Raw genomic sequence first — 72,089 nt, forward strand, 5'->3', positions numbered from 1 at the left:
GCTGAGCAAGCAGACAGGTCAAGAAAATAAAGGTCAGGAAAGATCAGTTTGATCTCATAATATAAGCTACTGTGATAACTGAACATAGAGAAATAACGATGTTTCTGTCAAATGTGGTTTCATGTCAGAGGCCAATGATAGCTAAATCCAGTAATTTTAGTGTTTTATCTTAAATATTCATAATATTTTGTCTTTAGGCATAAAGACCTGTGAGATATCCTTAACTATACCAAAAGCATTTCATATATCAACTCCCAAAGAGCAGACTAGATGGTACAAGCAGAGGAGGATGGTGATTCCAACGTCAGTTGGGCTCCTTATCTCCTTTTCTTTGCAGCTTTATAGAAACAATCCAATACAATACATTTTGGGGATGGCATTCAGCCGCATGGATAGCATCTACAGAACACAAAATAAAATCTTCAATGGAAGAGTGTCACAGGCATAGGAGTCACCAGCCTCACCTGGCTACTAGTATATCACATGAGGCTCTGCCAGGTGCCACCACCTGAATGGGAAAAACCCAAGTCCCTTAGCATCACAGCGGCTCTGCCAGGTGCCACCACCTGAATGGGAAAAACCCAAGTCCCTTAGCATCACAGCGGCTCTGCCAGGTGCCACCACCTGAATGAGAAAAACCCAAGTCCCTTAGCACCACAGCGGCTCTGCCAGGTGCCACCACCTGAATGAGAAAAACCCAAGTCCCTTAGCATCACAGCCAAACTCCCTCAGAACTAAACCAGAGATTACTTGAAATCAAAAGGAAATGGACTTTGAAAGCATTCCCAGGTGAAAATCATGCCCCAAATCAGTATTAATACCTCAAAAATAGGACTTGAACCTTAGGCTTCAGAAGATTCAAAGGCTGAGAGAACATTTTTCCTGGGATTCTGTTAAACAAGTTACTCTCCATGTGAAACCTGAGCTTGCACCACATTGGGAGAAAACTTTACAAATTCAGCAAACCAAAATGTGCACTGGGACAGAATTTGTTCTGTTGACAAAGCAATTCAACAAAGAACGGTTCAAGATGAAGGTCAGAACATGGATCCTAAAGGGTAGTTCTAAAATTAGTTAAGGTTATGGTTCAGTGAGGCTGCCCATAATCCTCCAGACTTGGAACATTATGGGCACACTGTGCATGCAGAAGGAATGTGGAGGCCAAAGTCACCTTCATGCATGTCCCCACTTAGATGGTCTTGAAGTAGGCAGGTAGGTGCTACCTGGATACCTCTGGCATCACCCTCATGAGTTGCCCTTGGAATCACAACTGGTATGGTTCTCCCAGCTGTATGGGCAGAGAGAGGGTATTCCAAGTTTGGAGTCCTAGCACTGACTTCCAAACATTTTCCTAAAAATCCTATACTTGCCTGAACTCTGCCTAGCAGCCATAAGATTGCAATGCCTGTCAGTTCAGATAAACACTCCAAATATGTATGACATCTGTCGAGTTTATTCACATATGAATGGATATGTGCTTAGAATTACTGCACATCCAAGAGAAGCTTAACAGACCTAGGATTGCCCCTCTATGAAGAAGGGTGATAACCTGCAGAATTAAAGCACCAACATACCATCATAAGGCCCCATGACTGTGCTCCTTCCCTACACCAAAGTACCAGGTATTTTCACTCCCACTGGTTTCACGGGGAGGGGGAAAACAAATGACCACTGCCAGGGAAACAAGGAAGTCTACCAGCTCCTCCCTATCTACCCTTGCTGGTGATATGCCACCTCTCCCCTCTTCAAACTGCTTAGTTATTTCATTACAGACATTTCAGGTGGTGCTCACAGAAGTGATCACAAAGATTTTTCAAACAGCAACTGCATTTCAGAAAAAAAATGAAGGCAATTTTATGAATTTAAAATGACAGCAATGGACTGAAATTGCAGCTGTGAACCATAAAAACAATACAGCAGCAGGCTAGAAGCAAATACACAACAGAACAACATAAAAGCAGAGCAAACATCTCAGCCTCACTAGATATCAAGATAAACAAAACAGCTCTTCACTGGCATCTAAAGCTTGACGATGTAGGGGCTGATGTAACGGATGAAGGGAGGGAGTTCCAAGAAAGAGGCAACCCAACTGAGTTGGTAGCAATGACTCGGTAGCCATCTCTACCAAGGCAGAGAAATGCAGAGATGGACTTCTAATGGTCACCTTACTAAACAGGCAGTTTCATAGGGGAGCAAGCACTCTTTCAGATAAGCAGGCTTGCATATCTTATAATGCACACTGAATGCATTATAAATCAGACCCAATGTTCTAAGCCTAAGCCCAAACCTAAACCTAAACCTAAGCCTAAGCCCAGCCAGTGTCGTTCATTGCGTGCTATTAATTTATTATTTATTTTAGTTTTATCTATATTCATCTAACAAATTTATTTGTTAGATATATATAGCACCCAACTGGCAAATACATGGTGGGAGGCTTACAATCACTAAAACGAACAGTAGCTGCTGCTACAATAAATTAGAATTAAGCTATAACAAAAGCACTAGACTAATAAATATTAAAGATGACAACAAATTTAAAACATTGAGAAGCCCCAGTAAAATTAATACAGCAATAGATTAAAGGTTAGAAGCCTGCTTAAAGGGGAAGTCTAAACCTGGCATCCAAATGTAAACAGGGAGATGCCAGGCAAACCTGGGAAAGGTGTTTCAGAGACGGGAGGTGGTGGCACTACTGAGAAGTTTCTTTTCCTGGAAGCTACTCATCATCCCATCACTGGGTTGACACCCAGAGAAGGAACCCCAAAGACAATCTGAGCAAGTGGGCTTGGAAGTACTATGAAAATATGATCTCTAGTACAAGCTCCATAAAGAGCTTAGCTGCCATATTCCAAACCACTTGAAGATTCCGTTTGTCACATGCAGAGAGAGAAAAGGAGAATCAGAATCTGTCCACACCATTCCTCCATTTTGAATTCAAGTGGTACTTATATTTTCACTGCATTAGCTAAATAATCAATCTCACTAGATACTCTGTTTTTTAATATTGTTGTTTTATTTCAAAATTAAATTTCAAATATTAGAAACATAAAGACAGAAAAAAGTGAGTCAGAAGGGGTCTCCCAGGCCATCAAGTCTGACCCCCGGCTCCAGCCGGCTCCACTCATGTAATCCCCAACATGTGGTTGTTCAATATCGTCTAAGGACAACCTAGCTAAAGCAAATGGTAGAGCGATTGCACAGGGGAGTTGGAATCCTTGTGCAATTGTATGCAAATACTGTATCTCTATATGGCTTTAGCCAAGAGAACCTTACAAGATCTCTTCCAACTCTGTCCTGAAACCTCTCTCGAATCAAAAGTGAGGCACAATGGATCTAACAACATGTATGATCACGTTGATTATATGTACTGATAATCCTCATGTGGATCCTTATGTAGGATCCTTATGTAGCCTTATGGAGCCTTATGTAGCTCCTTATGTAGCCAAAGCAGCACCATCCATGCACAAGAGTTCGGAAGACCCAAAACATCCCAGCGACTGCGCCTGTCCTGGGTTATCACGGGATACAAAATGCGTGGGAAAGACAGAAAACTGAGCAAGCACAAATGAAATGGAGCATCCTGAGAAAGGCCTGAGCTAGAACTCTGAAGAGGAATACTTTGCACTGCAACATTTTCCTCCTGGTCCCACTGCTCTATTATTTCCACCTGACATTTTAATTTCATATATAATAACACTGACACAAACCACCGACAATAAAAATTCACATTTGCCTGGCAGGTGGTAGTCTCCACTTTCAAAGTGTTTAGAGTCTGCCTGAAATATAACCGACATGACAGTTCATGTTTTACTTTTAAAAGTTGTTTGCTTTGCAGTAGTACGGCGCCTGGTTTATCCTGTCAAATCCCTTCGCATGACTGTGGGCACGGGGCATGGCCACAAGGAGACGAGCTAGCGTGAACTGCGATGAACCAAAGAATCGGCTCATCAATATTTCAGTAGAAATATAGGGAGCTGTGAGGCACGAAATACCTCTGAGAGCCTCCCACAAACATATGTCTAGCTTAACAAGCCCTCCCACAAACATTTGCTGTGCCTATTTGTGACTATTAAGAGAAAAAAGCAAAGGATCAGAAATTTTCCTGCCTTTCCAGCCCCTTCCACAGGAAGACGGAAAATGTCCCAGCCGTACCTTAGAAATGCGGTGGCACAGAGCAGAGAGCAACTCCCAGGTCTCTAGGCCATTTATGTGATTGCAGCCGAAACTTTTCCAGCAGTCATGATCTCAGGTTGTTGCCAGTTTTCCATATTTACCGCTTAGTTCAGGATCCATTTTTCTCCCCGTAATCCAGATGTGTACAAGCTGTACTACATGGGCTACTTACGGTCCCCCAGTGAGTTTTCTGTAGTCCCTGTGTGACCCTCCATCAAATTTCCTGCTGATTTTGCCACTGCCAAATTCACCACCAATTCTGCCTCCGACAAATTTTACTCTGCAGCTATGCCCTGCTGGTCCAGGTAGCCAAAACAATCCTGGCTAAGGTGCAGGTTTAGTTTCTTCCAGTCTTTCATCAGGCCCTCCAAATATAGCCAGTCAGGCTCATTCCGTTCCCACCACTCTCTATGCACAGTCAAGTTCTGTTTCTGGGATGACACTCTAGGAATCAGTCTCAGAGGGCCTGCATCTAAATGCTGCAGCCCAAGGTATCTTCTAGGCAGCATCCTCTATGACCCTTTGAGAGTCCCATTGGTGGTGCCACTAGCAGGACAGAGACAAGAGGACACTGGTCAAAACATAAGCTGGAAAGCAGATGGTGAAAGTGGAGCAGTGGGTTTGTAAGCATGTGAGAGGAAGCAAGTGTTCAAGGCAGAGAGTGCTTGCTTGTATATGTGCAACCCCAGCCCTGATTTGCACTAACCTCTCGGGGCCAAACATGATAAGCACCATGAAGGCGCACATCCTCATAAAAGCTTGCATCCATGGAGAAATTCGACCATCTGTTAAAAGCTGCCAACTTTTGTGGGGTTTCCTATAGCTGTGCCAGTTATCAGCAGCTGGATCTGCAACATTTCACTGGCATTTGCATTTATTTCCAAACCAGAAACTGGGAAATTCGGCAACCTTAGACCCCAGTCAGAAAACAGTTAATCAGATTCTTTATGACCCAGCTAGCAGTGGACTTCATATCCACAATGGTAGTCCGAGGTTTTACACCAGCTCTTGAGTTGTATTAAAGGAAAATGCCAGAAGGAAACTACCCTGTGACCGCGTAATACAAAGTATACATCCCACAAGCCATCCAATTTTTATGCCTGAAAGCAGCTGTGAATTATTTCTGGCTATCTAATTAAATGTGCACAGGTGGTTCATTCTACAGTGCTAGGAAAAGGCCATTGCTGGTCTTCGCGTGTATACGCACCTTATTCCAAAGAAGGCTCAAACTGTGTGGATGCTTTGCCTGAATGGCTTTAACTTCCATTTGGGGAAAGAAGATGACACGGGGGTGCGGGGGGAGCTTGTGTGTGTAAATGTGTAAATAATAGAGCTGACAGAGCTGTGGTGAAAAGGTAGTCTAATTGAGTCAACAGACTCTTGGTGCAGCAGGATGAATTGCAAATTGCTTCAGCACCACCTGAAATCTTTATACAGAATTATATTCAGGGTGAGTTGAAGCTTAGCTGCCTTGGTGTTATTAATCATGTAGATAGCATGTTCATATGTGAGTGACAACTTTCATCTCATTTCTCCTAACAACAGCCCTAGAAGTGATGTCACCGTTGCTCCTATTTTGTGGATGAGAAACCAAGCCTAAGAGCAAAGCTTTTTGTTCTCAGCACATGCAAGGCTAGTCTGGCATGTAAACTCATATCAGTGGTTCCACACTCTGGCTTCCAGGCCACGGTGGCTGTCAGGCACCAGTCTTGGTTGTAAGTGTGGTGATTTATACATATTCTTGCAGCAGCTGCCATGGTTTTATTGAAAGGACAACATGCCAAAAGAAGAGGCTTTTTCTCTCTGTGGTATATTCCAGGGCAATGCTGCAATTATCGTTTTGGTACAGGGGAGCCACAATGTCCTTCATGTGACTCCTGTCAATTGCGTTTGTGACAAAATGCACTTGGCCCAAATACAAATGACTGCTCTACCTGCTCCTTCACACACACACACACACACACATGCAGCGAAAGTGGCAGAAAATACTGTGGCATCTTAAATACTAACAAATTAGTTGTGGCTTGAACTCTTGCTGATTATTTCTTCGGAGGCAAGGAGTACTATGGTTTGTATGGAGGAGGGGACTGTAACCTGTGTGGTGAGCAGGCAATTAAATGCCACCATGGAAACTTGTTGAAGGGTGGAAAATCAGGCAAATGAGTAAGGCTGCAATCCTATAGTATATGCACTTACCTGGGAGTAAGTGCCATTAAACCCTGTTCAGCTTACTTCTGAATAAACATGCAGACATTTCTCTAAGAGGAATGTGAAAGGAATAGTCCCTCTCAAAATAGGCCTTAGGAAGGAATGAAGTGCTGTGGTACAGCCACAATATGAATACCAAAGAGCCTGGTTTCATTCCCTGCCGTCGCTAGCTAAAAAGAGCAGGTGTTGGGTGCTGGGAAAAAGGAGAGATCTTTATCTGCTTAGGGCCCTACTCCAGTAGGGGTAGATCAGCATCGCCCACCCCGGTGGCCTGCAACCCCCTGCAGGTCCAAAGGCCATCAGTTCTGGGAAGTGTAATCAAGAACTTTCGAAGGAGACCAGTTTGGGGCTGCCTAAAATATACCAAAAAAGAGCATTCCTGCCAAAAATGCCAGTTGCCAGTTTCTGTTGCCAGTCCTAACATGCTTAGGTGATAAATCCATGCCATGACAAAAGCAGTCTGAACACAGATTTGGCTTAATTTTACATCTGCATCAGTACATTTATGCTGTTTTTGGTGGGGTATGGCCTTAGAAAACATTTGGCTTCCTATGTCATACCCATGAAAATTAATGATGTTTGTTGAGCATGGCTGAAGTCAGGTGTGAGAAGCTGACTTAGCCTCATCCATGCTAAAAGCTGCTCCACTCTCGCTCTCCTCACACAAATTCAATTAAGTGGGAGTGAAAATTTAATTACTGCTGTTCACCAATTTTGCATTTGTGATCAAATAAAAGAGCTTTTGTAGGGTTTATACTCTCCTGCTGCATGGGAAAGGGTGATAAGTGTTAGATAAACCAAGCCAGAAATTAGAGTGCAGTTATAATTATTTTTTGTTGTGTCTGATGAAGAGGACTTGTGTGAAGTTTCTTGCTTGCTTTCATACATGGTGGGGAGGGAATATCTGCCAAGTGGTCCAGATGTTCTATGCAGCCTAAATTCACAAGTGAAGAATCCTTAGCAATCTTCCAAAATCCTTCTATCTCTCTCAAAGCAAAGCTTCCAAGGGGCTTTCAAATTTAGCTAGGAAAATAAACAGTGAACAACCAGGCTATAGATTTCTTTCTTTCCTACTTACTTTTTTGAATATTATGAATTGGCATCGTTGCTCCATTAGCAGGCAAGCTACAACCAGTGCTACAGACTCCATAGGTAGAACAGTTGGCAAAGATCTGTTTGATCTAAAAATGTGTGCAAACATCCAAGGAACTTTATGCCTAACCATCTTCTTTCCATCTGTTTCATACCTGAAACCTTCCTTGGTGCAGGGAACAAAATTATTCTGCTTCTTTTGTTATACCATCAGTGAATATTGAAAATTCCCTATAGATAGAAATATGGCCTCTGCCTTCCTGTCATGCTAAACCATATTCTGAGTTACACCGAAATTGCAAAGAGCACAGGAGGTGAAGTTACAACTTCCTATCTGAGATAATTACACAGCAGCTCGGGTTGCCAACCTTTTAATGACAGGACTCATGTGCCTGTAATGACTCTCTGTTGAACCCTTTTTTCCTGGCAGGCAGATAAAGTGATTTGGAAAGTTCCACCTGATGAAATGCTGCCTGTTGTACATCTGTTACAAACACACACAGATCGGGGTGCGTGGAATCAATAAAAGCCTTAGAGAGCAACCAGCTCTGCATAAATGGAATCAATCTTTGACAGGCAATTCAGTCATTAAACACAACCTCTCCCTCCCTCACACACAGACACACACACACACAGAGAGAGAGAGAGAGAGAGAGAGAGAGAGAGAGAGAGAGAGAGAGAGAGGGAGGGAGGGAGGGAGGGAGGGAGGGAGGGAGAGGGAGCAAATTACATTAGTCTGGGTTCATAGTGTCATTGGGACAAGTGACGGGGCAAACATTCATGGCCGTTGGAATGAGCTTGAAGTTCCCCAAATGCATCAGGACTGGCTTACCACCTCAAGAGCCCATGCACTGCCCTGAAACCACTGTCCAGGCAGACATCAACCCCCTTACCCCCACTCCTTAACTCCTTCAACAGGTCTTCTAGTGAACTGTGCACCCAGTGGGGATGTGAAGTGCTAAATTCACACGTGAATTTATACTCTTCCAAGTATAGTTACAAATACACAAGTTCAGAATGACTGTAGGAAAGGGGCATGGCCTTCCTCCCAGGCATAATTCCACTGCCCACACATCAGAGCAGCAGAGGTAGGCACCCCAGATGCTTTCAGCACCAAGGGCAGCTCCCTTTCTTGCTCTGTCTCCAAAATAACATCCTGTAAATAACATGTCTACGAGAGAGAACAAAAGATTATTGGTAAGCAAGGAGGTGTACTACTTATCTATACAAGGAAACTATAGCTATTTCTGGATTGTTGATAAAGCAAAGAATGTGGCCACTGACCTTCCAGGTCTTCCAGCTCCACTCATCTCCTCCTGTCCAACCCTCAGATGCACAATAATATTTAGCATTTCCAGCTCTCACAGTCTGGGCTGAAGAATCAGGGATTTCACATTCTTTCTCAGGAAGAAGAAAATGTCAGGTGGCAGGGACTGAATGAAGTGTTGGGGGGAGGGGAGGGTTTGGTTTTGGCACTTGCTTTGCCAGCCCTTGTGCAGAAGCCAGCATGGCCAGGCTATTCCTGTGACCAGGGATGCTACGATCAAAGACCACGAGGTTCAACACTAGATTGACTAGACTCCAGCTCCTGATCTGCCAGGAACTGCCCCTCCTCCAAACGAGGCTCCACCCACCCCCAGCTCTGAGCCATGATATTTTGCATTTGAAGTCTCCACAGGCCTACTAGGGCATTTCAGCTATGCTGGATGCCAATGCAACTGGACAGAAGCTACACTGTGAACAGACCGCTGGGATGGGTAGAGCAGAGGGCAAATTTCTGGCTGGTTTGGACTTCAACTCCCAGCTTTCCTGGGCTGTCCTGGCAGGGGCTTCTGGGAGCTGGAGGCCCTGCTCCATAGAAGGTTGGCCCCACCCAAGCCTGCTCTGCCTGCTGCCTGCAAAGAACAACAGCAGTGATCTTCCCGGTTCCAGCCATCATTACTCATGACATCAACCATAAAATGTGACTCGTGACTATCTGTCTGCCATCAGACAAGCTGTCTCATGAATGTCTCCCCAGTGAATGCCATTTACAAGCATGTCAGAGAAAATCGACCGGTTATCATTGCCATGGCCTCAGCTTGCTAGCAAGCTCTCTTCTGGGTCATCCTTTGTTGTTGCTGTTTTTAAAGTGTGTGTAAAAATAAGTTATGCTGACTATTAAGACTCCGAAGCCTTGAAAGACAAGTCATCTCACAGGAAAACAGCAAACTGCCCTCCAAGCTCAAATTGAGTAACCCTTCCATCTTCCTTCGCAATCTTCCTGTACACGTTAGCCTTAAAAGAGACATTAGAAGGCTTAATGGAACCCTGGAAGCTCGGCTTCCCCAATGACTTAATGATTTATCTTCCCTGTCCCTACAGCTCCAAAAGATTTTCTTCAGGTGCAAGTGCATTTCTTTTCTTGCCTGCCATGTTGCCAGTGCAGAATGGGCTTGACCCAGGGTTTCTGAGTGGAGCAAGGTGAACAGGCAGCCTTTCTAGATTAACCCTCATCAGATGAGAGGCGGATTCAATATGGCAGCAAGTCGAAAGGATTGTGGGGCACAATGGTGGAGGTGCCTGGGGTGAATGAAGCCTTCAGGCTATTTTCAGGCTGTGTCATTTTTACATAGAGTCACTTGTAACTCTGTTCCATCAGATCAATTCTTGTCCTAAGTCCAGGAACTGTATTATTTAGCTGCACCCATTATAAATGTTATCAAATTATTCTAATTTTTATTTTGATGACACAAGATGGAAGAGCCTCTTAAAAGTGGGGGAACATTCAGGTTAGGGGATTTGTGTGCAGTTCTCCACACAGCAATGCTTTGTGCCCAAAACTAAAAAAAAAAAAACCCTTCCATGTTTACTTTTTATGATTTGCATACCTGCTTTAACAACACATGTCCGTGTCAAATATGCCAATTCAGACATAATTTGAAAGATACAAAAGTTTAGATGAGCTTCAAATAAGAATCCTATGTGCTTCTTCTGACCACAACATGGTGTGGGAAAAGGCATGCACAAAACAAGACTCATCCCTTGTTTTAACCCTTTAGGGTACCCTCTTTCTCCAAGGTAGGGCATACCCTGCTGGAAAACTAATTCGATGTGGTTGGGCAGACACCATTAGATCAGCTGTCAGAAGCTGACTCAGACAACTGAAGCTTTCAATATTCCTTTCCATCATTTTAAAAAGAAAAGCATTTTCTCCATTTTTTTACAGCAAATGATTCATTTAAAAGTACATTTGTCTTTAAAACGGTGCCACATCCCATTAACAGTAATTTATTACTCTGTGACAAATCCACCACTAATGATATGAAAAGGACTTATTAATACATCAAATGTTTAAATTTTCTAATATTTTACAGCCCTATTTAGAGAAGTGGAAAGAGTGAGTACAGAAGATTAATGCCACTTTGATTCTGAATTAGGCAGCCTTCAGGCTTTGCAAGCATGGTGCGGTTCCTATTTCCCAAGGGCTGTAATGTTGGCAAGGGTCATCCATGTGTAGCAGCCGGATCATATGGAAGTCCCTGGACTAGGATCCATGGCCTCAAGAAGTGACTTGGCTGGCATATAAAGTCACCATATAACCACACCAATTTACACTGGCATCATAGCAGACAGACTGCAGTTCTGGTTGAGCTCCTGAAGGGGTGTGCACAGCAATATAAGGATGTGCATCTGTCCTCCTGCAGAAAACACCAGGGTAAGGCTGATGCAGGCTCAGCAGCTACATAGCTGAGGAACCACTCTTAGAGGGCAGTATGTGTCCTGGATGTTTTTCTTCTGTACAGTACTCTAAAGGGTACATTGAGCCCCTTCTAGGGTAGTCTATTCAAGGACTGCAGTCTGACCTCTGGATCAGAGGTGGGCAACCTTTGGGGGCTGTGGGCATCTTTGGAAATTTGAGAAGCTGTCCTGGAGGTCTCCGAGATTTGGCTGCCATGACAGGTGTAGCAGAAGTCAAGCAACCTTCCCAAAAGACTGAGCCAAAGGCAGAGGTGCAGTTTGAGCCCCAGTGCACTAAGCAATTCCATCAAACCCACAGTTTTCAGCACTAACAGAAACCAGCAGCTGAGAAGGACATCTGCTTGTTTGAGGTTTTTAAAAGTGGAATGGGTAAGTAACCATGACAAGTGTTTGGGAGTGCATTAGTGCCAGTGGACAGCACACCGCCTACCCCTGAGCTCATTCACAATCACAAATTTCAGAGATGATGGTGCATATCACAGCTGGACAACCCTCTTTGTCTGCAGAACCCACTGAAGGTCACAAGCCTTGTCTACCACTGCCAGAAAGTTCACTGCAAAGCCACACCCAGCCATGCACACAATTTTAGAAGGAAAAAAGCACACTAGGAGCATGTGTCTTCCTTGCTTAAAGGCAGAATTGTGCTTGCAGAAAGCTTCCAGGAGCATGGGTCTCCTTCCAAATAAGGCACAGCATCTCTGTAAACCTTGTTTTCTTCCCAAATTGCTGCCTTTTTGCCAGCAAGGCAGCAAATTTGATGGTGGCAGCAGCATGTGGCAGAAAAAATGGCCAAACCATGAGCTAGTCGGTACGCACTATTTGTTCACAGGAAAGAAATTCCACATGTGTCACTGGACTGGATCCAGGCTCAATCATGCTTCGCGTGCATCCACTGAAATCAATAAAATGTAAATTGGTTACGACGAATTAAGGCCCATGTATTGTAATGGGTCTACATTAAGCCTGACTGGGCAGGATTCAAGCCATTGTGTGTTGCAGATTGCGCGTCCCAGTGGATTCTTCAAGAAGGACTTCAGTGCCCACCATTATCACTTCACCACTTGCCATGATGCATTAGCAACAAGTGAGACCCTTGGTCCTTCCAGCCCAGTGATGTCAACACGGACTGTCAGCACCCCTCTCCAGGATTTCAGGTATGACTTACTCCATCTATACCGAAGATTTAAATAAATTTTAAATTTAAATCAATTTATTGCATTTATATACCACCCCAATAGCCCAGAGGGCTCTCTGGGTGGTTTACAGACATTAAAACCCCAAGTATAATATCCAATCCTAAACAAAATAAATTGGCTACACCACGACTGAGTACAAAATGACGTGGTTAAAATGAATTAAATGAATAAATATACAATTAAAATTAATTAGCTTTAAAATATTGGTCAAATAAAAAGGGCTTGACCTGGCACCAAAAAGCATATAATGACAGTGGATTCCATAGTCAGGGTGCCACCGCAGAGAAAGCTCTCCTCCAAGTACTCTGTCTCCTAACCTCTTTCAAAGAGGGTTCCCGGAAGAGGGCCTCTGCTGCCGATCTTAGAGGGTGGGAGGGCATATAGGGAAAAGGGCCTTCCTTTAGGTTCCTTTAGATGCTGGGTGCTAAACTCAGGGCTTTCCCTGTACACAGCATGTGCCCTACCTCTGAGCTGCAGGCCTTCCGCCAGATTTGATCAAACACCTGAGCAGCATTAACTACTCAAATAACCAGCTCTGTGGAAAAAACATTACTTCACAGGAAAGCGGATACCATTTATACCAACTGAAAAAGCCAGTTAAGTACAAAGACCGTCATGCAGTAGGACAGGGTTTACACCAAACCGCTACTCTGCGAATGCTCCATCCCTCTCACACAGAGGAAAGTGGAAGGCCCTGGTCAAACCCTTCTGCTAAGGTTTTCCTTCTTTGTCACTGTGCAGAAATCCCTCTCAGTCTCTGATGCACAGTCTCCTACGCTTAAAATCAAAAGCTTTTCTTACCACCAGGTTTCCTTCACCAAACTTCAAATAAATTCTCAGAGACAAGCTAAAATCTGATAGTCTCCAGAAGTATTTTCTTATGACATTAAAATGATCCTTAAAAGCTTTAAAACAGGATGTATAATTCTCCTGTCGCGGCCTTTAACTAACAGGCATTAGTAATGCGTTGCAGCACAATTTTGGTCAGCAGGGAGCTACAGGTTTTCAATTATAGCCTATTAAATTATAACTGGCTTCTAGTGTGTGATTTAATTGATCATGTCACAGTACCTTGCATAGAACGGGAGCCTCTTCAAAGAGGGCTCCGACCTTTCTGCATGGCTGGGCACATCTGGAATGGCGAAAGGGTGCCCTGGGTGCTCTCGGAGCATGGCTGCTGTGGTTCATTCACGGTGCGGCTGGTGCGGCTGGAGTTGTGCATGTGCGCTCGGATGAGATTCCCAGGCGCGCACAAGAGATGGAGGGCTTTGGTGGGAATGACGGCTCAGACTCGGAGGAGGGGGAGTGGATGGCTGGCCAGCAGTGGCTCAGCGTTCTCCCTCTGAGATTGGAGTTGAGACTAGCAAGGCCTCGGCTGCCCAAACTCTCCCATTGAGCCAGCCCGAGACAGCGCTGCATCAAAGCACTTCAAGGACAACCACTGAGCCCCCTCTGCCTCCTGGTTGTGGGAAGGAAGCCAGTGGAGAGCAGGCTGGGGAGGGGTTCTTGGAAGGAGAACTTGACACCCCAGGAGACATGGATGCAAGGGCCCATCGACATGCCTGCCAGCTAGACCGATCAGGGGCTCAATGGGAAGAACACTGGCGTGCCCGCTTCCATAGCACACCCCCAGCCATGAAGGGTTCATAAGCAGAGCTTTGGGTGAAGGGGGGAAGAGTGAGGGGTCAACTTTCCACCTGGAGTGCGTGTTTTGAGGCTTGTGAATATGTTGACTTCCATATGGAATAAAGACTCTTCCAGTGATTGCTGAAGTGCCTGTCTTGTTTGGGAGAGGATGCCTAGCTCATAACAGCTGGTCACAAGACACTCTTTTCCTCGAAGGCAACTCCATGAGACCAAAACAAAAGTAAGCTGTGCAAGAACGTCATGTGGGCTGCCTTGGGGTTCCAAACTGGCTCCCTGGCTTTCTCCAGAAGGCCACACCTGCTTCCCCAGATTGTCAGAGGGTTCCTGCTTCTCCCACAACCACCCCTCATTTGGTGGTTTCCTGCTTTCCTTCTTTGCTTTTGGCCCTGCTCATCATTAGCATTTGATCCCCAGAGGTTTGTCAGGAACTGAATTAAGCCCTCAGGCAGGCATGGCTGCATGGAGAATCAGGACAGAGCCAACCGCTCTCACTGCCTGTCCGAAAAAGCTTGATTGTCAGGGGAGAAGTTCTTTTTAGGCATTTGTGAATTTAGGAATACCTTCATCATACAGAGGAGCACTGGAGAAATCTGTTTGGATTTCAATGAACTCAGATTTCTATGAATCCAACCTGCAGATTCTGCAGGAGACCAGCTTTCTCCAAGGGCTACACAGACTTCTGAACAGGTTTTTTACTTTTGGAGGAGTTCGTGGCTAATTAGCATCAGCACGAATTCACATTTGGATATTAGTGCAAGTGCACATTATCGCTAATGTGCACTTGCACAGATGTGCTAATGAGCATTAGCTGGTGCCAATTAGCCAATTCTGCTTTGAAAATTTTGGTTCTGTCCAAGGAGTGGATAATGGAATGAAAGGCGCCTGGCAATCTGCAAAACACAGACCAAACAGATTTAAATCCATAGATCTGCAGAAGGTCTAGCTTCCAATCCCCAGAGAAACTGCTCCCTGAAACCTGGGTTGCCACTGCCCATCAGTGCAGAACATCATCCCTAGTGGTAAAATCCAGCACTTTGGAGCTTCCAGTCTCACCCTCTGGCTTTATCTAGATGATGGCACCCCCTTTCCCTGGTCATACCCTATTTTCTCCAACTACCCATTGTGCAGTAGCTTCCCAGGTTTGGTGTTTTTTTCTCCCATTCCAAAAGGCTCAAATGCACTTTCTAAGGCTTGCTTACTGACAAGAAGAGCTTTAAGCTATGGTATGTGGAGGGAATATTTTTGGCACCCTCATGCTTTCCTGGGGCCCCATCCATTTGGCCTCCAGCCCCACTTTCCAGGGGAAACTTCTCCAAGAACTTCTCTGAAAAAGCATTTGGCCCTTGCTCTAAAAGACATTCTGCAGTCTAAGCAGACAGCACAACACAAGGCAGTATTCATGTCCCTTCCATTGAAGGCTACCGACTGCCGTTGGAGACCAGCCTTTCCCAGCCTGGTACTTGGACTTCAGCTCCTGTCAGCCCCGGCCAGTATGACAGTGGTCACAAATGCAGGGAGCTGCTGTCCAAAAGAGCTGGAGAGCATCTGATTTGGGATAGCTGGTACAGGCAATACTGAGCCAGATCTTCCTATGTTCCTAATTGTATGTATGTGCACTAGTGAAATGCTCGGCTTTCAGCAATGGAAGGTTGCAGCGCTGAACAGCAAGCCCAGTGACTGAATGCAGGAACATTGTGAGCCATCGTGTGTGTGACTATCATGACATCATTTACTGGAGCTTTAATAAAAGAAAGCAAATTGCATGTTGGGTGATAGAGACAAACCCCTTTTTCTCTGGGTTAATATTGTTCCTCATGCAGCCAATATATAAGATGCCAAGCTCTGGTACTCCTGCCAAATGTTTTATTCATTGCTTTTTGCCCCTGGGAGAGAAAGAGCAATTCTTTTATTAAACTCTTCTTTTTTTACACTGAAGCTTGCCTTGAAACCTTCCCCAGTGCCTTCCTGTTTGACAAAGGAGGGGCTGAACATGGCACACCCCGGCCTTTCTGCTCTGCACTTTCCACTTTGCCATTTAAAGAAGGCGAGGAGCCTACAAACTCCACAGTCTGTTCAGAAGTGCCTTAGCTATTATTTGCACTTCTGCTGCCAAGGTTTGCAGCATCTTCTCTCTTCTTTCCCCCACCCCATGATTGTCACCTCACTCCTAGTGGTCAGACTAGATGGCCTGGGAGGACCTTTCTGAATCCCTTTTTTTCTATGTTTCTAAGATAACGTTATTCCTTCCAAGGGTACAAAGCAGGTTCGAGCTGCTAATGAAAGTGCACTGTAGATGTGCTCTTGGGAGTTTTAAAGCTTCAGTCAGGATGCTGGAATGCACTTAGATCTGGGACTCTGGCCCCGTTCACCAACTCACCCGAGAATTCTTCAGGTGACTTAGGCAAAGCCACTGCCCTTCGGTCGCAGCTCCCTCACTGTATCATGATAATAATACTCTTTCATGCTTCGAGAATGGGATTCAGATAAGGATAGTAAAGCAGATCGTTCAAACCGAACTAGCATAGGTGGGGTCCTCAGGAGGAGGAAGGGTCACAACCATTCCTTTCGCTGTTCTTGACGTGCCGCTTAAGGGAGTGTGCAGACAGGTTCGCTGCACATTCACCTGCTCACCCCCAGAAAGGATTGGTAGCCTGGCGATTAGGATGGAACCCGCAGCATCACCTCTTCGTGGCTATTGCCTGCGTACCTAATCAACGCCTCAAGGTATGGGAATCAGTAGAGATGGAGGAGGGACTGGAAGGCTCAGCCTGCAGGCTTTTAATCTGATCAAAGGAATGGGGAACAGTGAGGGAAGGAGGAAGAAAACTCAGATACTCGTCCTTCACAGTTTAAAAAGTAGCAATGCTGTTCTTCTAGCAGCCGATTAGCCCAGATCAGCAGCTGAAGGCACAATTTTGGCAGGGATGGGACCGCATGGCAGCTGTCCGTATCCCAGCGATGTCTGGCTCCTCCCTAACAGCTGCGTTTTTTGTTTTGTCCCCAGCCCATGCGTTTATATTTACAAAGGCTGCATCTCCACTGCAATCTTTACACTGATTTACTGTATCTATGATCGCATCTCTGCAAAGAATCTTGGGAACTGTAGCTTTGTGACAATGCTGCAAAGTCCATTAGATTCCTAACTCTTCCTCATCAAATTTCAGTTCCCAGTGTCCCTGTGGAGAAGGAAAAGATATGGAAGCCATTTACATTTGTGGCACAACAAGACCCATAGTGATCTAAAATCCTGTTCATTTTAGCTCTAAAGATCTCTTTCCCACTTCTGATCTGATGATTGGAATCAAGCTGGGCTGGGGGACAGGGTGATGGATTTCCATCTCTAAGACAGACTGCAATTTGCAAGTAGGAGGGGTTATATCCTCCCCTATTTAAAGGCAACATCATCCATGCCTCAGCATCTTTATTCCCTCCCACTGCAACTATGCAATCTGGACCTCAATATCCACATTTCAGCCTAGGACGCATAAGCTCCGCTGGAGTCACTGAGCCTAAAAGCATATGAATGGTCCAGTCTGCTTCTACTATCATTGTGTTCCTGACCATGGCTGGTTGGAATATTATCCAGCATAGAATATCATTGGGATACAACCAGCTGACCTAAGATTAGTTTCTCGTGGCATAACCCTGAAGGAACTGCATGCCTCCTTGTTCGACGTTATGTTATGTTAGTCGCCAAGTCATGCCTGACCCACCATAACCCCATGGATGACATTTGTCCAGGCTCTCCTGTCCTCCACCATCTCCAAATAAGATGGTCTGGTACTCCCATCTCTTTAAGAACTTGCCACAATTGGTTGTGATCCACACAATCAAAGGCTTTAGCATAGTCAATGAAGCAGAAGTAGTTGTTTTTCTGGAACTCCCTAGCTTTCTCCATGATCCAGCGTATGTTGGCAATTTGAGCTCTAGTTCCTCCACCTCTTCAAAATCCTGCCTGTACTTCTGGTAGCTCTCGGTCCACATACTGCTGGAGCCTAGCTTGTAGGATTTTGAGCATCACTTTGCTAGCATGGGAAATGAGTGCAATCATTGCTGCACCCCAAGGAATCTCCAGGTAAAGCCAGGGCAGAAACCTGCCTCACCTTGAAACTGTGGCCAGTCAGTGTTGATAGTGCTGAACTAATGGAGCAATGTTGAGATACAGTCTAAGGCAGCTTCTGTGTTCCTTAAAGTTTGATTTGCTTTCCTTTGCCTTCCCTAAACCTCATGCCTTGCCTGCACATCCTGTCCTTCTGTGTTCATGGTTCCTTCTGCAGCCTGCTGTCATTCATTAGTCCTGTCTGCACATGCGCCTGTTTTTCGCACTATATAGCACCTTCGTCTGGTGATGCCAGGAGACTTACTGGTAATGCACCTTAGGATTTTGATCGGGGCCAACCCTGTTTTGGTTGTCTCTGCCTCTGTGCTACAAGCAGCATAAAGCACCGCCCCAGGGTGCCCCAGGGGAAACTGATGGATAGTGCTTGCATGGACCACAATCCTCCAATTCTGCTGCGCTGTCCATGCAGCCACGGGTCTGCCTCCTCTTTGGGTGAAAAACTGTTACGCTCTGCACTGTATGAGCCACAAGTCATCACTGACAAGTTGATAAGCTACCACCAGTTGCTTCAATAAATAGACGTTATTAGTTGGATGGTAGCCCTGGTTCCTTTTTAGGTATTTTACTGAGGTTATAAACTATATTACGTGATTTATAGCAGTAATTACATTTTAAGCAAATAGCTGCCATAGATATGTAGAAAAATCACTTATCCTTTACAGTTCAACTATTAATTTTGTCTTAATGATGCTTTGCTGTAAGTGCACATTATTCAGATGTTTTTTCTTTCCCCCAAGATTAAAAAAAATCCTAGCATACTATTTATTTATATTTTAATCTTCTCTGATGAGGAATAGTCAGATAATTGCAAGGAGTAGCACACTTTTAAAAATGATTTAAATCTAATTTTATCTGCAATTTGCAGAGTCTAGGTGAACCAGCCAACAGAAAGAGTGGATTGGCAGTCCAAGAGTATGACCAGAATTTTTATGCTGTTCCAATGCCTGCAATCCTAAGCATGTTTAGACAGAACAAATCCTAAAGCTCCCATCATTCTCCAGCTCCCGTGGTTTGCTAGAGGATGTTGAAAGTTGTAGGACTTTGTTCTGTCTAAATATGTATAAGAGGGCACTCTTAAACACTGATCTGATTTATTCTGATACTTTATCGCATATGGACCTTCATGCTATTCAGCTGCTGCCACCTGATCCTCGATTCACACAACATGGCCACCACAAACTGATGCTCACCAGATATTCTGGACTTCTGCAGTCCCAGTCAACGTGGTTGATGATTGTAGATGCTGGGAAGTGTATCACAAAAGATCTGGAAGGCTCTGAGTGGGGGAAGACCGATATGGTGGCCTCACTCCATATTGCATTGATCATTATTTACATCAGCCTTCTCTCAAGCTGGTGTCCTTCCAATGTGTTGGCTTGTGAGTTCCATTATCCCCTGCCAGCACAGCCATGTAATGGGATTTGTAGTCCAATGCTTCAAGATGCCACTAGGTTGGGACAACCCTGTGATTCATTCTTGCTGTCACGAATCATGTTGATAGTTTATGGCAGAGTGAAGAAAAATGGTTGATAACAGCTAAGTCAAAGCACACACAAAACAGATACTACATGGAGTAGCAGTGACACAAATTTGCTTTCAAGCACTGTCTTTGTGGTATGACTGTGCTTCCCTTGAAATTTACTCTTGACTGATTTAAATCACACACCTGCATCTTAGAATAGCCCTCAGAATAGCCATCCGGGTTTAGAAGTTATACAAATCCATCCAGTTCCATGAAGGATGATGCCAAGATTATCTTTTGCCACCTGTTGAAAAATGCTTCAGCATTAATCAATCTGCCTGCCTGCTTTGACTCCCTTTGCTCATCCCTGCCTCTGTGTGAATCCACATGCTATGGATCTGGGCCAGTAATAGACTCGAGCTTCAGCTGTCCAACTGTTATCAGTTAAACCAGACTTCATTTAAACTAGCACTTCAGCCACAAAACAGACATTTTGTCCAGAATCTTGCATCTTGCAAACTGAAGAATGAAAAGTTGTCAAGCTGTTCTCTCCATCTTTCAAAGAGAAGGGCAGAAAAGAAATAATGTGGAAAGTTCCATTCCTGCTCCCCAAGACAGTGGAAGGACAACTCTCCCTTTGAGTTCTGTTCGATGAACCAATCTTGGCTCGTCTTATTTAAGGAAAGAAAGGAAACTGATCCAGCTACAACATCAAAGCAAGCTTTCCTTTCGTTCAAATTGCCTTCATTTTCTTGTGCAAAAAATGTGCTTAAACTTACACAGGTATGAACATAGTTCCCTATACAGCGACTGTGAAATATTATTTTGATGGGAGGCCAGATTACTTCCCACCAGATCATCCATGGGTCAGATGATGTCACTGGTGTGGCCACAGCTACACCCACTCCCACCTATTTCGCCTTTCTCTATGCAGTTATTCTCCTAGCACTGCCTGCGTTTCCATCTATGCAAAGTTACTTCTTACGTCATGAAAGGTCCCTCAGCATTTCTCACCACCTGCATTCCTACCATTATTGCCAATCTCATAACGGAGATGACCATGGAGATCCCCCCAGGAGCTGGGCTTGCAGTCGTCTCCTTGAAGATCCATGGAAGTTCTGCAGGCCATAGAGTGAATTACACATCCCTGCTCTAGATCATTCCAGAAATAATGTGGAAAACCTAATGGTCTCCAGCAAAGCTACAAATCTTAAGAACTATAGTTCTCATTGTTGCCAGCATAACTGCTGCTAATGATCATGTTAGCACCCAGAGAAGAGTCATTGCACAATAGCAGAGTACATGTTTTCCATGCAGAGGTTCTCTCATTCAATCCCTAACTGCCAGCTAAAGAGTTTCCTGGACTGGGGCAAAGGGGGTTGGGGAGCTCTAGCTGAGACTCAGGATAGCTGCTGCCAGTTAGAATAGATAACCAGACTATATGAATGAATGAATGAATGAATGAATGAATGAATGAATGAATGAATGGTCTCCTTAAGATAAATGTTCTTCTTAGATAGATTCATGCATTCACATAAGGGCTTTGAGCTTTGGTTCTTGCTAGAGACTGGAGAGAAGTTGTCAAATAATTCATTTTCATCAATATGAGACACTGAAACCCAGTTGTCCTTTGAAATTTACAGTTTTTGTGCTTGCTTCGGCAGCATATATCCTAAAACTGGAACAACACAGAGAAATTTACAGTTTTCTAATTTTTTCAGTCACTATAGTTCTCCAATGAAAAGAATGCGTGCAAAAATTGTATGTTAATGAGGATAGCATTCAAATGTTATGCATTATTTTAGAAAAATTTCTTGCAAACATGTGTATATTAGACAAATCATGTACAAAATTGTGGTGTGAGTTAAGAGAATGTACACCAAAATATTTTAAAATGGCTGACTGAGGAAAGCCAATAATTGTAGGTCTCTTTTCTGTCTAAACATGAATAGGGTTATTCTATGAACTTCTCAAGAATTTGGACAAGACTGGCTCCCCAGAAAATTGTTGGTAAAGAGTTGGAACAGGAAGAAAGCAGTTTGATGGTCCAAAGATGGTATTGCCAACATTTTGATTGCCCTTTTCTACAACCAGTCTCACTATTGGTTATGGATATTTTATTCTGAACCATACCATGCAATAGAATTTGCAAAGCACTGGGGGAATCTAAAAGTTCAAAGTAGTTTTCAAAAGTTATGATTGTTTGATTTCCTCAACGTAAAACGAGTCATAAAATAAAGCCATAATACAACCAAGAACTGAAGCTAAATCAATAACAAAGTAATATTTCAGTTCTGTCAGGACATATTATGCAAGCAGAGAAAAGTCCAGCATGTACAGTACATTATGATTTTAATATATCACTGTACAGAATGGAGAAATATCAACACAGGTTATATGGCATTATAAATATTATTGTTTCTTATCAGTTCCACTACTGAGGTACTGAAATATTTACAGCTAATCTCAAAGGCAATTATCCCTATAGTACCCCTCTACTTTTTCTCACTATTTTTTAAGTTCTATTTTTTGTTATAAGGATATTTACTGGGCAAGAAAATCCACATGGTTCAATCTGCTGTATCGATATAGAAATAAACAACCATTGTTAGGATATTCAGGCCTCACATGTACCCATGGACCAATGTGCAAGCAGGGGCAGCATCATTATATGGCTGGGGCCTAGATGAAGGTTAGTGGACCAAAGCTGACAGTACTTTAAACCTGTGAAGAGTAAATGCATTTTTTGTTTCATTTCAGCACTTGAATAAGTGCCCCCCTTTGAATCTTAAAAGCCAAGTCCCCGTTCCCCCCCCCGCCCCCGCCCCCGCCCCACACACACACAGATACCAATCCAGGTCAAGGAACCTGCACTTAATGTGGACTAAAAATAATTTTTAAAAGGTCGTAACTCCAAGACACAGCTTACTCCAAGTAAAGCACTGTCTCTTTTGGCCCAGAATGGTACACCAAGATTCCTTAAAAAGCTGCTCCTAGCCAATGGGATGGAGAACATTAATTGGGATCCACTCCAGACAGGAAAATGTTTTGGGGTTATCACTACATGGGATCTATTTCCCTCCAGCACAATCCACAACTATTGGGATGCAGATATTTGTGGGGTATCAATGAGTTACTCAACTTGAAATGAACCATCCATATTTACAATCCCTTGTGCTTCTGTCGGCATAGTTACTTCCTGAATTTTGTTTCTTCAAATGGCTTTTTTGCCATAACAGACCATAGGCTGAGGCAATGGAAAAGTAATTTTCCCCGTGGAAAGTGAGAGAGAAATAAAAATTTGCTCGCCTCCCCACTGAATAAGAATACCGGGAAGAGGGAGACATAAGCAGGGGATGGTGAAAATGATGGCATTCCGTGGACTGCGGCCTTGTGACTGTTTTATATCTCTGTCCACCCTGCAAATTAGAAAGGAAATGATCACTTATAATACGCCTTTATAACCTCAGTCAGGCTGCTAATGTTGTATAATCCTCTAGGAGTTTACTACTAAGTAGTTAACAATGTTGCTTTTTATCAACAAAGTCACCCTTGCTGCAAGTTGACTCTCTATAGGCAAAATGACTTTCCTACTGCACTGGCCCCTGGTTGATGATACAACAGCCATTACACTTTGTCATATGAATGTGCTTATTTTACAATCTCATCCTACTTAACCCATCGCCTCTACCGGCTCCTTCGAGGTTATTACCGATCTCCAGAAAAATGCACTGCGAATCCTTAATGCTTACTTTGAATTTATTTATGCAAGTCATTTCCAGCATTCTACTTAACATCTTATTCACAAATGTTTTCCTTTGAAAGCTGATGTCTGTATGTAGGAAAAGTTGAAAATTAGGAAGATGCATCATAAAGGGGGAGGTTATAGAATTTCATCTGCCAAGGTTCTCCCCAGATTTTCACATTCCCCGACACTGGATTTTAAAAAGAAAGGGAAATAAATGAGACATATTAAATTTGAGGCTATTCCCAGAATTGTGCAAGATTTTTAAAATCAATTTAATTTTAATTTAAAATAATTACAATTACAATCCTATGCATGAATAGACATACAAAACAGACTTACAGTTCTTCTAGGAGTTTTAGGTCTCTGAGCATACATAGGATGCAAATGCAACCGGGCAGCCATCTGAGAGGGATGGTTTAACTGGGAGACCTACACTGAGCAGGGGGTTGGACCTGATGGCCTTCTGGCTCCTTCCAACTCTACTATTCTATGAGTTTGCCTAAGAATTTAAACCTTCTTTCCATTGTTATTTTAATGTACAGTTTGTGTGTACATATTTATTTATTAGACTTTTAATGAATCTTTTTTGTGAATAAGTTTTATTCTTAATGACTTTTAATAAATCTAATTAAATCTGCCCAGTAAGTAATATATTTGCCTATCATCGTCATCATCATCATTAGCAAGAAAAGTTAACTAATCTTAAAAAATATATAGCAACTAGAGAGGTTTTCTTAAGTCTTGCAGAAGCACAAACAGTAACAACATTTACATTGTTCCTATTACAGTATGAAGGTACAAGTGTACAATCCAGTATTGACATTCCAACATGCACAATTTTGACAGCAATTGAAAAAGAGTTTAATGGATGTGAAATGGACCCTTTATGGAAAGGTAGTTAGTGCGATTCAGTGTGGCTGCCCGTAACCCATTGCACTCAGAAGACGGTAGGCATTCAGCGGAGGATGGGAGGAGAATGGAGGCCAACAGGGCCCAGCACTGCTCTTGCTCTCCAAAGCACTTCAGGCAGCTGATTTCAGAAGTTCTGCAAGGTGGGGGATGAGAGGCACTGCCAGGATTCCTCATAGGGTGGGGTGCCTCCCTTCTCCTAAGGCAGGGATAGTGTGTGAGCAGCATTCCTAGCATTTGCTCCACTGCTTGCACTGAAAAACCAAGTGCTGAGAGAACTCACCTCAGCCTTTCATGGGTAAATGCATCCACAAGGAGCATCACTTCTTTCTCCCAAAGGCCTGCATGAGTTGCAGGGGGAAGATATTCCATCCCTTTGGGTTAAGCTGCACTTTGTTGTTAGTCGCAAAGTCGTGTCCGACCCATCGCAACCCCATGGACAACATTCCTCCAGCCCTTGCCTTGCATATATAGCCAGCACCTGCTCCTCCCTTCATCTTTATCCAGAACAGGATCACTACAAACACATGAGGGCTATAACCCCCTTGCTGCTTACTTTCCAAATTTCACCCCTCTCACTGACACCAATGCAAGTGTTCTTTCTTTATTAAAACCAACTTCACCTCATGTGTGTAGTGGTCAGGATGCAGAGTAAGGGACTCAAAAAGCACACAAGACCCAGCTGCATGCAAGGACTTTCAGCAGATTTTGCAGTTTGAGAGACCTACCAGCAGATGCAGTTCTACCTTCTGCCCACCTGTTCTGGTGTACAGTTTTACCTGCTCATCCTGAGGTATGTGAGGGGATGTCACATGGAGATGGGTAGAGACCTGTTCTCCCCTGCAGAAGAGGGCAGGATGCGCTCCATTGGAGCCAAGCTCAGGGAGCCAAGGTTCCATTTGGATGCCAGGAGGGTGTGGAATGGACTTCCACGAGAAGTCATTGAGGCCCCATCGGTGTGGGTGTTCAAGGATAGGCTGGACATGCACATGGTGGGCATGTTGTGAGCAGAGCTGACTGGAGCCGGGGATCAGACTAGATGGCCTGGGAGATCCCTTCTGATTCATTCTGTTTCTCTGTTTCTATGTTGATTGCAAAAGGTTTTTGCAGGTTTCATAAAATACCTCCTTTTTATCCCCTAATCATCCCAATGCATTTATTGTAGGTCTGTTGTACCTGGTGCAAGAACCTGTCACTCCAAATTGGCCATACTGTGGGATTATTCTATTGGTTGAAAAGAATGACACAACAGCTACATCCAGACAGCTACAAATCAGAAGAACATTTGAACAAGGCTGTGTGATGCATCCACTGGGGTTCATATCCTCTGGACTATCAAGAGTGGCATATAACTAAAAAGGTCATGGCATAAACTTTTACATCACAATCGAAAGCGATAGACTTCTCTAATAAGGCCCCAGCAAATCCGATTGATAGAAGAAAGGCCTCTGAACACTTGCAAGCAATGAAATTTTTCAGCTGATGCTGCATCAGGAGGCAAGCAAAACAGCCACCCAAACCCAATAATCATGAATCTCATGCACAGCTTTTTGCTACATGGGGTTCCTGAATGAGTGGTTGCCTATAATTAACACTGTTCTCCCAGGAGGAAGAAGAATATTTATCTGTTTCAGCAGAAAGAAACTGCTTGGAGGCTTTCTCTCTCACTGACACATGCGCCATGCACCAAAGATGCAACGTGCATCAAGCAGGGGCTCTCTGCCAGCATGTACACATGGCCAGTCTGGAAATGTCTTTTAAACTCAGGGCACTGAGACTGTAACTCTGGCTAATGGGCACACTGGTCAGCCTGGAGCACATGCCTACATCACGGGTTCCTCTCCTGATTGTCAGTCTCTCTGTGGCATTGTTTCCATGAAGTCAGACTTGAAGAGAGGCATGAGTGTGCCCAGCACAGAAAGCCACCCCTCTGCACGCCAACAGGTTGCACGGGGAATGCAGCAGGCCTCGCATCGTCAGTTCTTGCTACAATAGCTATGCACTAAATACACAGCTGAGCTGTGAGATGCAGCACTGGTGCAAGGCCTTCGTACGGTATCTCTCATTTCAACAGACCCACCTGCGCGCGGAAGGCATCTCTAGCTAAAAGGGATGAAGGAATTGGCATATAGTAGGAGATGCGATGGACGTCAGCCTGGGACCCTGGTGAGCTGCCAGGGCGGTTACGGCATGAGGTACCACGCAGCTCCATTTCATCGCCTCTGCTATTTAGCATCTCCAGGGAACTGCTGGGGGAAGTTACTTGGAGGTATGGGGTGAAGTACCACCCATACGCAGACAACAGTCAGCTCCACCTCTCCCTTTTATCAAACACAGGAGAGGGTGGCCGCTCTGAATCAGTGCCTGAGCAGGGTAGTGGACTGGATGAGGGCCAACAAACCAAGATGAAATCCAGGCAAGGTGGAAGTGTTGCTAGTGGGTGGGTCATCAGTCCAGTTGGGTGATATTCAACCTGTTCTAGATGGGGTTGCACTCACCCTAAAGGATGAAGTTCATAGTTTGGGGTGCTCCTGGACCCACAGTTGCTATGAGAGGCACAAATACACTTGGTGGCATGGAGTACTTTTTATCAGCTTAAGCTGATATTCCAACTACAACCATATCTGGACAGAGAGGGCCCAGCTACAGTTACCCATGCTCTGATAACCTCTTGTTTGGATTAGTGCAATGAGCTGTATGTGGGACCACCTTTGAAAATAGTCCAGAAACTTCAGCTGATCCAAAATAGGGCAACAAGAATGTTAATAGGACTGGTTGCCAGCTGAATATAAGCATTTTATTTGTACTGTCGCTATGCTTCCAGGCTGATTCAATTGCAATTGCTATTGTGGTTTTCTTGTTTAAACTTATTTTATTTTGTACGTCTGTTTGTGTCTGTGTTCTAACTGTTTAAAAACTTTTGTTAACCGCCCAAAGAGTCTCAGCTCTTGGGCAGTATAAAAATGAAATTAAATTAAATGTAGCAGATTAAGCCACCAGAATTTTAGATCAGGAACTGAAATAGACAGAGCCCATCTATTCTGCTTCGGCATCACTGTCCTTGTATTCTCTTTCTAAAATGTCAGCATCATGTCAGCATGGCAAGGATGGGCACCTTGTGGCCCTTCAGACGTTGTGAAACTGCAGCTGCCATAATCCCTAACCTTTGACTCTGCCGGCTAGGGCTGATGGGAGTTGCAATCCAACAACATCTGGAGCAGCATAAGTTGCCCACTCCAATGAAAGTGTATTTAGATTGGATTATATTTTTAGAGTGCCTGAATATTTTAAATCTAGCAATCCCAGGTCCTATAGATCTGTCCTCTTTTTCAAATAGATCCAGTATGGCTCAGCAGATGGAATATCTGGATTTTCATGCCCATGAAAATTTCTGAGAAGCCTCAAGCAAAAATCTCCCAGCTTCACCTATTTCACAAGCCTCTGTAGCGATAAGATGGAAGCGCTCCGTACATGCCTCCATGAGCTCTGTGAGGATACGTGGGGCATGAATGTGTTAAATAAATACTGCCGCTCTCAGACTGCAGGAATGCCTTGATATAAAGCATGCTAACGGGGCTGGGAAATAATGTAGTGGAATAAATGTACATGAATGATAGAGCAAACAAAAGCATGAATGTTTGGCTTTCCGAGCAGCTTCCTGTCCTTCTGAGGCATGTACATCATCCTACTGCCACCCAGTGGAAATTGAAGAACTACGGAAGGAATGTTTTAAACACAAGCCGTCCAGATTTCACCACAGGCCAACTAGAGACATCAGTGTGTGGCTGCGATTCACACGCCGTAGGTTAGAGCGTGAATAAGGCATACGATATGGACAGTGACGGATGGGAACGGGAGTGGGGTTTTTGTGGAACTGAGAGTGAGTGAAATGAGAAATGTTCTGGCTTTTTAAGGCGAGAGGGTAGAAGTAGGACTTTTTTAGGGGGTTGTCACCTTGGGCAGCCAACACTGCACTTGTGGGCCCCTCATCATTGCCACCACTGCCCCTGCCTTCCCACTGCCAGACAGGACAAACTCCCTCCCACTGGTGAGACCCGATGCAGCAGGTGTGGAGAGAGGGTGGCACCACACCGCACCTGCCGCACCTGCCCTGCCATCTGGAGGAGGTGAGGCCTCCCATCACGGAGCCGTTTCAGGGGCTCAGAGCCTTGGGCAGTTCCAGAGGGCATCACCCACTGTGCCCATCCGGCACTGTTTTGGCACCATTCAGGGATGACTCTTGGCCACAGGGGGTCAATTTTTTGTTGTATATACTGTTGATTGCTTTTTAATATGATTATTTTATTGTTCCTATGTATATTTTAAAAATCTGTAAACTACCCAGGGAGCCCACTGGGCTATGGGAAAGTACAGTAGTACCTCAGCTCACGAACACCTCAGTCTGGTCATGAACATAAATTTCTGAAAAATTTTGCCTCGGGTCGCAAACTCCACATCAGGTGATGGTCGAGATCGCACCCACCTCCCCCCCAAGCGCGCCCACGATCGCACCCACATCCCCACCCAAGCACACCCACTTCAAATTTTTGAGATTAAAAAAAAGTTACAGAACAGATTAACCTTATTTACATTGAACCTTATGGGGAAATTTGACATGACCAACTTGGGTCACAACCAGAGTCCTGGAATGGATTAAGTTTGTGAGCCAAGGTACCACTGTATAAGAGGAGGAGGAGGAGATGGAAGCTACTGATTCAGCTATAGCATTCAGCTATAGCATTCAGCTATGGATAGAACAGATATAGCAGAATAATCCAAGACCATGTGAGATGGCCATAAACAGCTATGGGGTGCTATTGTATCTGAGAAAGAGATGTGTGTCCCAAAATGGAGTTTGAACAGGAAATTTCCTCTCATCAGCTGGTGTAGCAAATGCCACTGTACTGTGTGAGCTGCACACCTACCCTGAGTTGCAAAGTGCAGTTGATCCCCTTCTTTTTCCTCCAATGGCAGAGAAATGGGAAGCCTTGCCTAGGCTTGCTGTAGATGAAGCACCAGGCAGGAATGCAGATCCCGATCTGCAAACTTGCACAGATAAAGCAAAGCAAAAGAGTAGGAGGACGTTTAGCAGTGGGATTCTGAGATGCAGACCCCCCCCCCCCATTGATTCAGGTCCCGTTATTTTCTGAAATTTTCACCATCAGAAAACAGACAAACCAAACTTTGCTTCTACTCATAGCTCAATGATCCAAGTGATACAGATCTGAGCAGTATATTTATACACGGGGGGTATGATTATATTTTTCTTATTGTATCGAGATCAGTAACAAGAAGACACTGCAATGAGGCAAACTGTTCCCAGTGTTCAGCACAGGCATTAAGTGTAGCCACAGATAGTTGTTAGGCTTAATTGTGAGAAAGGGCCTCTGTAGGGCCTCAGTAAAGGAGTGGGATCACCAGCTCCCAGGTGCTGTGAATGCCTCGCCTCCTCCTTGACATAAGGATGCTCACACGCTCTTTTGCTGAACTTTATCCAGATAGCTGGGCCTACCCACACCTTCCTTTCCTCATCTCCCAGGAATTGGGACTAGCTCATGTATACTGACAGCCTCAGAAACAGTGGAAGGGTTGTTGTGTTGTTCTCCAGTTTTCCACCACACCAAGATCTGGTGCCCCAGGAGCAATGCCTGTCACTTCAGGAAGCCCTGAGACTAAAGGGATGTCCACAAACCTTTCTTTTGCCCATTGATCATCTGCATCCATATTTCACCCCAATATGCATTCAATACATTGCACATCACCTTTGACACGGGGAAGGGGGGGCTGGTTACTTGCGAAGTATCCTTGAATCTAAAGTGGGTTGCCTTAGTTAGACTCTGGATTTAAAACAGTCATTTGCATAATTTATTACCTACTTTGATGAAGCCAACTTATGAAATGACAGTCAATAAAACACCCGTCTTCCATCTCCTTCCTCTGAATGGAGCTGCAATCATTGCAAAGTGCAAATAAGTATTCCACTAGGAGTTAGGTAAAGACAAGCTCAATTTCTTTCTTAAAATGAATTGATAATCTGTAGAAAATGAGATTTAACTATTTTAATAGTCTTCACTGGGAAATATAAATGGTCCCCCAAACCATAAATTCTAGAATTATCAGAATAATTTAGGCCTGGAAGAGGAGAAGATCAGCAAATGTGAGAGGAAGGCATAGGCCTTCTCAGAGACTGAGACCAGTAGAGGGCGTTTTTTTTGTCTGAGTCCTCCCTATATATTTAAAAAATTAAGTAATGCCAGAACAGGGTTACAATAATTCTTAGAGTTCAAATGTTCTCATTTAACAAATGAATGCCCTTAACATGAAAGATGCAATGGAATACAATAATTTTAATAAAATTCCTTTTTTATTTAATAAATGTTTTTCCACCTTTTTCAATTCAAATTAACCAAATATTGTGAAAAACATTGGGACTTGTATAAAGTCACAGTTTAGGTTAAACATCTCAAGGCCATTCAAATGATCTTGTGCTATAGCTGAACAGTAGCAATTCTTGACTTGCTTCAACTCAGTGAAATTTGAGGCCCTCTGTAAATGTGAGGCCCAAGCCCCTGCCCTGCCATGCCCCCCTACCATAACAGGCCCTGAAAGGGCACAGAGCCTTTGTTGTGGTTCGTATGTCACAACAAACCCAGCTGCTGTTTCTTCACTGCTGGGTGGTTCATGAGTAAATGGGGATGCTGGCACATGCCATCCATTCATTGTTGCCAAAAGCAGAAGTGATATTCTCCATCCCCGGGTTGTTTAGCACTGTATGCACACCAAGCATCCAGCTTCTTGTGGTAAAAAATTGGGCCCCCGAGTTCGAGCTGAGACGGGCTACTTATAGTAGTATATACTACACCAGCTGCCAGTCCTCAGGCCGAGTTCAATTTACTGTTTCTGAACCATACATAATTTGGGACCAGGTTACCCGAAGCATTGCCTCATTCCCTATTTATGTTCCTACTTGGAACCCAAGTGCATCTTCAGAGGCTTTTCTCAAATAACCCTCCACATTGTTCTCTGCAGAGCCGTTCTTTCACCACCAGAACCCTTGCAACCCTAGCAATTATGATTAAAGTGGATGCCCAAAACATAGAGGCTGTCTTTGTTGATGGACAGAGTCATTAGATGCTATTAGAAATAGAGAGTTCTGAAAAGCTGTACCTTTCTCAATTAGCAAGGTGAATCAGACTTTAAATGCCTGTAAAATCATATCTGGTAATTACACTGTTGTAACATGATACTGAGATGTAAAAAACTACTATTATCATCAGTAGGACTCGTAGGTATGTCCCTCTGAAATTTCTAGCATGTTAAGGGGGTTACATAGAAACACAGAAACAGAGTCCCGGGCCATCTAGTCTGACCCCCAGCTCCAGCCGGCTCTGCTCGTGACATGCCCACCATGTGCATGTCTAGCCTATCCTTGAACACCCTCACCAAGGGGGCCTCAACTACTTCAACCACCCATTCCATACCCTCGGGGTCCTAACCGTCAGGAAGTACTTCCTGGCATCCACCTTGAATCTTGGTTCCCTGAGCTTTGCTCCAGTGGAATGTGTCCTATCCTCCACCACAGCAGAAGAAAGGTCATGACCCACCTCCATGTGACACCCCCTTGCATACATGTATGTTGGAAATAGGTCCCCTTTGAGTCTCCTCTTCTCAAGGCTGAAAAGACCAAGCTACCTCAGTCTCTCCTCATACGGCTTACCCTGCAAACCAGCCAACATACTTGTGGCCCTTCACTAAACCAATTCCAACCTTACTATATCCCTCTTGTAATGAGGGGCCCAGAACTGGGTTAGTATTATGTCAAATGATAGCACAAATATGGCCTATTACTTGGATTGGGAAGAATTTTTTCAGTTAACATTTTGCACCAACGTACAAAATTTGCATTTCCCAAATCAATATGCAAACCACAACACATCTTCAGTATCCACGCTTCTCTGGTTTTGCAATGCAGTTCTCTGAATGAATAATCTATAGCAAATGCATATATTGGTGAAAGAAACACATGAAAAATATATATAAATTTTGCAAATTTTATATATATAAGGAACATTCATGCAAACATTATAAACATACCCATGTGGACTTCTTTTTATTTAAAAAATCATAAACTTATGTGGAAGTGACAGAATGAACTGATGGCTGGAAAAATTAGGAACTAAGAGAAACTGAAACTGGCAGATTCTCTCATCCCTAACTTCTACACATTTAATTACTGCAAAGTATGGCTGAAATAAATTTCATGGGAGAGACGGTTATTTAAAAGGGCTGTAAAAATCCATTGTGACTATGCTTGTAAAATAAATAACTATGTGGAAGCTAAATTATCATCAAGTGGCACTAAATTCATAGCACATAGATGCAAAGAGGCTATTTTCTTAACAGACTTGAGAGACTGCTCACCTGAATTTGATGGGCTCTCATGTTTTGCATGCAGGCATGTTCAGTAGGATTTAAAGGATCTCAGAAAGCAAAACTACGAATGCTGTTGGCCTAAAAACTTAGATGGGTGCTACTAGTCAGAGGAAACATTTCTAGGCTAAATGAAACTAAGCACAGATTCAGTATAAGACAGATTGATAAATTGATATTGTACACATGCAATTTTGGTTGAATCCTACACTTTTCTAGCACTTGGGCTATTTTGCACATAACCATCTTAAAGAACAATCATGTGGCCCCTACAAAGCATGGAGAGGATTATAGGATTCTTTGGATTCCCAGATGTGAGGTCAGGAGACTACTCCAACTTCTGATTGGGGAATCTGCACATGGACCACAGCATCACCTTGGACTGCACACTCCTCCCGGCTGCATGGTGTGCCCAAAGCCCTCTGAGCTCACTGGATTGCACCCTTAATAAATGATGACTTATAAGTGACAGGTAGACATGCTCCTTCTTTCCCCTCACTTGTTTTCTTTTGCCTGGCATGTCAATCCTAGTCACTTTAAATCATAACAGTTTTCTGTTATGCCTTAAACCAGAACCAAACCATGATTTTAATCCAGGTTAGTAAAGCAAGGGTAAACCCTGGAAGCGTCTCCAAAATGGAATTCTGTCATCTGGCTGAAAGATGTTCTGCACTCTTGCTCTAGCAATACACAGGTGTTGCTTGGTGACATTTCTCCTTAGTATGTGGTGCTGGTTCAGTGTTCCTGTAAGTGCTATTATAAATCAAGAAAATTGCTTCCAAAACCATCCCATTGTTTAAATCTTGTTTAGGATCACATAGTGCCTTCAGGATTTCTTGTGAATGGCAGCTATACACCCCTAAGGGCACAGTCCTATGCCCTATAACCTCGAGGGTATGCATCCTAAGCGCAGAGCATGGCAGCTGTGAACCAGGCCACCGTTGTGCTTTGCACCATGTGTTTGACCTTGATAGCCCTTTTCAGCTGTCTGGATAAAGCACCAGGGGAGTGGCAGGAAGAAGGCTGGGACTCCAGTAGCAATCAACAAGAGCCTGCTGCCCCAGCCCCCCTCCCCAGCACTGCCAGCAAGCTCCTTCCACCCTCCAGGCCCCTGTCGCACGCTAAACGGGAGCAGTCAGCACAGCTCTTGCGTGTCTCAGCCTTCGGGCTCCCAGCTCTGCATCTGCGAGATCTCTGAGCTCGGTGTCTGAAGCATCCTCTGGCCTCCCCAACAAGGAATTAGATGAATTATTTACAAGATTCTGTTCCGGGGGGAAATAATATTGGGAAGACAGGGGCTGGTGTGTTTCCATGCGACCGCGTGTGGTCGGCCTATCACGTGATTCTATTAGTCACAATTTACCAGAGCAGTGCACAGTCCAGTCACAGGAAAACAGCAACAGAGAAACCCACAATTGCATTTGAATCTGTCCTCCAATGACAAAAGCATTGCTGAAACGGATGGGAGTCATGATAACAAGGAATACAGAAGTCGGCTGACTTAAAGCAGGGGTGGGGAACCAACTTTCAGTCTGATGGCTGAATTGCATTTCAGAGAAGCTCTTGGGGTTGCTTTCCAGGGGTGGGCAAGTATGGAGACAAAATGGGCTGGTGCCTAAGACGAGGGGCAGGGCCAACATGCCAAAAATACTAGCATAATTTGTCCTAAAGTGCTTACCATCAGTAATGAAGCCTCAGAAGAAGAATTTTAAGCCTTTAAGTGTGTCAGGGGACTGCAAAAGCACAACAGGCTGGCAGTTTGGAGAAGGCAGCAGGTCCAGGGAAATGGGAGAGCCCCAAGGTCCAGATTTGGCCCCCAGCAGTGCTGGATTTGACCTATGGGCCTCATGTCCCGCACTACTGCCACAGACCCAAATGGCAAAACCTGATTTGTAAAATTCAGATGAAATCTTTGTGAAACCAAGAGAAAGAAATGACAGATGGCTAAAATGTGTTGACACTTGAACTGGAGCCCTGACTGTAATAAAAAAAGATCCATCCAATTTGGTCTTACCCTGTGGTATTTACAGTAGTGCTGGCAATCCACAGATAGGTTTTGCAGGTGTTTAAATAGAGCCAATTAACATGTATCACTTGAGGTTTAATTTAAGTTTACTAAAAGAAAATAAGCCCAAATGAGTCATATATTATAAAGAAGGATTCCACACCCCTCCTTCCCTTTTCAAATTCATAGCTTCTATATAAATTAAATTGTTCGCTACATATATCCAAGACAGAGATCCATTTAGAATGCCATATTTTGGAGAAAGCAATTACATCTGGTTATTGATATATCACCTTAAAATTCCAAATGCCTCCTCTTTGGGAAGAAAATGCCATATGTAGATGTTCGTATGAAAAATGGTAATTGTCTTAGGATACTTTTCGCAGCCATGCAGCACCTGGAACTACTGGGGAGTGCTGGGCTGCAGGGTTGCGGCACTCCCAAACCCATCTACCTGGGACTGGTGGATCATGATCCTGCCTACCTGTGCCTTTCAATGGTACTGCTTTGGCTTGGAGGAGCAGTTTCAAAGATTCGCAGACTGGCACTGCACTCCAGCCATATTCTATTTTCATTCTGTGAGCCGCTGCATTACATCCACCCTGTCAAAAAATACTCAGCCAGAACCAAGAAAGCCTTGCATATTTGCTGGCACTAGCATTGATTAGAGACAATCACATTTTTATTAATATACACATAGATGATTGATTGATTGATTGATTGACAGAGACAGAATTTATATGCTGCCTTTTACCAAATGGGTTCAAGGCAGCTTTCAATAATCAAATATTAAACAACATAAAGCATCTAATCTAGCAGAGTAAAAAAAGCAAAGTAATGGTAAAGAGACAGCAAGAAACAGCTAATGAAAAGCAACTTGAATACTGAGTGCATTTTTCCACTGCTGTTCAAGACTGCAGTGCTCCCAATATAAACCATTCAATTCTATATCAGTATAACCACTTCATAAGATCATGAAGTAATTTAAAACAAACTTGAGAAATCTGAAAGAACACGATAGACTTTACCTGGCTCTGTTTGCAAAGAGTTAGCAGGGTTGGTATGTTGCAACAAATGCAGCAGTGTAAAAATTCAGTCTTGTGGCAGTGTAAAAATAAACAGGTTTATTATGGCACAAGTTTTCGTGGATACTGCTTTTATGAGCACTGACTACATTATCAGAGGCATATGGAGTTTACCTCAAACTGGGAAATATATATAAATGAGTTTAGATGTGACAAGAGGGGCAGAGAGTTGGTAAACGGTGAAGAAAGAAGGAGTTGAAATGCAGAAGTACAGACAGTGATGATTATTTAAAATGCTAACTTCACAAAATGCTGTGGGATGGTATCACAAATATCATGGCATTGGTGATCAGATTAACACATACAAAACAGTAATCTCCTGGAGAGCTTCAGTTGTTGAGTGGGATAGAAATAAAATTAATTAAAAACTAATTAAATGTGCTAATTGATGCATTTGAAATATGGTGCTGAAAGAGAGTTTTCTGATTACCCTGGACCAACAGAAAGATGAATATGAGGATCCTAGAGCAAATCAAGCCAGAAATTTCCCTGGAAGCAAAAATGATGAAATGGGTGTTGTTGTTGTTGTTGTTGTTGTTGTTGTTGTTGTTATTATTATAACATTTCTATGCCGCCCCTTGCCGAAACCTCGGGGCGGCTTACAACATGATAAAATACATTAAAATACAATAGTACATAATAAATTACCATTAAATATAAAAATACAAAAAATACATTGATTTACAAATACAAAATTAAAATTATCAGTATAAAATAAAAATATAGGATGAGAAAGAGAAGGAAGAAGAAGTTGCCCAGGCCAGATCATATGTTTTAACAATTGAAATGATGTTTAAATAAAAAGGTCTTTACCTGGCGCCGAAAAACCAGTAGCGACGGTGCCAGGCGGACCTCTTTGGGGAGTGAATTCCATAGGTTGGGTGCCACCGCAGAGAAAGCCCTCCTCCGGGTACTTACTCTCCTAATTTCTTTCATGGAGGGTTCCCGGAGAAGGGACTCTCCCGCAGATCTCAAAGGGCGGTCGGGCATATAGGGACGTAAGCGCTCGTTCAGGTAGCCAGGACCCAAGCCGTTTAGGGCTTTGTAGGTCATAATCAACACCTTGAATTGGGCCCGGGCTTCAATGGGAAGCCAGTGAAGCTGACAGAGGACTGGAGTCATGTGAGCATAACGCCCCGTCCCCGTCAGCAACCTGGCAGCTCTATTTTGCACCAATTGAAGTGTTCGGACTGTCTTCAGGGGAAGCCCCACGTAAAGCGCGTTACAGAAGTCTAGGCGGGAAGTCACCAGCGTGTGTGTCACTGTCGCCAGGCAGTCGTACTCCAGGTAGGGGCGCAGCTGATTAATTAGCCGAAGCTGAAGGAAGGCGCTCCTCGCCACCGCTGTCACCTGAGCTTCCAAAGAAAGCTCCGGGTCGAGGAGTACTCCTAAGCTGCGGACCTTATCCCTAAGAGGGAGTGTTGCACCATTCAGGACCAGGTCAAATCCACCCTCTCCGAAACCCGATCCGCCAACCAACAGGACCTCCGTCTTGTCTGGGTTGAGTTTCAGTTTATTGGCCCTCATCCATTCCCTTACCTCAGCCAAGCACCGGTTCAGCACAGCCACTGCCTCACCTGGATTAGTGGAGAACGAGAGGTAAAGCTGGGTATCATCAGCATATTGATGATTCCGCAGCCCACACCTCCTGATGACCTCTCCCAGCGGTTTCATATAGATGTTAAATAGCAGAGGGGATAGAATGGAGCCCTGTGGTACCCCATGGCATAGCTGCCATGACGTAGAGACATGGTCCCCCAGCACTACCTTCTGGAATCGACCGTCGAGATAGGAGCGGAACCACTGCAAAGCAGTGCCTCCAACCCCCAATCCCGCAAGTCTATCCAGAAGGATACCATGGTCGATGGTATCGAAAGCCGCCGAGAGGTCCAGAAGAACCAACAGGGATGTACTCCCCCTGTCCTTCTCCCTGCACAGGTCGTCGTACAGGGCAACCAAGGCAGATTCAGTACTGTACCCGGGTCTGAAGCCGGACTGAAAAGGATCCAGATAATCAGTTTCATCCAAGAGTGCTTGGAGTTGTCCCGCCACCACTCGCTCCAACACCTTGCCCAGAAACGGGATGTTGGCCACAGGTCTATAGTTAGTGGCCATCTCTGGATCCAGTGACGCTTTCTTCAGGACCGGTCGTATTACCGCCTCCTTTAAAGGGGCAGGCACTCGACCCTCCCTCAGAGAAGCGTTAACCACTTCCAAGACCCAGGTCCCAATCCCGTGCTTGGAGTTATTTATTAACCAAGACGGGCAAGGATCCAATAGGCAAGTGGTGGGACGTACTCTTCCAAGCACCTTGTCCACATCATCGGGCCGCAATAATTGAAATTCCTCCAATAATTTTGGACCAGACGGTGGCATTGGCGACTCCTCAGAGACCTCTGATTCATTAGTGGAGTCCAGCTCGTGACGAATCTGAGCGATTTTCTCCCTGAAATGCATGGCAAAGTCGTCACAGCGGGCCTTTGAGGGTGGCATCGGATCTTCCTTAGGACCCAGGCGAACCAGGCCTTGCACCACTCGAAAAAGCTCCGCTGGACGGCATTGTGAGGAGGCAATGGAAGCGGAAAAAAACTTCTTTTTCGCCGCCTTCACCGCCACAGCATAGGCCCGATAGTGGGCTCTCAAGTGTGTTCGGTCAGATTCATCCCGTGATTTCCTCCACCTACGCTCTAGCCGTCTCCCAACTCGCTTCATCGCCCGTAATTCAGGTGTATACCAAGGGGAAGAGTGGACTCTGCCCGGTGGGAGAGGACGCTTAGGAGCGATCGTGTCCACAGCCCTGGTCATCTCTCCGTTCCACAGTTCGACCAGAGCCTCGACAGGAGCACCAGTCTTGTCAGCCGGAAACTCCCCCAGGGCCTTCAGGAATCCATCCGGATCCATCCGGCTCCGGGGGCGGGCCCATACAATCGGGTCCGCACTCTTATAGAGGGAGAGGCCGCTCTCGAGCACAAACCTCACCAGGAGGTGATCTGACCATGACAGGGGAGTCAAACATAAGTTCTTCACCCTCAGGTCATCCTCTACCTGCCCCGTCGTGAATACCAGGTCCAGAGTGTGTCCACGTTCATGGGTCGGGCCAATGACGTGTTGAGACAGGCCCATGGCCGTCATAGAGGCCATGAAGTCCTGAGCCGCCCCGGTCAGTCCAGACTCGGCATGGAGATTGAAGTCCCCCAGGACCAACATCCTGGGGGTCCTCAACACCAGGTCCGAGACGGTCTCTGTCAGCTCAGATAGGGAGACTGCTGGGCAGAAAGGTGCACGGTACACCAATAGAATCCCCAGTCTGTCTCGTTCGCCCAACACCAAGTAGAGGCACTCCAGCCCTGGTCTCAAAGGGACCGGAAGACCCGTGAGAGAGATGGAGGCTCTGTAAACCAACGCGACTCCCCCTCCCCTCCCTTCTGGGCGTGAACAGTGTTGAACCAGATACCCGGGCGGGCACAGTTGGGAGAGGGCAACCTCCCCTCCCTCTCCCGCCCAGGTCTCCGTTACGCAAGCCAGGTCGGCCCCCTCATCCACAATCAAGTCATGGATGAGGGAAGATTTATTATTGATCGACCTGGCATTGAGCAGCAGCACCGTCAGACCCGAGGGGTGGTTGACAAGGCTACCTGGCGCCCTCTGGTTGGGGGCAGGATCAGTTGTTGTTGTTGTTGTTGTTGTTGTTGTTGTTTGTTTGTTTTACTTTGGGTACATCCCAAGAAGACAAAGACCAAGAGTTCACAAATTTCTGAACTTGGATATGAATAATATTTTCCATAGCTTGTAAACATTTTTTAAAATCCTGAGGATGCATGGAGATAAAGTCCATGACTATTTTATTGGAATTGGAGAGTCATAATTCTGAGAGATCTAGGGTTATGCCACACCTGCAAAGTAGCCCAATGTGGCTACTGGGCTACAGTCCTCAATCTCAGCTTAGAAAAAAGTAAGTTAAGGGGGAGATGACAGAGGTATGTAAGAAAGGAAAACATTTTTTTCTTCTTTCACACTACTGGAACTTGGAGTCATCCCCTGAATCTGATGGGTGAGAGAATCAGGACAGACGGAAGGAGATGATTCTTCACCCAGAGCATAGTTAAGCTGTGGAACTTTTTCCCACAAGATGTGCTGATGGCCACCAATTTGGACCTCTTGCTAGCATTTTGCCAGCCTGATCTAGGCATGTTGAGCATGAAATTGCATTTTATGGGTGCAATCCTATGGTTTCTCAAAATCACCTAGTGGGGCATAGAATTATTCAGAGTCCCAGCTCCAAGGTCCTGCAATTTCAGAACCTAAATCCCAAAAGCTGGAGCCGCACTCCACCCTCAAGGGCAGAAAGCAAGGTGCCAGCTGCATCCCCAGGTGAGGTTGCCACTGGGCCTTGGAAGGGTGGCAAAGGTGCTGCCAGGGGGTGTGGCCACAGAGTCACACAGATTTTTACATATGGCTGAAAATGGCCGTCTAGAAAAAATGCAAGGTCCAAAGCACACCAGGGGCAGAGAGCACTGGCCCCATCCTTGGCTCTTGCCAATGGAAGAGCAGAAGCCTCCAAGGAAGCACCTGCCTAAGTGACCAATATTACCATGAATCAGGTGTCAAAGAAGACAGGACAACCTTATCAGAAATATTACGACTGAACCGTTTGACAGCAAATTTGCCTTGATCCACTTCAGGATGATGATGATGATACCTGAGCAACCAAATTATGTCCATTCTGTAGAAAACAGCTTTGTAGAAGCCACCTATAATTTTATTTTGAATCCAGGGAAGCTAAAACCTGTAATACTTCCCATGGTTAATTTCATTTCTTTGGAGGTAAAGAGCATGCAACAAAATAAAGCCAATGGAACAACCAAATATTCAGCAGGATAGGTAACACAAGACCTTATCCAACTTAGTATCTAACATGTGCATTTTTGGTTACTTACTATGCACTGAGTTTGCTTTGGGATTGAAATATATCAAATCCCGAAATAGGTGGAGCAAATAGTCTCCCAAAAGTTGCCTGAAATAACGTGTGGGAAATTATTTTTAATTATCTTTTTAAAATACTAATATATTGATGCATCAGCAGTGCTGTCAGATATAATATAGCAATTTATTTTACAGTACAACACTTTACATCAGCTTCCCCTGAAAATGTATTTTTAATGAAGTTACTGAAGAGCCATTTATCATGTAATTCAAAGGATTAAAAAATATCAAAATGAAAATGAACAAGTGAAAATCAGGGCAGAGCAGAAAGCACAGTTTAAAGGTCATAAATCTCTGACCAATTAAATTAATTAAGTGATGAGTTGTGTGTATGTGTGTGTGTGGAGGAGAGAGAGAGAGAGAGAGAGAGAGAGTGAATCATGGCATTCTTTTTAAAAAGCAAATTAATTCAGAGATAAAGTAGAATATATGGAACTGCCTAATAAATAGTCAAACTAATGGTCCTTTAAAAATTATCTTGAAATGTCATGAAAAGTGTCCAATAGCATTCCATTCCATTGAAAGGCTTGAACACCAAAATGCTGCAATGCTGACTTGTTTAGACAAAATATCCTATGTGGATGACTGGCATATGTTTTTTGCCACTTTTTCCTTTCTAAATATGGCTAGGATTGCTCCTTAGTCTTGCTTGGATTGTGGTTAATTGTTGCTGTATGTACAATGGGCAACTAAATAGGATAATTCATAAGGTTTCATACTGTGACAAGCAAAAGCAAAAAAGGGAACTTGTGGATTCAGTCCAACTGTGTCATTCCGCGGATGGAATCATTTCCATCCAGAGTACTGGGAGAGGGACACAATTAGCCAGCCCCTGCACAGCTCCCACATGCAATCTTAACATCTTCTTTGTCGGGCTAGAAACCCTTCTAGCGCAGCGGGAAGGATAAAAGTCCTGGTACACAGGTGGGCATCCAATAGTATGCTATTGGATTGAATCTTGTGTACGCTCTGTATGTTATAACTCTTACAATAATCACTGTGCCTGCTTGTCTATATTAAAGCTACCTTCAAAGGTGGCCTCCCATTTAAGAATACAGAAAAATGGTTTGCTTGCAGTTGGAGGAAGTGGCTGAGAGAAAGCTGGTCTCCCTTTGCACGTCCATCTCAGTACTTTTAGATCCTTCGTGAAAGCATCTTTCCTCAATATGCTGGAATGATTCAAAAGAAAGTTCATCCTGGCTGGCAGCTCCTTTTGTCTAAACATTAATTACTCTCATCACCTACTGGCACATTTTTAGTCCTTTGGTGGCACTAAGGTTGTCGTGGGCTTTAAATCCAAGTGTACCAAGAGTCCTTTGTTTTCCTTGCCTTTGGATGATCTATACAGCTCTTTGTCCTGTCTTGAACTTTTTGAGCAACACGTAGTGCTGAAACTGAGGTGTTTTCTGACTGCAAGGACACCTGGGAACTTCAGTCCTTGGTGTCTGAATGCCCTGATAAAACCTGTGACTATGACAGAAAAAACAAGCAAAAACAGAGGTTGTGATATTTATTTATTTATTTATTTATTTGAGTATTTCTAACTCATCCAATCACTCCACGTCTCTGAATAGCTTACAACAATAATTCAATAAATACAACAGTATAAAAATATCATACTAATAAGCCAAACAATAATAATACTAATAACCCACGACTGAAATAAAAACATAATCAAAATTTTAAACTTCTGCAGTGAAGGCAGCACTTTATTTGTGATTTGTTGATTGTGCCAATGGGCAAGAAAGGGGTCCTGAGTGTGGGGGGAGAGAAAGGCGACAAGTGAACACGCCGCTCCCAGTGAGGCATGCAGTATGGGGACAGCTCCATCAAGCTGTCCAGCACGACCCCACGCTCTCTCTCCTGGCCAGTCACTGCCATCACAGATCCACCCACATATACTGTATGTGAGGCTGGCATCTTCTGACCCAATGTGCACCCCTTTCCACTTATTTACATTGGACCACATTTGTATTTTAAGGCCTTTCCCCCAGTGTGAAGATCTTTTGGACTGTCTTTGCTGTCCCTTCTCTTCTAATCACCTTAAAGAACACCTCCCTTCTCATCCTTAACTCAGAATCATTTATAAATAACCTGAAAATGGTCCCACTGTTTACATTCCTCCATTGTCAGAACATTTTTTATATTGCAAGCCATGCAGAGAGCCCTTATATGTGCCATTGTAGTGGCATAGAAGTTGAAATATAAATAAACAAACAAACAAGCTAGCTATTTATGCCTGCTTTCTGCTTTTTGGTTTTTCAGCCCGTTACTGATGCATAACAGGCTCTTAGTTCCTGTTCAGAGACTGCAGGAGTCCTTGGTGAGAGACTCTGTCAAAAACCTTTCTCTAATCAGTTGTAGAGGAATAGCTTTTTATTTACTCTGCTGTATGCATGAGTGTCCTGATTTGGATAAAGTACATGTTTGTTGCCTGAAATTCCACCCCACCAGCCTTGAGCGGTGGGGGGCAGCTGAACAAAAGAAAAATAATTTCTGTTTGTCTTAATGGAGGGTTTCCATTTCTTTTGTTTTGCTAATCAGCCACAGGGTGGGAATTCTGGGAAGCAAGCAATGAAAGGGAGGGTTTGATCCTGGTGTGTAGTGATCACAATCTAATTCTGGGATGCATGAGCTGAAAAGTATAGAAAAATTAACCTCACCTACATGATTATTGTAGTTTGTCTCTAAAAGTATTAGTGTAACAGGACTTAACTTTTCAGAAGTCATGTTGAGTCTATGCTAGCAAGACAAGCCCTTCTATATCCTCAATGAAAACACACTTTCCATTAGTTCATCCAGAAACTAATTGGCCTGTAATTCTCTAGAACCCCCTTTTAAAAATTGGCATTCAGAAGGTCCGTTTTGGGTGCTGCCTTCTGATATAATCATACAACATAGGTACTATAAACACATTTTCTCAGGTAGAAATTATTTCTATGCACAGAAACTGAAGCATTCCTGTCACCTGCACCAAAGCAATTCATGTGTTTCTATAAATGTGTCTCTGTTGCCATGGTGGGGGGTGGGGAAAACCTGATTATAAAAGCATGCTTCATGCTTGTCTTTAAAAGGATAAAAATATACACAGAGCATTTGGCACATCTATAAAAGATGTATGCTAAAGAATAAAAATTGGCAGGTACAGGGAGAACATAATGACACGCTGGAATTTCACAGGTGTTGGAAAAATGAGAAGCATCATCAGGAGCTTCCGACCTGTTTCACAGGGTGCAGTCTGGAGATGGTCAACTGACCTTCGGTTCCTAGAAATTTGGTTTTAACGTAAGTTTGGTCATCTGGGTTAAGCATTGCTTGCATGCTCCCTTTTCCATTTGAGAATCTGGGCAGCTGGTCTCCCTACAGGCAAAGGTGGAGATGAAGCCAAGAGCCTGCAGGCTTCAGGGTTTTTTGCAATAATGGTGCTATGTCCCAGTTTGCATATTCAGAATACCTGCACAAGAGATAGATGGACCCAGCATTTAAGGGCTACACTTGATCTGGCAGAGGCACCAATTACATGATTGTTCACTTACAAAAAACAAAGTGTGAAACCATAGGAGTGGGTCTCTGTGTATGCAGACAACAGTGCAGAACACTTGGCTCATATATTATTTTTCTCTTATTATGGTGATGGGCCATGCAATGCATGAGACACATACTTCTGTGAACTGAAACAGAATTATGGCAACAGCTCTGTTTTGAACCTACTGCCTGTTTTGATAATTCCACATGAGAAATTCAGAATACCCTTTTCCCTAAAAAATAAAACTTGGTAGAAAGGAACTGAATATTTTTTTAGGCCATCAAGACTAATGCAAATTTAATCCAGTGTTGGACTAATTTGTTTCTCAAATGCAGAGTAATAAAGGTAGGTGCACAATCTTACATGGAACATCTAGTCCGGAGATAAGTTAAACAATGTTCTGATCACCTTTAAATTAAATAAGTATTGTTTTATTGTAATGTTTTCAGTTTAGAAACTGCTCTGAACTTTTTGAACAGTACTTCACGTTGAAGAAATAGTTTCCCACTAGATACAAATCCCCATCTACTCAAGTAATACTGGGACCACTAGATACATGCTTCTGAAGCTGAATTTTTCAAATCATTTCTTCAGAGCTATATTTATCAGTTACTTAGCATGCTACCTTTCCAATGGTTCAGAGTCATTTAAACCCCAGCAATAAAATGTTCACATAAAAAGAAAGCAAACCTTACATGTAATGTTTTGGTGCACATACATGCTAGAATGCCATGTGGGAATTGTAATGTGAGGTCAGGTGAGGAGCAATGCATTGCCTAAACAATTGCGTGATGCACCTGCTCATTGTGCAGAAGGGTTTGTTTGCTTGTTTGCTTGATTATTGTTCAAACATTTATATCCTGATCTCCAGTCAATAGAGTCTGAGAGCACCTTTAATTCCTGCATTCCCAATCTAAATGGATGTGAGAGACAACCATAGCAAATTGAGGCCAGGGGCAGAGAAGTACAATGGTGATGCTTGATTCAGTTGCCCAGATACACAGCAATGTATCAACTGAACTCAGGTTCACACTGCATCTATTGTCCATCTGGGCTGAACTGTTCTCTGTGGGTCTGCTACTCTCCTTCTTCTATTTGCAGTTTCTTTTCTTTTGAGTACCAGTCTAATCTGTCTCTTCTGCCATTTATTCATTTATTTATTTGTGTCTTTGTTTATTATTTTTGTATACCATCCAACTACTACTGTCTCAGGACAGTCTTACAATAAAAACAAGATAAAATAAAGCATAGCATCCAGTAATAAAATCATGCATTTAAATCATACGTTTAAAATCAGGAAGCTACCACAGCATGAGTCACTATTGCTAGTCATCGCTCATCCAGGTAAGGATGCAGTTGATGGATCAGTCTTAGCTGTAGGAAAGCACTCTTTGCCACTCTAGGGACAGCTCCAGGTTGAAGAGCACTCCCAAGCTGCACACCCCGTCCTTTAAGGGGGGGTGCAACCCTGTCCAGAACAGGGCTAACATCACTTACCCGAAAGGCTGAACCGCCTACCAATAGGAGCTCCATCTTGTCTGGAGTGACCCTCAATTTGCTGGCCCTCATCCAGCCCATCACCCTGGCCAGGACAGTTAAGGACAGTCCCTGCCTCACCTGGATTAGATATAGAGAGGTAGAGCTGGGTGTCATCAGCGTACTGGTGACTCCCCAGCCCAAACCTCCAGGTGACCTCTCCCAGTGGGTTCATGTAGATGTTAAAAAGCATGGAGGATAAAATGGAACCCTGTGGAACTCCACGGCAGAGTTGCCATGGCTTAGAGCCACAATCCCCCCTCCTGGAATCGGAATCGCAAAGCAGTGCCTCCAACTCCCAATCGTCCAGCCTATCCAGGAGGATACCATGGTCAATGTATTGACAGCTGCTGAGAGGTCCAGAAAACCAACAGGGACGCTCTCCCCCATCCCTCTCCATGCACAGGTCATTGTACAGGGTGACCAAGGCAGTCTCTGTTCCATAGCCAGGCCTGAAACCAGACTGAATGAGTTCAGATGGTCAGTTTCCTCCAAGAGAGCCAACCACCACCCACTCGAGCACCTTGCACAAGAACAGCATATTAGCCCCTGGCCTATAAATGGTGGCTATCTCTGGGTCCAGGGTTGCCCTTTCAGGATGGGCCTGATCACTGCCTCCTTCAAAGGGGTGGGAACCCAACCTTCCCTCAGAGAAGCATTGATAACCTCCTGGACCCAGGTGCATATCCTGTCTGGCTTTGATGAGCAGCCATGAGAGGCAAGGGTCAAGTAAACAAGTGGTGGGTCAAACTAGTCCCAGCACCTTGTCCACATCCTTAGGCCGCAATAATTGAAATTCATCCAATAAAGGTGGACTAGACAGTGCTCTGGACACTTCCCATGCAGGGACCTCAGCAACTGTGGAATCCAGCTCATGGCAATTCTGAGCAACTTTATCTTTAAGGTGCTGGGCAAAATCACCACAGCGAGCCACTGATGGTGTGATAAAGTCCTTTTTAGGCCCAGAGTGTAGTAGGCCCTGTACTATCCTGAAGAGCTCTGCTGGATGGCACTGTGAGGAAGCAATGGAGGTGGAGAGAATTCCTTGTTTGCTGCCCTCACCACCACAGCATAGGCTTGGTAATGAGCTCTAACACATGTTCGGTCACGGGATTTCCTCCATCTATGCTCTAATCGTCTCGCAGTCTGCTTCATTGCCCACAACTCAGGCATATACCAAGGTTCCATGCAGGCTCTGCCTGGCGGGAGTGGATGCTTCCACAATCAACCTGAGCAGGAACTGGAACGCCTGTTCTATCAACCAGAAATTCCCTCAGAGTCCTCAGGAATCTGTCAAGATCCATAAGACTCCAGGGGTGGACCATTTTAATAAGGTCCGCACCTTCACCAAGGGAAAAATTGGCCCCAAGTTTAAACCTCATGAGGAAGTGATCTGACCATGACAAAGATCAGATCACTGCCATTCTTCAGGGGAAGATGTTCCTGAGAAATCCTTCTGATCGCAGGTGGAAAAAGAGGGGCTGCCACTCAGAAATAATTAGTGGAAGTTTACCAACTGTCCCAGCATTGCAGGAAAACACAGAAACCCCATACTTCAAGCATTCATGCCATTCTATAGAAATCAATCAACCCTATAGAAGAACATTCAAACTATTATTCTATGGATCGTATCATAGGGGTCTGGCTAACTGGACCTGATGTGGTGAATCAAATCTCTGGGAGCTTCTTCCCATAGACTATGTTCCTTCATATACTGTCAGTGACTCTCCAACCATTTGTTAAGATCTTATATATTTTATCTAATTTATCTTTTTTTCTTCAGACCAGTAAATGTTCATTAAATCCTGAATCTAGCAGTTACAAAACATGTCCCCCACATTATGTGTTTGACTAGCCAGCCTTGAGCTAGCAACCTGGTGATTCCAGTTCCATAAGCTAATGCTGCATCCATTCCTAACCTACCACTTAGGAGGCACTGCCCTTATGCAACCTAATGTTTCTGACTGGGAAAATGCTGCACAGACAGAGATTTATAAACATAAATGGACTATACATCAAAAATACACTGAAATACTCAGTGACTTTCTTTCTGCTTTCTTATATACAAGTTCACTCAATTCCAGCTCTCGGGGGATGACATAAACATGGGTCCTCAAACTACGGCCCATGGGATGGATCTGGCCCACCATGGCCGTCCATCCGGTCTGCACTGCTGCTTGCCGCCCACATGGGCGCTTGCTGCGTGGGTAGGGAGGTGGTGGCTTGCTCACTCAGAGATGGTCTCCGAGAGAGCAAGCCGCCACTGCCGCCTGCCTCCCATACGCATGCACTCGCTGCTGCCTCACAGCATGGGTGGGGAGGTGGTGGCTCGCTCGCTCGCTGGGAGATGGTTTTGGACTCTCTGGGAGATCTCCGCATGAGCGAGCCACAGCCATGTGCACCCAATGCCACCTCGCAAGGTGCCCGACGGTATCTCACCAGCCCATCCCCCAGGCACCCTCCACCTCACTGGCCCACGACGGTCACCTCAGCCTTTCAACTGGCCCCCTATTGAAAAAGTTTGAGGATCGCTGACATAAAACATTCCACCTCTCATATGAGAGTCTGAGGAGGCTGCATGCTCCATCGCTATAATAGATGCAAAGCCAAAACTTCCTAGAACAGTGATGGGGAACCTTTTAGAGACCGAATGCCCAAACTGCAACCCAAAACCCACTTATTTGTTGTAAAGTGTCAACACTGCAATAAAACCTGAACACTGAGGTTTTAGTTTAGAAACAACTCACAGCCAGTCCAAGCAATATATATATATATATATATTCTTCTTGGCAACAAACTGACTGGCCATTTGAAAGCTCGGCCGAGTCACAGCTAATGAGTTGTGGCTCGTGATGTCACTGCCTGGCACCGCTACTCCTTTCCAATCATGTGCATGGCCGCTATGTGCACTGTTATCTGATGCTCGGCTGCTGGGGTGATGCTGGGGCAACTTGGCTTGCGTGCGGACAGTGCACACGTGAGGACACGAGAGGACTCTGCGTGCCCACTGTGGCACACGTGCCATAAGTTTGCCACCACTGGCCTAGAATATCTGTTTCATTTAAACATAGCCAAATGCAAAATCCATGCCATATTCCACTGAGGAGAAAAGGGATATTTTGTCCAAGTTATCACTGGTTGGCTATTTTTGTAACATCTGTGATAGCAAACCTGTCCTCTCTTTTTGAAATACTATTGTCAAATAGATATGAAGGCTTGTTAATACTAGTGATTAGTAAAGCAAATTGCAATAATAGCTACTGATAATCCACACAATGCTTGCACAGCACTGCGAAACAGCATCATATGATGCTAGCAAAATGGTGCACATCTAATGCCATGGAATATTTTGGTTTTTTATTAATTCTGGACATTTTGCCTTGTCCTTCAAACAGCTTTCCAGATACCTTACAAAGAATAATAATTTAAAATCCCTCCCTATCAAAAATCATCCCAGCATTTAAAGCAAACATGTATATATTAAAAAGCAGTGAAATTTATAACAGGAGCAAAAAACCCGCAGAGATAAAACCTTTTAAGTTATACAAAGCAACATAAAATCACCAGCAGAGATAAAACATATGATTGATTAAAAGTAGTGCTGTGTTGAAAATTTCTGCCACGTTTTTCAACCCATCTCATTCAATTTGATAGAAGAAGAATTGCTTTCAACAAATAACTTCAAAAGAGAAAAAGGATTGGAGACATTCTAATGGGTTAGGTTTGGCTTCCTTATAGATGAGGCAGCCAAGGGGTTTGTGGAAGTGCCCTACCCTTCTGTAGCCTACAGCCTCCTTGGCTTCCCACACCTCCAATTAGAGCCTAGAAGAAGTAATTGGGTCATTTTCAAATTGGGAAGTGCAGGTAGCATGGGCAGCAGCGCAATGGAGTGATACACACTGTATTACCTGCCACCTCATACTGATTAGCTCAGCTCAAAAAGAAGACTAAAACAAAGTGGGCTAATTCATAGAATGCCCTGAGAATTAGAAAAAATAAAAGCCTCTTTCATGGCAAAGAAAACTCCAGAAATCATAAATTCGGCATTGCATCCTCTCCAGCTTTTCCTTGGAAGTGGACACAATCCTGTCCTACCCCCATCACCTTTGTTACAGGGCCTTCATGGAAACAGCAGCAAGATAAGAAATTGTGCTGAAGAGATGATGTGCCTACCAGGAACTAGGATGGGGTGAGCAGGGGCCTGGCCTTGGACAGCTGATTCAAGGGCATTCCAACATCATGATTAATGTTGTGTTAGAGAGGGAGAGGGAGATTTTATTTTACACTACCCAGCACAATTTTATTTGTGCTTACACCAACACCAAACATGGAACTGCCGGTGTGAATGGAGCTGCTTCATTGTATATGCCTTCCTCTCCCCCACATATTCCTTAGCCAATGATTGTAAATTATGCAGCTGTCAAAATATTTGAGCCTTGATCTTGCAATGCCTGTCTGAAAGAAAGTGGACTCTGGAAGCCACTTTCCCACATGGGAACTCTGGTGCAGAGAAGCAGAGAGGTTGGCAGGCTAGGCTATGCCTAACCCAAGCTGCACATATTTGGGGATGGGTCCTTGCAGACTTCAGTCCCTTTTGGAGAAGCAGAGTTCCTTCCGATGCACTCCTCCCTTAAGATAAGCTTAACATTTCAGGAGAATAGATCCTTTCTCATTCCAGAATAACACATCATTTTAATAAGATGCAAGGCCTGCAAGTTGTTTGGACTTTATGCCATAGAATTCCTACCAAAAGATAAAGCATGGGAAAAACAGTTTGTGTTATGTCGACTGTCTCTTCACAATACAATCATCTTTGGTGCTATGTCCCATGCATTCCGCAATTGGAAGGCATTAGGAATCCAACTCAATAAGGACTCTAGTTAGAAGCCTTTCGCTTTGATCTGCTGGGAAAGGAAAAGGGGAGAGATGTGCTTACAAGAACCATCGCAAGAACCATTCTCTGGCTTTGGAGTTCACCACCGAGAATGTGCATGAAAGATCCCTGCAGTTCTTGGGCAAGAATTTCAACATCAGGACTCAATCGCCTTGACATCTTCAAAGATACAAAGATTTGAACATGATCGGGCTAAATCATATGCAGGTGAAAGAAAGGCCTTTGAAGTGAAACCCATCCAATCACACTGGATATTCTATACTTTGTGTAGGATACAAACAGGGCTTTTTTTGTCATAATTCTATGTCATAATTTGTCATAATTTGTCATAATTTGTCATAATTCTAACGGTGTTCCGGCACCTTTTTTTCCAAAGGATTTTACGAAGTGATTTTGAATCGCCTGTCGGCATCGCAGGTCAGCAGCAAACATCATAGTGCCTGCTGGCTGCTTTTGTGCTGATAGGGCGCTGCTCGGCTTGGGACGCTGCTCGGCTTGGGATTGGTGTGTGTGGCCACGCTCTGAGTGCTTACTGCTGGCAGTGATGTGAGTTCTGGCACCTTTTTTTTTTTACAAAAAAAGCACTGGATACAGGTATGAATAAAGATTGTAGAGAAGTGTGTAATGAAGAATATAGCATATGGTATCCACACACCCACACACACATAATATTAATTATGATTTTAGAATCAGGACCCCAGGGTCCATTTGCCCCATGTTTCCTGAAGATGTTAACTAATGAAGCACAGAAATGAATGAAGTTTCAGTAAATGGAACTTGAAACAAACAAGGTTCTCATGCAAGGGAAATTGTTCAAGGTTCTCAAGACAAAACCCTGTTGCACCATTGCTTGCTTCTTCCACAAACTCTGATCTTAAAGATACATCAACCATAAAACCAATCTTGGAAAGCTTCCACTGTTAACACCTTGTCACTTCCATTTAGCAAGGAAAGATATCCATTTTTATGCTATTCAACTGAACTGTGTTGGCTCCACGCTTAGCCAGCGCCCTTTCTTGTTGCGGCTACCTGGATTGCAACCTTGCCTCAACTAAGGTCTGGGAGCAAGCAGAGTGGGGAGGAAATGATGCAACATGCAGAGACAATTGCTAGGATGCTGTAATTGCAGCTGTTTGGGAACGTTCACATAAGTGCTTGCAACTTTCAATATAGATGTGTCAGAAACTGCCACACTTCTAATAAACAAGTGCAATGTGTTTAACAAATAATGGGAAGTCAACATCCTGTGCTTGTTTTGACTTTTGTGTCTATGGAAATAGAGCTCCACATTTTCCCCATTCACGTATTAAGGAATGCACAGTTGTGCAAGATGATGATGGTGGTCTTAGTAAATGTGGCTTAATTCCATGCAACATCTATGCATGGCAGGTAGCATGCCCCCCCTTTAAAGGCACAGAATTAGGAAGTCACAAGATAATCGTTTGAATGTATTTGTGGGTGGGGCAGGCACTCCCCCATGACCTGGTGTATAGACGGTTCAGTTATCAGAGGCAGAGGTGAGTCTGACCCACAAAATCCTTTTAAAGATGGTGAGATTCATATTTATTTATTTATTTGTTTATCTATTTATTTAAAACTTTTGTCCCCCATCCTATACATAGAAGTCTCAGAACGGCCCAACAACAAAGATATAGCATAACATCTATGATAAGAGCCCAACTAAATAAAAAATTAAGACTTAAACTATTGCTAAAATAAAAAGGGGTTATTTCATAGACAAGTTGAGCGGGAAAAGACCAAAAGAGCACCTCCTCTCCTGTGCCAGCCCCTGAGCATTGAAACCATGCAATCTATATTTCCATGGACTAAACGACTGCTTGAGGAGCTGGATTGCAATCATTCTAGATGACTCCCTAAGTCAAGCAAGATACGGACTGCAAAGGAAAGGACAACTGTGTCTCCACAAATGCAGATCCAGGTCTTTTACCAGGTTATCATACTCTCCACCAGCCCAGATCCCAAGCCATTGCAATGGCTTCATGGTATGTTGAAATCAAGGTGTACATTGACGCATTCGCACAAGATCAGTGTGTGTTTCCACTTAGCATGCAGCCCATTCCTGTTTTAGGGCCAATGAACAAAATATTACAAGCCCGGCAGCCAACAGCGTATGCATTCTACTAATGTAAACAGCTTTTCAAATCACACCCTGGCTGAGAATCCCTGGCAAAACTAATTGTGTGAGGGTCACTAACGAATCCTAAATGCAACCCGCAGCCCACAATCTATGATGGAAGAAACATGGCAGAAATGAGCCTGATATGCATTCACAATGCTTGTGTGTCCTGAAGCCATCCCTCTGTGGGTTTCCCCTTTTAGCTGGAAATTGGCTTACAGCCTGCAGGATAAATAGTTTATGTCCTCTCCAGAACTCTCAGAGTAATTAATCAGAAAGTTAGCATAGTGTGGCTCTGCATGGAACTGTTATCCTTTTGAAAAGACAATCATTTTTATTTGCTTGGCATTTTGTGAAGTAAATTGACAGAGGAGTTGGGTGGGGGAAAACACCCTTTATGATTTCAGTTTTTATTACTGAGAGACTTCCAGGAAATCCACAGTAATAAAACACATTCTACTTTACTTTATGGCATTGTAATTCCTTTTTTTCATGGCAGCAATGAAATAAATAAAACATACCACATCCCCATAACACAAATCATCATGTCCGATTTTTATAGCCTCCTTTTTGTAAGAAGTAGTGTAGTTGCACAAATAGACAGTGTACCCCTTACTGGGAACAAAGAAACAGGGCAAGCCTCATGCCTTGATGTCTCTCGTGTCCCACCTGCATGATTCTCAAAGGTTCTGTGTTACAAACAGAAATCTGAGCTAAGTGGAGACTTGCCCCAAGCTCCAGACTTCATACAAGGCTACTGCTCCTCCATCCTTCATTTGCCGCCATGCCATGATATGCTTGAGGAAAGGGCACGACTCAGTGGTAGAACACTACTTCGCATTCGGAAGGTCCCACATTTGATCTTCTGCAGCTCCAGGCAGAGCTGGAAAAATTCTGCCTGCAAATATGAAGAGCCGTTGCCGGGCAGGGTTGACAATACTGAGCTAGATGGAGCAACAGTCAACTCGTATGTCATGTTCTCACTTGCTCCTCCCAGCCTCTGACCTCCCGTGTTTGCAAAAGCACAAGCACAATCCATTACTTCAGACGGGGCTGTGAAAGCTCTGGCATATGACCTGAATGTGGCCATCTTCACCCCACCAAAATTTAACTTCCTGGAAGCATCCATTGATTGCAGTGGTGAGTTTTTAAGTATCGTTTTCTCTCACACACAGTAGTTAGACAAGACAAGAATCTGCTGCTGCTGGGAGGAACGTTTTCTCTTTCCCAAGACTCTTTAAGAGGATCAGATGGTCCTCTCATTCTAGTGGCATATTGTAAATTTTACTTGTCATTCCTCTCATATTATTTTGTTTTTCTTTCTGAAAAATTATATCTAACTTATATTTAGTATATCTCTACATTTACCATTTTCCTTCAACCAATCTTTAGTCCAATGATCTAAAAGAAGTATATTATACCAAGTCACTTTACCCTGTCCCAGTAGTGCTTCTATCATTCCTTTACTCTTCATTTTCCCTAACCAATTTTTCAGCCTAATAACATATCGCGAAATAGATTTAAAAAGCAAAATTAGTACTGAAGAATGGAATAATACATGGAATAAGAGAATTTTAAAAATTTCTGTCAATAGGAATTAAAGAGAATTAGTATAAGGAAAGGGGTGTGAACCATCACAGAGTCAATGCACTTCTGGAAGGGAAGTGGGAGTGAGGCAACCTAAAAGAATAAATAAATGATCTTACATTAAGTGACATGATTTGTTGGTCCTGGTGCAGGTAGCACTGTTATTATTGCATAATAATATGCAATATTAGTATTGTTGTATTAATATATTAGTATTATTAGTAGTATATTAGTATAGATGGTTATTAGTATTGCTTAATTATATTTATTACAATTATATTAATTATATCGTTTATCTATGTTCAATTAACAAAATTTAAAAATTAAATTTAAAAAAGGAGGAACTTTTTCCAAGCCTGAGCATCGCCTGGGGGTGGAGCCCAGGAAAGAAGGCTGTTGTGGAGAGAGAGAAGGGAGAGAGCAACAGCAGCACCCCACCACCACTGCCACCAGTACTACATTCCGTTTATTTCCTGGCCTTTTCCTCTTGTTAGGAAACCAAGGTGGCCTACCCAGTCCTCCTTCACTCCATTTTATCCTCAGAACAATAACACTGAGAGGTGGGCTAGGCTGAGAGTCCATGAGTAGCCAAGGCCATCCAGGCAGTCAAGCGGGGACTAGCACTCAGTTCACCCAACTCTCTAACCACCACGCCATGCCACCTTGGAGTAGTGGGAGGGGACCGAATCCTGTGGGGTCAGGTAGAACAACTAAAGAAAACTCCAGTACAATCACACTATGGTGGGACTCACAATGTTAGAAAGTCTCTTGCAATGATATGGACAAATGATGGATAACTTCCTCCCCAGATATACTGGCATAGAAGTGTGGACACTTGCGAGTAGACCCCGGTGTCTGCCCTTGTAAGCAGCAGGCTGGCTGGCTGCAGAAATCTGGGTGTACAGCCATACAAGACAAAATACTCCGTCCACCCCCTGTTTCTAGGGCTCTTTCTTGCTTGCAGATCATGGAATGCAGCATCCAGTCAGACTGATTTCTTCCTAGTTGGTTGTTCTTTTCACTTCAAAAAGCACTGACTTCAGACCAGATACATGCAAAGCACAATCCCAGCCTGACATGACAGTGTGGTTCCTTTCCATGAGGACTGCCAACTGGCCAAGAACAGCCAGGCATCACAAGGACAAAAGCAGGAAGCGAAGCAAAGCACCATGCAGGGGTAACCAGAAAAAGAGGGAAGAGTAGGTGGGAAAGTGCAAATAAGACAGGAAAGCCACGCTGGCTTTCTGGCCTGGGGTCCCCGCCGTACTTGACAGAAACAGGGTACTGGGGGGCAAGCACCTCCTATTCTCCTCTCCCTCCAGTCATCCCACAGGTATCTCAGGGGACAATGCAGGATGGCAGAGGTTTCTCCCATCCCTACAGCACTTGTGGGAACAAGGCAAGAGGGGGGGTCCCTCTGCCCTCACTGTGGCTTGCAGGTTGAGCCCAGTGCTATGGGCACTGCTGCCCGTCTCAGGAGGGCTGGCTGAGCCCCCCCCCCCCCGCCCCGCCTGAGCCATCCCACTGCACTGCAGCCAGTTGGGGGCAGAACCAGATGGTGCAGGGGAGGGGCCATGCTCTGCTCCATCTCTCTCCCCACAGCACAGCTGCCACCAGCCTTTTCAGAGTCAACCAATCAGAAGGAGGCATTCCCTTGGCACTACAGCCAATCAGCAGTGGTAGCAACAGCAGGGGGGGGGGCAAGCAGAGTGCTATTCACCCCATACTATCGTGGCCCCCCAGGCTTTTTAGCAGATGACTGCAGCAGCAAGACGGGGCAGTCCTAGGCAGCTGCGATGCTTGGGGGTGGCTGTCGAAGGCATCCCCTCCTCCCCAGAGTTGCTGCGAGACATTCTGAGCTCACTGCTGTTTGTCTTGGCATTTTTAAAAAACTTTTAGTTTCTGAGACTGCAAAGGGGCTATTTTTGTGCTCCCTATTTTTGGAAGTCTTGAGCCTAGCAGTAGCTTGGAGGGACTGCCTCTCATGCTCCCCTTTTCAAATAGTCCAGTGCGTGCGTGCGTGCGTGTGTGAGAGAGAGAGACAGAGAGACACACACACAGAGAGAGATCCATGTGTAAATGAGGGAGGATGCATTCATTCAAGAGGATTCCTGAGCTAGTACTGGCAAGTGGGTCCCTGCTGGCCAAATCCAGCAGGCACCCACCCTTGGGCAGTGCCTAGCCCAGGATGAAGATGAGTATTTCCCTCTTTCCAAGCAACTGTCAGATCTGACAGGTCAGTTCCTTGCAAAGCCTAGGCAGGAGATCGTGGTTTGCAAAAATGGACTCTCCCACTCCTTTTTCAGTGTGATCTAGTATTTCTGAGGGAGATCAAATGACCCTATTGGTCCCCCAGCTTGGCAAATGTTCCCTACACATACACACTGCTAGCATGAGGTGAACTTGAATTCCCAGTGACAGGAGGAGGGGAGGAAGGACTTCATTTTAAATACCACAGGTATCTCAAGGGCACCTACCCCTGCACTTCAAATCTACCCAATTTTTGCATCTCCCAGCACCTCACAGCCAATCCAAAATGGATGGGACCCTTTGGACACAGACACACAGACACAGACACACACACACACACACACACACACAACCAAGAGAATTTGTATGGGGGGCACAGTTGAGTAGGTGGCACCCAAAAACATATTTTCTGGAAGAATTACTGGGTTTTTAGGGTGGCTGTTCTGCCCCGCAGTTATGCACATAAACACTCCTGAAAAACCCCAAGGATAGTGTTGCCAAGGCTGCTTCCCAGTCCCCTTTTTCCCAGCACTTGCAAAGTAGGTTTAGCAAAGCACTACAGTGTTCATTTTTGCCATGTATACTTGCTGGGGGCCTAGACAGGATGGAGGAAAAGGGCTCAGGGAGAGAGGGAAAGGCCAGTGTCCCCAGGACACCTGCAGGCTGCAGGAGGTCTTGGGGGGAGGGGGGAGCTTCAGGACCCCCCCCCTTGCCTGATCCGCTGCCCGGCACTCCAGGGCCCTAGGCTAAACAGCCATTGCAGTGCCTTTAAACCATCCAGTGTTGTGCAAACCTGTCCCAAGATGTTGGATAGAAAGACGAGAGGTAAAAATAACAACTCCTTCTCAAGAAAGGAGAGGCCACAGGGCTGCTGTTTTTGTTTCCATTGTTCACTTCCTTTCATTGATCCAAACCTTTAGCAAAGAAATTAAACCCAAACTTTCAGGCTCATCCTCCTTAGAACTCAAGAAAGCAAATCCACTTCATAAGTGAACTCTTTCTCTCTAGGTTATTACTATTTGCATTTGAATAAAAAGCCATTCAAAATCAAATAAATGCTTCAAGGTCGAAAGTCTTTTAATGGGAACGAAAGCCTACAAGGGAAATTTAAGCAATTATTCTAAACCAAAGCAGCCATCAGTTCAAACATATCATCACTTCTAAATTATTACTGATAAATTCCCATGTTGTATAGCAATCGAAGCTATGATAACAATTTAAAAATATGACATTTCTGGTCCAGGTTTACTGAGGGCAACCCATTAATATATTTACAGACCAGTTCTGCCTTTGTAAATTAGAATGTAGGAGCTTTATGTAATAGAATAAAATGAAGATAGGGCAGTAATCGACAAGAAGCAATAACCAGACTAAATTATTAGGAATTAGCCATTGTGTCCCCTTAATAATTTCCCCTCCCTTGAACCTGGAGTTTGCATGCATCCCGTGACCACCGCCATGACCTCTGCAGCACCTTGCCCCGTGCATTTTGCCTAGATGGCTGTTTTGGCCACCTAGATAAAGTGACAGGGAGGGGCACATACAAATAAGCTCTCAGCCTCCACCCTTCCCTGACCCCCATGTGCCCCCTTTCCCCCTCTCCAAGGCACATTTGAGTTTTGGGAGAGGCAGCCAACACGATACTAGCTGTGAGCTGTCAGGGCTCAGTCACTGGAGTCCCAGCACAAGTCTCTGGACCTCAGCATGGGGGTGCCAAATAATTGTATGTCCCTGCCCCCCATTGATGCTGGGAAGCCATAGGATTGTGTGCTAATAGCCCTCGATTCACTATTGATGCTGGACTCCTGAATTGGTTACCTATATGAAAATCACTCCTAACAGACTAACAAATGCCACTGGGCTGCAGTGTTCCAGAGAGACTCTTCCTTTCTTTTCATTAGGAAGTGCTATCACTATCAGTATCACTTCCGTTCATTGAAGAAGGAACAGATAAAATTGTTAGAAAATGCAGAAACAAAAGGATAAATGAGCCAGATAATGGGATACGGAGAAGTCATCTCTTGCTTATCTGATGTTACTTGAGACTTATTTATGCAATAGGCCCTTCACCCATGACTTGTGATGCACAACAGGATTATGACGGAGGGTCATGGCACCAGCAAGGGTACAGCCGCCATCAGTTTGTTCGTTGTTGCTGCTTTGTTTTAAGAAAAGGAAAAAGAACAATGGAAGAATGGGGAAACCAAAGAGTGGAAGAGATCATAGTTCAGTGTGCAGAGCATGAAACAGCAGCCACAGTGAAAAGGATCAGATGGCAGGTGATGTCACAGTCTCTGTCTGGTACCCTCAAGGGTCCCTGCTGGTCCAAACAGACACTAGGCTGGATAGCTAAATGGTCTGATAAAAATAAATGCAACCAATTCAGGGAGGAGTGGAATCATCTTGTAGAATGGGGATGAGTGTGATTTCTGGTCTACGAAGATGAATAGTGCCTTTCAGAATCTGGATTCAGTGGTTGATTCACACAGAATATACTAATATCCCCTCCTATCCACCCACAACCACAAAAGGTTTTGCAGAGTGTGACCTAGTCATCAATTCATATGAAGACTGTAGCAAAGAAATTCAAAGAAGAGTGAGACCTATAGAATGCGCTCCCCAGAGAGGTCCGCCTGGCGGCGTCGTTATTTGTTTTTCGGCACCAGGCCAAGACCTTTTTATTTAAACATTATTTTAATTGTTAACTTATGAATTGTATTTATGGGATTTTTAGGTATATGCCGAGATGCTTCCGGTTTTTTAACTCTAATTGTACAAATTGTTTATTTATGTTTATTTATTATTGTTGTAAGCCGCCCCGAGGCTTTTTATGAATGGGGCGGCATAAAAATGGTTTAAATAAATAAATAAATAGAAGGGCAGCAATGAAGGAATCAGAAAAGATCTTTAAATGCAAGAATATTTCACTGCAGACCAAGACTAAGATGATCAATAGTATCAAATTCCCAATCACTATGCCTGAGTATGAAAGCAGACAGTGAAGAAATCGGACAAGAAAACAACTGATGCATCTGAAACATGGTGCTGGAGGCATGGAGAGCTTTGCAAATACCCTGAACTGGCAGAGAGATGAACAAGTGGGTACTAGATCAAAACAAACTAGAACTGACAAAAGATATTTCCAGTCTCTTTCAAATTTGTGGACTTGAATGTATTGGTATACTTGTTATAAATCCCTTGGCAACTTTACTTTACTTTACTTTACACACATACACACATTTCTTCTCTCTGTATTCTATTTAAGTTAGGGAAATAATAAAAATAATACTAAAGAAAAAAACAAGTTAGAAATGGAAGCTAAAAGGACAAAACAGAAGTTGTCAAATTTTCTGCACATCCTGAGAGGACAAGATTCACTGGAGAAGACAGTGATGCTAGGCAAAGGCAAAGTCAGAAGGAGAAGAAGACCAAATATGAGATGGGTTGATGCCATGAAAGAAGCCGCAGCCTTGAATTTACAGGCGCTGAGCAGGGCTGTTTGGGATTGGCCATTCTGGAGGGCATCCCTCCATAGGATCACCATTAGTCAGAGATGACTCAATGGCACAAAACAAAATAACAACATCCATACAAGCAAGGAATCCCAGGTTGTTCCAGGGATCAGCCACCCTTGGTTTATCCCTGAACAATTAGAGTTCTTGTGTTTCTCTAGGGATTATATACACACCAAATTAAGATAATAATGCCACAAATGTTTGGCATAAAAGAGAGACAAAACAAGACTCCTGGATTACTTGCCATATGCTTCTCTTCTTTTCCTTCATATATGTTTAGACTTTGGGCATATAATTAAAGAGGACATGGAAGCTATTCCTGTGTCTGTTGCCCTCAGGTCATTCACTGTGGAGATGCCTTTGCTACCATGGCTCCTACTCTCCTGTAGCAGAGCAAATCCCCTGCCTTGGGTGCAAATCAGGAAGAATGGCAGATCCCACGGGAATGCAGCCAGGACTTCCAGTGCCATTGTCCCCCTGGCTCCCAAGAAGAGGCAGGTGCCACTTCCCGAGAGGCCTGCTGACCACTGCTGCCTTGCAGCCATTGCGGCTCTGCAGAGCAGCCCCACCAACACCAACACCACCCCACGCCTCCCCCTGCAGATCTGTACTGGCTGCTCGCCTGCTGCTGAAAAGGCTGCAGTGAGAGAGCACTTGGTGCCACCCCCCACAGAGCCCGCACAGTTTCCAGCCCAAGTGCTTCACTCTGAAGGGCCATGAAGATCACCTGTGAACCTGCAGTGGCATCTCCATGTCCACCTGGAGGACAATGTCTCACTCTGAGAAAGAATACTTCGGGGAGAGGTACTGAGGGGAAGGCAAATCACCCACTGAAATGCTTCCCTGAGAGAACAGTAGATGCCCTGGAGACTAGGCATTTAATTTTCTGCATGGATATCACTTTTTTGTATGGAGAAATGTTGAATTATCCAAACCTGCTAAGTTGCCACCTGCAGCTTGAAGTGGTTAAGGGTGCAATCCTGTGTATATATATCCAGAAAAAGTCCTAGAACTCCCAGCATGCTCCAGCCAGTCCAGTTATGACTTTTTCTGTATAAACATACATAGGACTGCAGCCATTCCAACTCTGCTAGGCCTAATTCGCACTGGATGTAGTACCATAACCACAGAACTGTCACTATCATTGAGCTGTGTAAGTCAATTTGCCCCAAGCAAAAATGGGAACAAAGTATGCCAATTGTTCTGGGTTCAATCCAGGATTTTCCTCCCCTGAGGAAAGGCTCTGTACCGAAGCAAACCTGAGCGGAAAGGCTCTGCATACAAGAGCTCCTTTCATGCCATTTTTGGGGATTCCTGCATCCGCATCTCACCACAACTCACCCATTGAGCAGGGTTTCCAGACTCTGCTCTGTATTTTTCAGAGGCTGGGAAGCTGCTTCAGGATTGACTGGGTAGGTAAGGGCATTTCTGACAGAACAGTTGATCCAGCTTAAATCTGGACTCAACCTGCCATTTTTACCACCACAGATGTTAACTGCACCGGCTGTTTGTTTTCAGCTATTCTTATCATTTAAATAGAAATGAATAGTTCAAAATTACCTTCATCTTGCTCATCTAACATATTTTTCATCAGCTAAGTGGGTACTGAAGCTAGCTGACAACCCCATTTAAAAGCAGAATACAAGTTTTTTTTAAAAGGGAATAAGAAATAATCCCCACATGAAATATATTTCAATATTAAAATTAACCCAGATTATAAAACTATGATTTCCAGAAGTTTACAACTCCAGCTATCACATTAAATTGATTCTTCATGTGTACTTTAGATTCCATAGTTACTTCAGTCAATCCCAGAGTTCATTGTTTCTGAGCATGCTCATTAGGATCTTAAGTTGTAACTATGGGTAAGTTGTGGGGGATGTCTTCTTTTTTCTTTTATGTGAGACGACATTTAAACCCCCAACCTATCTTGGAGGCAAGAGAAGACCCTGGAGCAAGCCTTTCCTATTATAGCGCAAGTTGACTACCTTTTTCTGTAAGCACTTCATCCGATTATGCATTCAGTTAGCAAACAGTGAACCAGTTAGTTTGAAAGGTAACACAGAGATCCCGCAGCAATGGAATTAATTAAAGTACTGTGCAGTGAGAAGCAAGTAACAATAGAATCAAAGGTCTGAAAAGCAAAACCCCTGTAGGAAAAAAGAAAAAGAGAAACAATCCAGCATTGTCAGAAAATTATTTGAAACTTTTTCAAGTTGATCACAAGCTTTGGTGCTGAGATTCTATTTGCTGGATCCAATTCTCTTCCGATAAAAGTCAGCATCATTTGCCTTTGTTCATTGGCCGTTTCCAAGAGCTGAGCAGAGCTATCAAGTGCAGGCCATTGTGGAGATCCTGCATTTGCCGGGTGGGTAGCTGTATGTCAGAGACAACTTAAGAGCACAAACTACAAAACAAAAAAGACCTATGGCTTCCTGACATTATCTGGACACCACAGGATTCTTCAGAGTGTCAGCTCGTAGATCCCACAATCTCAGAGCTGACACTTTGCAGGCCAGGCCCTCCATTACAACCCCTTACAGCTAGCATGGAAAGAATCGCTCTGGCTGCCCACCCAACCCCCGGGTTAGCACTGGGTCTCAGAGCGGAAAAGGGGCAGGGCAGAGCAGATGGGAGGGGAGGGAGGGAGGGAGGGAAGGAAGGAAGCCAGAGCTGCAGATTTACACCGATTCCCCATGGTATCAGGGCTTCCTTCCTTCAGTCTCCCTGATGCTGGATCTGGACAGCTAATAATGGTGTCTAGATAAACTGCAGGGTGGGAGGCACAGCAAAGATCATTGCCACTGAGATCTTTCCTGCCGAGTGTTCATGAGCCTCCATATTCCATGGGGCTGATAGGATTCTGCCTTTATTAGCATACCAATCCACTGATGTATTTGTTTGTTTTCATTTAAGTGTATGCTGCTTTTCCACAGTAAAATTATGCCATTGCAAAGCAACACCATAAAATGCACACAAGAAAATGCACCATTTTGGAATAATTACCTAGTGACTAAAAAATATGAGTAATTTAAATAATCATACATGTAGGACAATGAAAGCGTATTACTAGAATACACTGAAATTAAACAATCTGATTTTTTCATTTCTACAAAAGCCAGACAGAGAAAAATAAAATAAATCATGAACAGATAAATGCATTCAAACAACACCAAAGAAAAGTAATAGCAGAAGTTGTAGCTTACAGAAATGGAATCCATCAGAGACACATTCCCCCAGCTCAGATGGAAATGCACCACAGAAGCAGGGACCAAGTCCTCCAGGACTCATTGTTAGAATGTACCTACAGCACCTTTAGCAGGAGCATACAGCTTTGTAGCCAACATCAGTCAGGTCCCACCCTCTAGGACAAGGTAGAATCAGCCAGAGGAGCAGGGACCAGACCTTGCAGCTAGATGGCCTCTTGATACTCTCTTATCACAATTATATCCTCACTTTCTTCCATAATGCAGTAGGGAACTTGTGGCCTCCAGATGCGGTGGAACCCAGTTCAAATGAGCATCAGCCAGCATGGCCAAGGGTCGGGCCTGTTGTGCCCCACCATCATCTGGAGTGCCACAGGGTCACCAACCCCTTCCATAATGGAAGAAAGTCAGGATATAATCCCAATAAGAAGCCATGTAATCTGAAGGCAGCTTACAGGGGTTCCTTCTCAGCCAGGCATTGACATATGGCAAGCCCCAACGTTGTTCTGTAAAGTGCCTTCAGGCCTTTGGGCCAAAATAAGAAAGTCACTCCCCTTTCAGGAAGTCATCCACTTGTAGGTAAGTCAAGTCAGTGTTCTAATCAGCTTGCAAAATGGCAGGTATTCAAAAGCTTAATGAACACGATACTGGCAGCAGGCCTGTAATTTCGGTTGGCTTCAACACAAATGGTTAAGTTGCCCAGATCTTTGAATAACATTGAAAACAAGGGCAGACTGATGGCCAGAGTTAGCCCACCAATTCCAAAGATCTGCTGTGATATCAAAGAATGATTGATTTGTGGAGTCTGTTGTGTGCTAGAAATAAAAGTTCACCTTGGATCTAGGAACAAGAGGGTACTCCTCTGTCGGAAAAGCCTGCTTTTTCAGATATTGCTTCAAACCCACCAGCTAGGCCTTTGATAGAGGCCTGATTTCCCTAAGAATGTTACTTTTGTTAAATCCAGTGCCATCTTGTTCACAGACAACAGTCTCCAACATTCATCCTCGTTTAAAGGGTGCTGATTCTCCTCAACACAGGTTATTACCTAAGCACAAAGCATGTTTACTATCTATTCGTGAGAATATAGCATGAAATTGAAATCACACAGAACTATATGCACAAATAGGATTGCTCAAGTTTAACAACAATGGGAAGCACCGCTGAAGTAGGTTTTCCTTTGCTTGCACATTTGTTCATGTATGTTTTAATTTAGACCAGGTGCAGGCAATGCATTGTCTGCAGGATATATGAACCCTGTCCATTTTGCACCACCAAATTCTTGCTGCACCATCAGATTTCTGCCAAGTCTCAGCATACCTTGTTGTCATGCCAAATCATATTCCCTGAGCTCCTGCATTCCCCACACACCTGGTTTTAAAGGGAAAATGCAACTTGGATTGCTGTTGCTAACAAATCGTCACTACAATTCATCAGTGACAAGTTTGGCAGCAGGTGCATGTGGCCCCAGGTGGGTTCTCAGGTGTGAAAATTGGACCCTGAATACTCCGAACACCATTGAAACTATTGTTATGAATCTTTAACACTGGATCCAGAAATATTTTTCCAGGTCAAATTGGAGCTGCTCTTTGTTATTCCCTTCAACATTTGGTTTGGCACCCTTTGGGTCCTCTGGACCTCCTCATTCTGGATCCTGAAGCTTCTGTTTCACAAGCTGGTCTACCCAGGAATGGAGGACTGAGACACCTGTCTAACAATAGGGATTTCAGCTTGGTGTGCTTTGGGTTCCTTACTCTAGCTCATCCATAAATATTTTAGTTCAACACTGCAAATTGTCTTCAAATACATAAACAAAAACTTGGTTCCATCTCGGTATTGATAACCCATGAATTACTCTTTATCTCAGATTCCATTAACTTAACTTTATCCTGGAAACTAGTGAATACATTCAGAATCTCAGGTCTGAACTTTAGAATACCAAACAAACTGTCCGAAGAGTTTTACAAAGCATTGATTTTTTGTTCCATAGTGCAGAATAGCTTCCAAATATCAGTACAACATACTGCACCTTGTTAACATACCAGGTAAATAAGACTAGACCAGCTGCTAGAAAGTAAACAACACTGGCTTACAAATGCTTTTAGCAAATTGCCATGAAAAGTGAACACATTCAGGCTGACCTTCACACCATGGGTGGTCATTTATGGTCTTCATACCTATTCTAGAAGAATTAGTTGCTCTTTCTTTCTCTCTCAGTCTTTCTTAATGCTTCTCTCAGGTTAGTGCTTTTTTGGCATTCAGCTCACCATAATTACCTGATTCACCAAGAGACCAACAATTTCACTGACTAAGACAGAAGCAATTTCACACTAATGAGTCCCAACAAGCAAAGAAGGAAATGCCCACATGTCCCCATGATTATCAGTCCTTGCCAGTGCAATTTTAGAGTCCTCCAGGCAAACATCTATTAGCATTGCTGTGACATTTGGCTGCCATGCCCCTGTCTTACAAAATAGATGCAAGGCTATCTTTCCCCTATAAAATCCATCCCATGCCTGGCATATGTTACATTATTTTTAAAAAATCAGCATGTCAAGAGCTATTACTGAGAAATCAGTATGGCAATGTTAAAACATACTTCTTTGAACAGCAGATACAGCTAACATGATTGATTGATTGATTGATTGACTGAAAATGTTTTTATATCACCCTGCATTTTGCAATACCAGAGCAGTATACAAAAAGTAACAAAGACTTAATGTGATGTACAGTAAAAACAATAAAATAATTCAAAATAGTACGGATGGTTTTGGCTATGTGTATACACATATATGTTCATGTACATATCTTCATGCATGTCTATGTCCTAGATAAAGAAATAAATAAAAATTACATCACAAGGTGGGGCAAGGGAATAATATCCACTGAACTGTGCATTTTTAATACAATTATTTATTTATTTATTTATTTATTTATTTATTTAAAACATTTCTATGCTGCCCCCATTGCAATAAAGCCTCGGGGCGGCTCACAACATCCAAAATAAACATAAAAATTAGCCTTTGTGTTGGAGTGCTTTGTTAAAAAATAGGCATGCATATAGAGCCCAGATGATTAAATGTTCTGCTATTAGAGATTTTGTTCCATTCAAATTCATGCTGGGCCCTTATCAGCAGCCTAGGGAGAATAGTGAAAACACTGTTGACCCTCTATCCTCCAAAAGGGACTCTTCTGTTAAATTTATTTATTTTATTTAAAACATTTGTATGCTGTCCCTTACACATGGCATCTCATAAATGGTCCTGAAAGCCCTTTGAAGACTTAGGGTGGACCTCATATCCCCCTGTAAGCACCTCAAAGGTTGTCACAAAGAGGAAGGGCAAGATCTCTCCTTGCTGATACCAGAGTGTAGGACACAGAATAATCGTCAAGTTGTGGCAGCCCAGATTCAGCCTAAACATCAGGAAAAGCTTCCTCACTGTCACAGCAATATGACAGTGGAACCAGCTGCCTAGAGAGGTGGTGGGCCCTCCCACACTGGAGACATTCAAAAAGAAGCTGGACAGCCATCTGAGTGCTGTAACTGTGAGAAACCACTTGCAAATTCAGTGTATGCCTATTCCTAGCACGTGGCCTGACCATGATCTCCATCCATCACTATTAGCAGGCTTCATTTTTCAGCATGTGCCAATTAATGCTCAGAAAAAAATGTTTTTAATAGTGTGGCAGAGCTTCTAACCATGAACAAACAGTTTGTAATGCAAATTTTTCACATGGTTACTCAACACGTCCTCATGCAGAATATAATCTGACTTTAAAATTCTGCCCATGATGGATCCATGAAGCAACCCATGGCAATTGGGTTAGTTCTCTACTTCTTGAAAGATCAGGTAACGTGCAGTAGAAAGCCTTCAGTGCACTTGAGAGCAACTAGAATTACAATAATCCCTATTTCCAACTGAAGCCCACTTGTATGGCTTCCAATCAACACACCAAACACTAAGAGAAGAGCACAGATTCCCTTGCACAGCAGGACCAAGGCAAGTCATCAAAAATGCCAGACTGTCCTGGTCCCTTAACTGCCATATAGCATAAACTAGGGGTAAGCAGCCTCATGACAGCCAAGTGCTTTAGACCAGAATCCCCATAATCCCTGATTATTGGTAATTATACCTGGGCTTTTGGGACCCATAGTCCAAAGCAACTGGAAGACACCATTTGTTCTGTTCCTGGACTAAACAATAGCTCTCTTAGTTTGGTTAACATTGGACTATTTATGCTTAACTGTGCCATCAAACAATAGTTCTTGAAGTGACCTCTTCAGATATCCTAGCATGTGAACAGCTAAGGCCAGTGCTTTTCCTGTGTTCTCATTCTCATGATTCTGAGAAACTGAGTCAACCTTAGTGAAGGAAGCAGCCACAGAATTCTGACGTACCCACAGAGGAATGGGGAGGAGCCAAGGTGCAGTGACTAGAAGATGTGAAGGTTCACCACCAAGGTTGAGTATGAGTTGAATGTGGGTTGTTCTTCAAATGTGCCTTGCTTTGACATGTAAGTTTTGAGGTGGCTAGATGGCGGGGACGTGGTGGATGTGGTTTACAAGGATTCCAGGAAAGCCTTTGACAAAGTGCCCCATGATATCCAGGTTGAGAAACTGAGGAGTTTGGGGATAGACCAAAGCACTGTCCGATGGATTAGGGCATGGTTGACTGACCGAAAGCAGAGGGTAACCATTAGTGGGGAATCATCGGGATGGTGACCAGTGACAAGCGGGGTCCCGCAGGGCTCTGACCTGGGGCCGATCCTGTTTAATCTTTTCATCAATGACATGGAAGAAGGGGTGAACAGTCTGCTGATCAAATTTGCAGACAATACTAAAACTGGAGCAGTGGCCACAACTGAGGAGCAGGTACTCCAGAACCAAAAGGATCTGGACAGACTATGGAAGTGGGCAGGAGACAACAGGATGGCATTCAATGTGGATAAGTGCAAGGTCTTGCACTTGGGCCATAGGAATGTTGTTGTTAGTCACGAAGCCGTGTCCAACCCATCGCAACCCCATGGACAACATTCCTCCAGGCCTTCCTGTCCTCCACCATCCCCTGGAGTCCACTTCAGCTCACACCGGCTGCTTCAGTGACTCCATCTAGCCACCTCATTCTCTGCCACCCCCTTCTTCTTTTGCCATCTATTGTTCCCAGCATTAGGCTCTTCTCCAGGGAGTCCTTCCTTCTCATTAGGTGGCCAAAGTATTTGAGTTTCATCTTCAGGATCTGGCCTTCTAAAGAGCCATCAGGGTTGATCTCCTCTAGGACTGAACAGTTTGATCTCCTTGCAGTCCAAGGGACTCGCAGGAGTCTCCTCCAGCACCACAATTCAAAGGCCTCAATTCTTCGGCACTCAGCCTTCCTTATGGTCCAGCTTTCAGAGCCATGTATTGCAACTGGAAAAACCATAGCCTTGACTATACACACTTTTGTTGGCAGGGTGATGTCTCTGCTTTTTAGTATGCTGTCTAGATTTGCCATAGCTTTCCTCCCCAGGAGCAAGCATCTTTTAATTTCTTGGCTGCAGTCCCCATCTGCGGTGATCTTGGAGCCCAGGAAAATAAAATCTGACACTACTCCATTTCTTCCCCATCAATTTGCCAGGAAGTGAGAGGACTGGATGCCTGATGTCGTAAGTACAGATTAGGGGACAAGTGGCTGGAGAGCAGCACTTGTGAAAGGGATCTCGGGGTGCTGGTTGACTGCAGGCTAAACATGAGTCAGCAGTGTGATGCGGTGGTCAAGAGGGTGAACGCCACCCTTGGTCTCACAGGCAGAAGCATGGCTTCTAGATCAAGAGAGGTATTACTACCGCTCTATATGACTTTGGTGCACCCACAACTGGAGTATCGTGTTCAGTTTTGGGTCCCTTGTTACAAGAAGGATATACCCAGGTTAGAGTCAGTGCAGCATAGGGCCACAAAGTTGGTGGTCAGTTTGCAGGGAAAGCTGCATGAGGCGAGACTGAGGGAACTGGGTCTTTTCAGCCTGGAGAAGAGGAGACTCAAAGGGGATCTGTTGGTGACATACAGGTATGTGAGGGGTGTCCCACAGAGGTGGGTAGAGACCTGTTCTTTCCTGCAGAAGAGGGCAGGACGTGCTCCAGTGGAGTGAAGCTCAAGGAACCAGGGTTCAATTTCGATGCCAGGAAGTACTTCCTGACTGTTAAGACCCTGAGGGTGTGGAATGGGCTTCCACAGGAGGTGGTTGAGGCCCCATCGGTGAAGGTGTTGAAAGATAGACTGGACATGCACATGGTGACATGTCATGAGCGGAGCAGGCTGGAGCTGGGGGTCAGACTAGATGGCCCCTGAGGCCCCTTCTGACTCGCTCTGTTTCTATGTTTCTATGTAAGTTAACAATGTAAGTAAGTTGTGGGAGCCCAGTCAGTGACTCTTTTGCCACATGGCAAAGGCAACTTCAAAACGGGCATAAAGATTCATCTTTATAATGTAAATTATCTTCTATTACAAGTGCTACAAAATAATATTCTGTTTTCCCCCAACAGTCTGTCAATCTTCCTTGCCACATGAGCATGCTCAGTCCTTACTAAGCTGTATTATCTCTTTGCAAGTTTTTGTATTTCTGCGATCCTTGGATGCCTCCAGTCTTGCACCCTGAACTAATATCTCTGCCAAACCTATTCCAGCATTGTGTGCTCTTGTATGCCACAGATCCCAAAATTCATGCCATCATCAACAGGTGTTGCATCAAATATAGGTGCATAGTTAATGCATGCGCGCACACACACACATAAAAAACCCATTGCGGTATCACCTTTTAAGCTGTACCAACTTTTTATGCTCATTTTGTGCAGTTTCATTTCACTACCAAAAGTGTGCAAAGACATACATTCAGTTTGGATGGCAAATGCCAATAAATAAATAAAATTTTAAAAATCCACATAACTCCTCTGAACATATGACAAAGTTTTGTGGTAGTTTTGTGTACCTAGAGGACAAGTTGCCTGTTCATATAAAGGACTACACAAGTTTCCGGAAGTACAAGGTAGGAAAATCTACCATGGTTGATCATCTGAATTTCACATCAGAAAATTTTCAGGACTGATTTGCTCCATAGGAACTGAGTGTAGGTGTTGGAATTAGGGACACAACATGTGTCTGACCTCACAGAATAGAATAATGAGTTCCACAATGTATGGAACTTTTGATTTAAAGAGTAGCCTGACCCTTTTGTGTATACCGACATATACATCACGCACACACGTCTATGGGTGCTTCCAGACAGCCAGCACCTCACAGCCCAAAGGCGCTGCAGAGCCACTCTGGTTTTTTGTTTTTCCCCTCCTTAACAGATTTTCAATGTTGTGAAACAGATGGACAAGGTGCTGGGAAAGTAAAGGTTTCAAATGGGTGAAGACAATTCTGGATCTCCTGTAACATTCCATGAGTGAGTCAAGGGCTCATCTAAAAGAACTCTACCTCTATATTCTGTTGCCACTCTGCAAAATAAGATTTTTATGCCTTTTATTAAATGCCACTCGTTAGCAGGGGGAAAAATAATTACTATTTGGCAGTGTTCCAATGAATAAATCATAACCAACAACCATGGGAAAGTAATCTGCTTGGAGCTATAGGTGTACTCCTTTTGAAACAAGAACCTTGAAGAGCATTCAAGACAGAAAGAGACTTCAGATGCTCCTTGGCTTTGGGGGTGGCAGGGAAAAGTTTCTATTGCTGAATATTTTATTGAAAAGTTGCATTAATTAGAAAGTTGAGTCAGTGGTTTGAAATGTGTTTTATAAAATATAAATGATCACCAAACAAGAACCTTCTGAATCAGTTTACTCATGTCTGTGGACCGCTGCTATCTTTCGTACAATTTTGTGAGTCTTGTTTGAGCATTTGTTGACATTCTGAAAATTCCATCTTTGTTGACAAATAAAGGACCTCGTGGTTTTTCAGTCATACAAAAATTTGGTTGGGCTGTGGAAATAAAGATTCAAGTATGCAGCAAAGAATCAAGTAGAAGGAACCCAAATACATTAATCCGTAATATTTGCTTCATTTTAAGTTTTTTAAATGTGTTTTCCCCATCTAATTGCCATTCCCTAGTTATATTATTAGGTAATAAGTGCAACAAATATGCCATCAGTAGTTCATTAATGTATGTGCTTGTAGCACTATGCAGGAGATATTGCTTGTATACATTCTGACAGGTGGCCAGGGAGCGGAGGTAGGCACTTTGGCATTGTAGGGCATCCACACACACACGACACAAAGGCTGAAAGAGGGGAGCCTGCATGCCAACTGCTGTGCACATGGCGATTCCCATGTAATTTGGAACCCTGCGTGATCAGCTCTAGATCACGTGGAAGCCTTCATCCTCAGTCCACACAAAGTCTGGGGCCAGACTAGCCAGTTCTTCCTCACCTCCTATTCACATAATGCTCGTGAGTAAAAATTCTGTATTGGCTTATCCCTTTATTTGAAATTGGTGTAGTTTTAAAGTGCTAAACTTTGGCTGGATAGTGTCTTATGTTAAGTATGTACAGTATCTCTCCCACTAGGATTTAATGCATTTAATCAATATATTTCAAGATCAACATATTTTATTGTTATTTTTCATGTGTTATTGCTTTTATTGTGTTTTTATCTCATGGTTGTGAGC

This window comes from Varanus komodoensis, unplaced genomic scaffold (genome assembly GCF_004798865.1).
Source record: "Varanus komodoensis strain SLA01 unplaced genomic scaffold, ASM479886v1 scaffold6_4, whole genome shotgun sequence".
Lineage (NCBI taxonomy): Eukaryota > Metazoa > Chordata > Lepidosauria > Squamata > Varanidae > Varanus > Varanus komodoensis.